Source organism: Zingiber officinale, chromosome 6B (assembly GCF_018446385.1).
Source record: "Zingiber officinale cultivar Zhangliang chromosome 6B, Zo_v1.1, whole genome shotgun sequence".
Lineage (NCBI taxonomy): Eukaryota > Viridiplantae > Streptophyta > Magnoliopsida > Zingiberales > Zingiberaceae > Zingiber > Zingiber officinale.
Window position 1 is genome coordinate 21550177 of NC_055996.1, and position 71533 is coordinate 21621709.

Sequence of the window (71533 nt, forward strand, 5' to 3'; positions counted from 1 at the left end):
GAGGGCGTCCCCGTACCACTCGTACTGAGAACCGAGCTCAGGAGAACGAAGAGCCCAGAATAACTGAGCCTAATCTTTCTGAAGTTGTTGCTCAACTCCAGAGACAAGTAGCAGAGCAGCAATAAGTGATTGTCAATTTGATGGCTAATCAGCAGTTAGTTCCTACCACTCCCCCAACTGAAAACGTGGAGACTCCAGTGGTGACTGAGGTCCCACCAGCCGCTCTGGAAGTCGCCACAACACCTAGAAGACAAGAAGCATACCTGATACAGTGGCTGAAGCTGAAGCCAGAGAGTTTCTTAGGCACGACTGAGCCCTGGGATGCTCAGGCTTGGTTTAAGACACTAGAGAGCACCATGAAGCTTCTTGACTGGCCTGAAGTCGAGAAGGTCAAGTGTGCCTCTTTCTGCCTATCAGGAAATGCTCGTATGTGGTGGGAGAGAGAGAGTTAAGAGCAAGAGAGTAGTCAATCAGATGAGCTGGACTGACTCCGAGATAGAGTTTCACGAAGAATTCTTCCGCCAACGGATCACCAATAAACATTATGAAGAATTTATAGAATTTAGGAGGTGAACCATCCTTTGAGTTCACGGGAGTGCCGAAGAGGAAGACCCAGAAATTCCTCTCCTCCCTAACAGCTCACCAGATGTTAGCTAAAGATGTTAGCTCACCAGTGTCTATCGTATATTGCTTACCTCCGCCAATGCTTGGACCCCCTTTATATAAAGCTTCTGTAGTGTACGTGCACACTCCCCAAGGCGAGCATGCTTCCCAAAATTTTTCTTGAAAAGACTTGTCAGTAAAGTGTCTCTGGCGCAGTACCTTAATGGGCCGAGCATATCTCTGAAGTGACAGTGGAAGCTTCCGCCATACAATCTTCTGGTTGTCCATGCCCGGTGTCGGCGGCACCAACTCCCAAAAGAATGTCGATGGATATCAGAGGGAGTGTACTGCTAGGCCGAGTGGGTTGGCCGCTCAACCAAAATTTCACTGCCCCCGTATCTCATCCGGTCGGTCGTAACTCCACTCTTTGTGCGTCTCGTCCGCTCGGCCGTAACTCCGCTGTTCGTATGTCTCATCCGCTCGGTCGTAACTCCACTGTTCGTGTGTCTCGTCCGCTCGGTCGAAGTTCCACTCTGCCAATATCGAGACCTGCTACCTGGCCGAGCAGGGTAGCTGCTTGGCCGAAGTTTCGCTCAGCTAATACCGAGACCTGCTGCCTGGCCGAGCGGGGTAGCCGCTCGGTCGAAGTTATGCTCTGCCAATTTCGAGCCGGTCGTTTGAGCGTCGGTCATTTGACAACTCCTTGTGTCGAAGGTAGGATCAGACCGGGACCCTTTCCACCCGGTCGGGGCATGCTCGCCCAACCGGTCGATGTTATCTACGCGTTAACCGTCTTGACTTTAACCTCCACCGTGACCGCTATCCTCCGCGGGGTGGGGGCCCTCCTTATCACTGCATCACATGTCTCCCCCTCAGGTCTAGTCGAAGGAAGCTACAAGTCTGACTGACTGGACAAAAATTGTCTGTGAAGCTTGCCACCCGATCGGCTTCGACACTCCTTAGTTTCTGATCGGGATAAAGTGGCGCAACGATCGGCTATGTGACCGTTCTTTGCCGGTCGGCCTGTTGAAGCTTGTCATTTGACCGTAGGTCTGCTCCCTTAAGCTAATCGGCACAACGAGCATTTATACTTGTGAAATCTTTTCTTGGGTTGTCTTGAGCGAGCACTAGCCGGGCTTATGTCACTCATATTTTTGGGAAATCGTGCAAATCCCTGTGCATTATGGTTGAGCACGCCCCCATGCCTTTTAATTGCCCTCATTAAATGTCGACCTGTGGCGAGGTGCCACGTGTCACGCCCACTACCACCACACGCCTGACGTGACAGGTGGATATCCATTGGTGATGTGACCTTTGGCGCTTCAAATTCAACAACCCGATTCCCGCCTGGGTTTTCATGACCTAGATCGGACGGCTCCGGTCGGTCGGCCCCTAGGTTTATAAACCCGGGCTTGTCGCTGCCTTTGCGCACCCTCGTCTTCGTGCTCTCCGATAACTTTGTCTCTGTGCTCTAGCGATACTCTTCTTTTTTTGCTCCTCCAGCGATCTTCCAATAAGCTTCCTTCCAATCGTCATCTTCCTTCTGGTTTTTCGGTGTTTCTTTCTGTGTTCCGGTGATACTCTGCCAGTAGTCTCCCTCCCCCTCACATCCTTTCACTGCCTATTTTTTGCGATGGTGAGTTTCTCACAGTCGCCTGTCGGCGTCCCTGGGCTTTGGTACACCTCTACTGAGTCCATGTTTGACACCGGCGACGCTGAGAGTTTGACCACCACCTTTGAGTTTCCTCCTGGATACAAGATTGTTCTTCCTTCTTCATTCGATCGGCCAAACTCTCCGTCGTCCGACCGTCTTATCTTCTTTAGGGATCAATTTATTGCTGGTCTGCGGTTTCCTATTCATTCCTTTTTTTCTCAACGTTTGTAAATACTTTCGCATCTCCCTTCATCAATTAGTGTCAAACTCCTTTCAATCGCTATGCGGGGTAGTTGTTCTGTTCTGTCTACATGACATTCCTCTCACTCCCCGGATCTTCCACTATTTTTATTACTCAAATTGTGCGAGTCAGGGACTTTTCTTTTCCAAGCCCGAGTGAGCTTAGTTTTCTTTGACAAAATGTCAACCTCCAACCAGCAGTGGAGGGAATACTTCTTTTTTGTACGCTTTCCCAAGCGGCCACACTTCCCGACCCACTGGCAGCTCGAAGTGGCGAATCAACCTCCCTTGAAACAATTCTAGAGCCGATCAGACTACCTCAACGTAGCTTCGATGTTGGCCGATCAAAAATATGACATCCACAAGTTGCTGTTGGAATCTTCGGCTTGAGTCTGATCCGCACTCGGCTTCCGTCTAGCCTAGGTATGCAACATCTTTACTCCTTCCTTTGATTCTAACTGATTTTTCTTCCTCTTTTGCAGCCGAAGTCATGCTACATGAACGTTTGGCCGGCAAAGCTAATCTTACGGACGCTGCAATTAATACATCAGCTGTGGAGGAATTGGAGAGCCGCGGCCTGCAGCCGGTCAACTCTCAAGAGGACCCTCAAGATGAGAGCGAAGAGGCTCCAGTCTTGATTAGTGAAGGAGTGGCTGGTGGATCACAACCTACATCTAAACGACATCCGGTCGTTCAAGTCGAGGGGGTGTCAGGCTCGGCCTCCTCAGGAGAGCCACTGATCAGGTGCAAGAGGCACCGGGCGGAGCCTTCATCATGCTCCACATCCTCGGTGGTGTGGTCTACCGAGCGGATTGAAACTTTGACCCTCGCTCCCGCTCAAGAGATTGCTGCCCCTGAGTCGTCCAATCGGACGCCATCATTATCTGGCCTGCCAGAAGGAACTCTTTGCGCACCACTAGTGGCTTTCATGCCACCACCATCCAAGGTCAAAAGGTCCAGTATCCGTCCGCCATCCTCGTCTCGACCGTCCGGGTGAGCGACATCTGCCCAGTCAACCTCGAGCGGTCAGCGCCATATAACGGTAGTTCTTCACCTGTCGATTGAAGAATGGCGTGAGTCGACTAGTGCTGAGTCCCGAGCCCCTGAGCACCAAATAATCATCCATGGGTCGCTCGCATAGATATGGGCTGACGTCCGAGCCTGTGCAGTGATGAAGCCTCCGGGGGCGCTGGCGGACAGTCACATCTAGATGCCGACTGGGGTAAGTGTTATATTCTTCTTAATCTATCTTCGCTTAGCACTTATACTTTCCTGGTTCACGGTATTGGGTAAAGAGCCTGGTCATGTGCCAGAGGCTCACATTTTTGGAGGAGGAAGTCAAGAAGTTGAAGGCGTCGAGCGGTCAATCCTCCGCCTCTCAAGAGCAGATAAATGAGGTGGCGAAGCTGAAGGCCGATTTGGAGAAGAGCACTGCGCTGCTCGAGGCTGAGCGGGGGAAGAGTGCAAAGCAGGCCTCTCTTCTAGCTCGGCTTAACAAGCAGGTCACCACCTTTGACGCCAAGATCGAATCGGCTAATGCGAGGAAACTTCGGGCCATTGAAGACTTAGACTTGAAGAATAAAGAGGTCCGGGCCCTCACTAAGGATCTTAAAGAAGCCGAAGACTTCCTGATTGCCGAACGAAAGAGCCAGTCGGCCGAAGAAACTGCCCTTCAAGGCTAACTTGCCACAAAAAATAATGAGTTGGCTACCGCGAAGGACGAGCTGGAGGCCTCCCGAGCAGCTTTGAAAACTTATCAAGATGCCGAGCCTAGCCGATTTGAGGCTATAAGGAGGAACTACATCCATTCGGACGCTTTCAATGACAAGGTCGCTGACTGGGCCCTTCACCTGTTCGATCTAGCAATCGAAGGGACGTTCGGTCAACTCCAGGCGGGTGGCAACATCTCCGCTGCTTTTTCGAGTAAGGTCATCAGTCAGACAAGCTGACCAAATCATTGCCCGACGATGTCTTAGATTACCTTGAGTGAGGTTGAGAGTTTCTTTGTAAAATTTTAAAGTTTCAATGAATGCTTGCCCGTTCGGCTAAGCTCTATCTTCTTCTAGTATATGTTTTCTCAAATCATCTTTCAAACATTGCATAAACTCGTGGCATCGTGGCTCCTCCGGCCGGCAATGACTAGTCTTATCCAGTCGATCGATCTACTTTGTTTTTAGAGATGCTCATTATGATCCTACGACCTTCGATGAGAATTTTGAAGAATAGTCCCAAACGATCGTCGTACTTCGAAGACTTAGAGCATTTTGAGTAGCTCATATTCATGGTCGGTCGTTCATTGTTCTTTGATTATAAGACCGGCGCTTGCCCGCTTATCGAGCCAAGAGTTTAAGGTCACCGCCAGTGTCGGACCTGTAATTTTGGGGCCCGAGGCGAGCACCAAAAATGGTGCCCTCAAACCTTGATATTCATAGATTTTTCAATTCAACGTAAATATAACTATATTTGTAACATGAATTCTAAAAATTAAAGATAAACAAAATATATCATCCAAAATAATTTGTCATAAACAAATGAAGATAAAGTCAAGATGATCCAAACAAAATATAAAATTCATATTAGGAACAAGTATATAATCACTTGAAAATTGCTCGCCTCGCAGTTCTAGAAGCAAAAGTATTAATTAAGTTTGCATAATCAACTTTCTCAACCACTTTTTTCTCGATAGATAACATAGCCAAGCCATTTAGTCTTTCTTGTGACATAGTTGATCGGAGATAAGTTTTGATCAATTTCAACTTGGAAAAACTCCTTTCGGCAGATGCAACTGTAACTGGTATAGTCAGCAAAATTCGATAAGCGATATAAGCATTTGGATAACAACCATCCATTTTCTTCAAATAATTTAGCACATCAATTGCTCTTTTTGAATCTCTTGGTAAAGAGTGTCTTAACAACTTTAGTTCTAGATATAAATCTGATCCATCAACATCGGAGTGACCATCATGTGTTAAAGAGTCTTGAAGATTGACACATGAGTGCAAGAGACCATCATCATCAATAGACTTCAATTTCTCCAAACTAAATAAAAATCCAAATGTTTCTTCATATTTTTGAAATTGTTCAAACCGAGTTTGAAGTGAAGAAAGTGCTTGATCAATTATAAATAAGAAGTAATTAACTCGAAAAGATTCTTTAGGAGACTGGGCTACCTCTTCCCTGTTGATTTCATCAAATTGTCTCTTTCTTCGAATGATGCGTTTTTCACGAAAAATAGGTTCAATTCCCATTTCACTTGCAATATGTTCAGCTTCGATCAATGCTTGATCAAATCCAGATTCTCTAAATTCTTGGAGAGAAGAAATAAGTCCCTTTAATTGTCTAATAGCCATAACAATATCCATATTCTTTGCTTGGAGAAACTTACTAACAATGTTAATCTCATATAACAACTTGTACCAAATTACCATTCCAGACACAAATTCAAAATTCTCAAGTTCGAATGATGCCAAACCCTCAGCTTCGCTCTTTATTTTTGAGTCATCAGAAATGTTTGCTAAATCAATTAAAGCATCTCGTATTTTTGAAGTTTGATCTTTTATGGGCTTCACACTTTCAACATGGCTTTCCCATCGTGTTTGTGATAATGGCTTGACTGTAAGACCTTGCACATGATCTTTGAAGATTTGCCACCGCTTGGTAGAAGAAGAGAATAACGAATATATGCGTTGTATAACACCGAAAAAAGACATTGCTTTAGGACAACATTTCACCATATCACATAATGTGAGATTAAGACTATGACATCCACATGGAGTGTAGAAAGCTCTAGGATTAATTTCAAGTAATCTACTTTGTACACCCTTGTGCTTTCCTTTCATATTAGATCCGTTGTCATATCCTTGACCTCTTATATTATCAATGTCAAGTTCGAGATTGCTCAAAATATTTTTAAGCTCTGTAAAAAGCCCAAGCCCTGAAGTTTCATTAACTTTTAAAAATCCTATCCAAAATTCTTCAATCGCTATTGCATTTTCTGAATCATCCACACATCTAATTACAAGGGACATCTGCTCCTCGTGACTTGCATCTGGAGTACAATCAAGTATGACAGTGAAATACTTTGCATGTTTAATTTTTGCAACAATTGAATTTCTTACTTCAGCCGCCAACATCTGTATCAATTCATTTTGGATTTTGGGCCCAAGATAAGTGTAATGAATCTGTTTTTCTTGAACACGCCGAAGGTGTTCCTCCATTATTGGATCAAATTCAGCAATCATTTCAATTAGCTGCAAAAAGATTCCATTATTCTCAACATAAAGCTTCTCATTATCTCCCCGGAGTGCCAAATTATTTTTTGCAATTCTTTGCACAACTGCAATTATTCTTTTCAATACTTGTTTCCAATGTTCTCTCTCTTTGTTAATTGCTACTTGCATATTTTCATCAATTGTTTTTTTCTTTCGAAGTCTTGTTTCTAATTCGATCCAACTAGTCATGCAATCAATATGATCTCTACTAGTTTCATGAAGACTGAGACATCGACTGATATTCTTCCAATCTTTGTATCCTTCATCAACTAGATGACCAAGTTTCATTGTGGTTCTTTGAGTCTTGAATAATTTGCAACAGAAACAGAAGACCTTGTCCATTGAAATAGAATACACTAACCATCTTCTATCACTTTTCTCACCATTTGACAACTGCCTCTTATAATGTGATGGATTGAAGTGTCTTCCGGTATTATCAAGAGGAAACAAAATACCATCATCTCTTTTAGGACCTCTTTCAACTAGAAAGTCCCTAATATTTGGAATTTTGTCCCAATTTCCTGGATCATCAACATTTAAAGGAAACAAGATCTCTTGATTTATGTCTTCATCACTGTCATTTTTAGGCATACTGGCTTCACCTTTATCTTTTTCAGATTCTTTTGGATCTTTATTGTGAAGTTCATTCAATTCACTATGTTCTTGATCATTCAACTTATTATCAGTGTCATCCTGATTCATTTGTTCTACTAATTCTATTTGCTCTGCTTTTTGGCTGCTAGTGAAATACTTATTAAGACTTCCTGCTTGGCTTTGAATTAAAGTTTCTTCCTTTTGTTTTTTCTTCCTTTTTTCTGCTCCAGACAATTGTTTTCTTATAGGAGGCATATTTGCTAGAAGCCTAAATATTAATCTGCACCGATAGTTCATAGATTAAAATAATTTCAACATCTAAATGCAGGAAAAATTCACTAAATCATAATACATGTAAATATCATCATGCTAAATCATATCATATTTTTATCTACTTAAAACTATTGCTGGCTTAAACGAAATGTTCATTAAGGGCTTGAACACCAAAAACATTCAACAAAAAAGTCAAAAATAATAAAAATCAGAGAAATTGGATGTTAATTAATATAGTTTTCCTTTAAGTTCAACTATCATTGGCATATTTAATATCAAGCCGCATTAACATTTCAATAGCGTTATCTTTAACAAGAGACGAAAGGTTACTGAATTAAATAAGAATTCATAAGATTAATGACAAGAAATGTGAGAGATAGAAAAAAAAAAAAAAAAAAAAAACAGTTGCGTGACATAAAAAAATAGAAAGAAAGTGACCTACTTACCTTTTTTAAAGGATTTTGTTCCTCTAAGAGAGGAAGAGATCAACAAAACTTTGATTGTTAAAGAGAATCAAGAGATCAACGTGACTTTCTTCTAGCGATAGAGATAAAGGAAGATAGAGCGATAATTTTAGCGATCCTTTAACGCCTTGAGCAGCAGCGGCTGCACACTTCATATGGATATGTAGGGTTATATTTTGATAAGTATAATTTTTTTAATAAAAAAATGGGCCCCTTCAGCAGTTGGGCCCTGAGGCGGCTGCCTCACGGGCCTTATAGAAGGTCCGGCCCTGGTCACCGCTTGACCACTGGGGAAGATGAGGGTTTAAGGTCGTCGCTTGACCGTTGATATAGACTAGGCGAAGACTGGAGTTTAAGGTCGCCACTCGACCGTTGGGGAAGACGAGGGTTTAAGGTCGCCGCTCGACCGTTGATATAGACTAGGTGAAGACTGGAGTTTAAGGTTGTCGCTCGACCATTGATGAAGACTTGGTGAAGACTAGGGTTTAAGGTCGTTGCTCGACCGTTGACGTAGACTAGGGTTTAAGGTCACCGCTTGACCATTGACGTAGACTAGGGTTTTAAGGTTTCCGCTCGACCGTTGACGTAGACTAAGGTTTTAAGGTCGCCACTCAATCGTTGACGTAGACAAGGGTTTAAGGTCACCGCTCGACCGTTGATGTAGACCAGGGTTTAAGATCGTCGCTCGACCGTTGATGTAGACTAGGGTTTAAGATCGTCGCTCGACCGTTGATGTAGACCAGGATTTAAGATCGTCGCTTGACCATTGATGTAGACCAGGGTTTAAGATCGTCGCTCGACCGTTGACGAACACTAGGGTTTAAGGTCATCGCTCGACCGTTGACATAGACTAGGGTTTAAGGTCGTCACTCGACCATTGACGTAGACTAGAGTTTAAGGTCGTCGCTCGACCGTTGACGTAGAATAGGGTTTAAGGTCACCGCTCGACCAATAGGAAAGACGCATCTCACGAGTGACATTCTTCACTTTTATTCATATTTTGTTCTGCGTTCAGGAGACATACAAAAATACATATATTTACTTGCGCACCTCTCAACTGATCCTGTAAGGTTGGAGATGATTCGCGCTCCACAGCCTCTTGAGCTGCCTTCCCCCCTCATCCTCCAAGTAGTAAGCGCCCAAATGGAGCTTTTACATGATCTTGAAAGGTCTCGCTTATGGTGCCTCGAGCTTGGTGACGTCACCGACCGACTTCACTTTTTTCCATACGAGATCGCCGATTTGGAAGGAACTCAGGATTGCCCTCAGGTTGTAGTTCTGCTTCATCCGTTGTCGGTACGCCATTAGTCGAACAACTGCTTTTGCTCGTGTTTCATCCACTAAGTCGAACTCCATGAGCCTTCATTCAGTGTTTCCCTCATCGTAGTACTATACCCAATCGGATTCTACTCCGACCTCTACGGGGACGACTGCTTCGCCGCCGTATACCAAGTGGAAGGGGGTTACGTCGGTCGCCTCCTTCGGGGTCGTGTGAAGGGCCTACAACACATTGGAGAGCTCGTCGACCCAGTTTCCTCCGACGTGGTCGAGCCGAGCATATAGAACTCTGAGAATCTCCCGATTGGCGACTTCGCCTTGTCCGTTGCCCGGGGGTAGGCCACAAAAGTGAAGGCCTGTTGGATGTCATAGCTCTCGCACCATTCCCTGAGCCCCTGACCGGCGAATTGCCTCTCATTGTCTGATACGAGCAGACGTGGGATGTCAAATCAACATATGACATTCTGACAAACAAACTTAATGATCATATGCTCGGTTATTCTTATAAGAGGCTCGGCTTACACCCAGTTTGAGAAGTAGTCGACCGCGACAAGTAGAAATTTTCGCTGGCCAGTCACCATTGGGAATGACCCAACGATATCCATGCCCCATTGGTCGAACGGGGAAGATACTGTGGACGTCTTCATTTCCTCGGTCAGTCAGTGCGGAAGGTTGTGATACTTTTGGTAGGACAAGCAGGTGGCCACTGTCCGAGCGGCATCTTCTTAGAGGGTTGGGTAAAAATATCCGACGAGTAGTATCTTACGAGCTAATGCACGACTATTTGGATGACCTTCACAGGAACCTTGGTGCACCTCCCGCAGAATGTATTTGACATCTTCCGATCCGACGCATTTAAGTAGGGGTCTGGAGAAGGCTCTCTTATAAAGATGGTCCCCAACCAAAGTGAACAATCTGACCCTCTTCTTCAGCAAGCGAGCTTCTTCCTGATTGGCAGGTGTAACTCTCGATCGCAAAAACTCTGTCAAAGCCGTTCTCCAGTCATTTAGGAAGGCAATTCCTTCCATTTGATCAATATGAGCCACTAGCGAGACATGTTCGATCGGCTGTCATATGACGATCGGTGATAGCAAACTAGCTAATTTTGTCAACTCATCTGCTACCTGGTTCTCCAATCGAGAGATCTTTTGTATGATGACTTCCTGAAAGTTGGTCTTCATCTTTTTGAAGGCTTCCACATAGAGCCTGAGTCGAGCATTGCTTATCTCAAATGTCCCAGATAACTATTGAGCGGCCAACTGAGAGTTCGAGTGGATGAGGACTTTAACAGCTCCTACATGTCGGGCTACATGTATGCCGGCTATCAATGCCTCATACTCAGCTTCATTATTGGTGGCGCGGTAGTCCAGTCGAATGGAAAGTTGCACCCGATCTTCCCGTGGTGAGATGAGCAATATGTCGATTCCGCTACCTTACCGAGAGGAAGAGCGGTCCACGTATATCTTCCATGTTGCCTCCGGTTCATCATTCTGGACCTCTATGACAAAATTTGCCAAGGTCTGAGACTTGATTGTCGCTCGGGGTTGATATTGTATGTCGAATTCGCTCAGCTCGATCGTCCATTTGATTAGTCTTCCTGATGCCTCGGGGTTGAGAAGAACCCGTCCCAATGAGATGTTAGTTAGCACGATGATTGAGTGTGCGAGGAAATATGGACGAAACCTCCGAGCGATGAGAATCAAAGCATAAGCTAATTTTTCCAGACCGGTGTAGTGAGACTCTGCATCCTTCAATATATGGCTTAAAAAGTATACAGACTGTTGCTCTTGTCCATTCTACCTAACTAGAGACAACCCAACCACATACTCGTTGGATGATAAATAGATCCAAAGCGCCTCACCAATAATTGGCTTGGCTAATACAGGCAAGGAGTTAAGATATTTCTTAAGCTCTTCCAATGCCCGATCGCACTCAGCGCCCCACTAGAATTTTGTAGCTCGGCGAAGCACTTTGAAGAATGGCAGGCTCCAGTCGGACGACTTGGATATGAATCTGGACAGCGTCGTGATCCGACCAGTCAACCTTTGAGCTTCCTTCAAGTTCCAAGGCGGCGGCATGTCTTGCAACGCTTTGACTTTGCTTGGATTGGCTTTGATGCCCCGCTCGGTGACGATGTAACACAGGAAGTGACCATTCTTTGCGCCGAATAGACACTTGCTCGGGTTCAGCTTTATTTCTCAAGCCCTCAGCGTTCAACAGGTCTCCTCGATATCTGCGCATAGGTCAGCAACTCGAAGGGATTTTATTAATATGTCATCAACGTATACCACCATATTACGATCGATCTACCGTCGGAACACCTTGTTCATCAACCTCTGATAAGTGGCTCCGACATTCTTGAGTCTGAACGACATGACGTTGTAGCAATACGTTCCATCGGACGTAATGAAACTAACATTCTCCTGATCTTCTCGGATGAGCGACACTTTGTGATACCCTTAGTATGCATCAAGCATGCAGATCAGCTCGCAGCTCGCCGTTGAGTCTACCATCTGGTCTATCCTAGGTAACGGATAGTAGTCTTTTGGGTACGCCTTGTTCAAATCACGGAAGTCAATGCAAACCCGTCATTTATTGTCCGGCTTGGAGACTAACACGACATTGGCTAGCCAACTTGGGAATTGAACTTCCCTAATATGGCTGGCCTCCAGTAACTTCTCTATCTCTGCCCGGATGATCAAATTTTGCTCCCCGCTGAAGTCCCTCTTTCTTTGCTTCACCGGCCGAGCGTCCGGTCGGACATGAAGCCCATGTTGACCACACTCGGGGAGATACCAGGAAGCTCATGTGTCGACCCTGCAAACACATCATGATTTTGTCTCAAGCAAGCGACCAACTCTACCTTCTACTCCACCTCCAGGTCGGCGACGATAAATGTGGTTGCTTCCGTCCGGCTGGGGTGGATCTGAACCTCCTCCTTTTCTTCGTACATCAATGTAGGAGGCTTTTCAGTGATTGCGTTCACCTCCAAGCACGGATTCTTCCGAGTGCTTCTTGCTTCGATCTTGACCATCTCGACGTAGCATCGCCGAGTGGCCAGCTAATCGCCTTTGACCTTGCCCACCCTATCGTCCACCGAGAACTTGATCTTTTGGCAATAGGTAGACACCACCACCTGAAATTCATTGAGGGTCAATTGACCCAAGATGACATTGTAAGCTGACGGTGCATTCACCACGATGAAGTTGGTGGTCCTGGTTCTCCTCAGTGGTTCTTCCCCGAGCGAGATGGCCAATCGGGCCTGTTCGAGCGGCAGTACCTCATCGCCCGTGAAGCCATACAGTAGGGTCATCATGGGCAGCAACTCATTTCGACCGATTTATAATTGATCGAACGTCTTCTTGAAGATGATGTTCACCGAACTCCCTGTATCAACGAAAGTTCGGTGAATAATATAATTAACAATTACCGTCCGGATGATCAGTGTGTCGTCATGAGGGATCTCCACTCCCTCCAAATCACTGGGGCCAAAACTAATATCGGGTCCTTCAGCTTTCTCCCTACTGCATCCCATGACATGGATCTCCAGTCGCAGAACGTACGACTTCCTGGCTCTGTTGGAGTCGCCACCGGTCGGCCCACCGGCGATTATGCCTATTTCTTCTCGGGCGACATTGCTTCTATTTTCTTTTTCCTGCACAGAGAGTCTATTTCGCTCGACCTGGACTCGAGCAAGATTAGCGTTATCCCTCCCCTGGTGCCAATTGTGTCGTTCAGGCGCTCTTCTTTCATCCTCTCACCGCTCGGCAGATCATTGTCTATGTCGCCAATCAGGAGTTGGAGATAGGCAGTGATACCCTCTCGGAGTCAGTCGACTGTTGATTGGTGTCAAATCGCAACAGTCGCACGTGTTGTGTGTCACTGACTGATGAAAGGAGCATAACATGAGTGTTCATACCTTGCCTATTGTCGTCTTTCTATTGACTAGAGGCCACATGTTGCACGACATGTGTCCTAGTCTCCTGGTGTGATCGCGCTCCCTCCGCCCTTGGCCTTTTGGGCGGTTGATGACTGCTCGACGATCGTCGTTCGGGAGCCGACGCGGGCTTGGTCAGCGTCTCCTTCTTCCTTGCTGCATGGGCTTCTTCCACATTTATGTATTCATTAGTCTTCTTGAGCAGGTGGTCGAAGTCCCTGGGTGACTTCCGAATGAGTGATCGGAAAAACTCTCCTTCAGCCAGCCCTTGAGTGAAGGCGTTCATAATCATCTCATATGAGACCGAGGGGATATCCATGACTACTTAATTGAAATGCCTTATGTACATTTGGAGCACTTCCTTGGGCCCCTGCTTTAAGGCAAAGAGGCTGACGCTCATTGATAACCATGATTTTGTTACATTAGTTTGGTTCATAATGCATGTTTTAAATGATATTTTCATAGCTTAAAGTCATATTTACTCTACATTTCATAATTTCATTTTATCTTGGACTTAATTATAAATTGGCTTATTATCATGGTATTTTATGTTAATATTTGATTCTTATTTTGTAGGCATCAAAAGGGTTATGGACCCGATCAGATCAGACCACACTTGAGCTTAAATCTAGGGCTAAACGAAGCGATCAAGCTTGGGAGCGATTTGGATTGTCTATTGAAGATCGGAGAGATCTACACCATCCATTGAAAATCTGGACCATCTGACCTAATGAGGAGCAGATCTCATTCGTTGATGGAGATCCAAAAGTTTTGATCCAGATCTGGGATGTTTTCCACCGTTGATCGAGGCTTGAAGATTCTGGACCGTTCGATCATATTTGAAAGGGGTATAAAACGTTTGAGAAGTTACAGTGCAAGCTTGGGCTCGGCTTTGCGATTTTCTCCATTGTTCTTCTTCTTCTCCGCCGCGACGTCGACGCTCCCATTCCCGATTCCATATCCGTGAGCTAGAGTTCTTCACCGGCGTTAATTCCTGAGCTCCGGCGATCTTTGTCAGAGGTCACAGAGAGCGGTCGAGGGTGTTTCCCAGTCCACAGTGTTGGTTCTGTTCCGCCGCAATCCAGCTCGAGGGTGTTTCCCAGATCTGGATTTCCATAAGCATCAGAGCTCGAAGGGTGTTTCCCAGAAGCTTCTGATCGTATTTCCGATTGCCATTCCATCAGCGACTCCGGCCGATCTGATCATTCGGTTGAGTGTAGCAACTTCCAGATTCATGCTCTGTTTCCTTGTGCATTGAGGACTCCATTTGGTTGTGAGCCCGAAGGGTGTTTCCCAGAGGCTTGATCATCCGACTGGATGAGTGGGAAGCTCGAGATTCAAAGGTGGTCGCCCGAAGGATGGTTTCCAGAGGTGACTCTGTTTTCACAATAGAGTGAAGAAATTTTGATCTGGATTTAGTTTGTGGAATGTTTAGGGTTTTAGATTTCTTTGATTTAGTCTTTAAATTGTACTTAAACCTGCTCAGATCTAGAGATCTAATAGTGTAGATTTAATTTTTTCCATTTCCGTTTTTGATTGAATTTTCTTATGCAACCCCAGTTCTGATTTCTGATTTGCAATTTTGATTACTTAAGATTTCTGTAATCCAAGTTTAGTTTAACTTCTAACTTAGTTCGCAATTTAGTTTTTAATTTGAATTAGTTGATCTGATTATAACAAAGTTGTTGAGTTTCAATTCAAGTAATTAGTTGAACCTTTAGTTCTATTCATTAGGTTTGTTGAAATTGTAATGAAGTTTAATTGTTGGATACTTAATTTGAGATGCTGAATGTTTACCTCTGTTCATTGTTATTGCAAATGAACTTCTGAGTTTTAGTGTGGATTGTGATTGAGTATAGAAGACTTGGTAATTACGTTGAGTATTGAAGTGGATTGTGATGGTGAATGAAATGTTGATTTCGGTTGCAATTGTTTTTAGTTTTGAGTTTAATGATTATTATGAATTTGAATGTTTAAATGTTTTGTTACTGTGAATTTGAATGAAATGTAAATTAGTTGACTCATTTGATTAGATGAAACTTAAAGATCCGAATTTAAATGTTGTCAACTTGATGAGGTTAAGTTTAATCATGTTTAGTTGAGAATGAGCTTCCTTCGCTTCTATTCTTGTACTTATTAATGTAAGAATTTGATTGGAATCAATTCTAGGATTTACACACACACTTACTAGTCATCCTTGGAAAAATACGACTTGGGACTTGTTACTACAATACTTGTCTTAATTTTAATGAGTTTCAATCTTTAGTAATTTGGAGTGCCACGTGACATGCAAAAAGGCCGACATCACTCGTCTTCTGATAGCGTCGGCTACTGGCGAAATGGTGTTGAAACGCTGCTCGGAAGTCCTTAAAGCTACGTATTGAGTCGTCCGACAGTCTTCGGAACTAGCGCTGCGCCGAGCCAAAGAGAGTAGTGAGAAAGATTATGCACTTCACCCCATCTGTGTACTGGTGCAGCGTGACAATGTTATCAAACTTATCCAGATGATCATCTAGATCGGTCGTTCCATTGTATTCCCCGATCGTCAGTGGGGTATAGTGCTTGGGTAGAGGGCCACTCAAGATCGCCTGAGAGAACTGCAGATTGATCCGCTCAGGCAAAGCATGACTTCTAGGTGCCTTTCCAATTCACGCATCCCGAACGGGAGCGTCGTCCGAGGATGCCCCCTCTCTTGGTTCGCCTAAGCTATTTCTGAGAGGGTTTGGAATAGGGTGCAATGAAAGGGGATAGGCGTGGGCGACGCTTCCCCTTGCATGCCAGTCGGGCCTCTATTATGCCCCCATATGGAAACTGGTTCCGGTCGGTCTTCCAGTCCCGCTTGCCCTCCTACTGTCGACGTCGTCGGCTGTTGTACTAACGGATCAGCTAATGCTTGCTGTTGCTATTGCTCGAACATCTTCGCCGCTCGAGCTTGGATGAGCATGTCAAGCTCCTCTTTGGTGAGCGTCATGGTGGTAAGTCGTCCAGCATCTTGCATCTTCTCAACTCAGATGCATGTTAAGTTCCCACAGACGACGCCAAATATGATTCTATCCGAAAGTCGATGAGATGGAAAGCTGGGGATGTGGCACTCCCGCTGACCGCCTGTAGACTCCGCTCGGACCTGCAACACAGATTACGTCAATGCTGAGCCAGGGAAGGGGTCCATGATGCTGGCCCTCCGACGCTCAAATCAGTCACCGGCGATGAAGTAGAAGGCGGAGCAACAAGAATGAACAGTAGCGAGAACAGTGTCTATCGTGTATTGCGTACCTCCGCCGATTCTTGGACCTCACTTTATATAGAGCTTTTGTAGCGCGCGTGCACACTCCCCAATGCGAGCACGTTTCCCAAAGTTTTTCCTAAAAAGACTTGTCAGTAAAATGTCCCTGACATAGTACTTTAACGGGTCGAGCATATCTCTGGAGTGAGAGTGGAAGCTTCCGCCGTACGATCTTCTGGTTGTCCATGCCCAGTGTCAGCGGCACTATCTCCCAAAAAGATGTCGATGGATATTAGAGGGAGTGTACTGCTAGGCCGACTGGGTTGGTCGCTCGGCCGGAATTTCGCTGCCCCCGTATCCTGTCCGCTCGGTCATAACTCCACTATTCGTGCGTCTCGTCCGCTCGGCCGTAACTCCGTTGTTCGTGCATCTCGTCCGCTCGGCCGTAACTCTGCTGGTCGTGCCTCGTCGTTCAGTCATAACTCCGCTATTCGTACGTCTCGTCCGCTCGACCGAAGTTCCACTCTGTCAATGCCGAGACTTGCTGCCTCGCCGAGCGGGGTAGCCGCCGCTCGGCCAAAGTTCCGCTCTATCAATGCCGAGCCGGTTGTTTAAGCGTCGGTCGTTTGACAACTCCCCATATCGAAGGCGGGATCAGACCGGGACCTTCTCCCCCCGGTCGAGGCATGCTCGCTCGACCGACCAATGTTATCTGCGCGTTGACTGCCTTGACTTTGACCTCCACTGTGGCCGCTATCCTTCGCGGGGTGGGACCCCTCCTTATTCACCGCATCACTATCATTCACCATCCACCGCGGGCTGGATCAGCTGGTTAGGTGCCTGCAGCTTGCCACTGAAGTCGTGGGGTCGAAGGTCGCCAGTTGCACTCGGGGATAAAACCTTGGTCTGCTGCGCCAAAAATTTCTTCGACCCCCAGTCACCTATCCTGCCCAGTATTAACCGTGATTTACTCCCTCTGGAATCTTGTGGGGCCGGGGCCAGGGGGCCGCTAGGGTGATGGTTCCACCTTTTGCCTCTCTATTCCCTCTCCTTTCAATCTTTCTCATTAGTTCGCAAGTGTCAAGGTCAACTTTTGACCTTCTAGATAACTTATTTTGCGACATCTCTAGTGTTTAATTAACAGTTCCTATGGATTCGACAATATTTTATATTACTAACGACGTAGCCGTACACTTTGGTTCGTAACAAACCTCTTTCCTGATTCTCGCTCTAATGCTCACATATGATCTCTCTATGTGTGCGCAGACTCGTGGATATCATCGGCGACCTTTCTTTCACCCCCACCCCGCTCCATTATAAGGCGGAAAAATCTGCAACGCTTTTGCAAACCCTAGATCTAGGTCCTCTTTTCGTCAACGTCCTTACCCTCGTCACCGGCTCTCTCATCCGACTCAACTTCCGGACGGAATCAAAAGTATTTGGATGAAACAATTCTTCTATTTAATATTTTGGTTAAACTAATTAAGCTGTTGAAGAACACTGACAAATAAAGGATAACAACGAGAAATCGCCTGGGAATTTACAGGACGAGCGAGCACGATCCCGGTAGAAGCAGGCTGATCAGTGAGCATTCGGAGGGAGAAGAAGCACAAGAACCGAAGCCATCCACCACACCAGTCACGAAACCAAGACATGCATCTATCACTGATTCGACTCAAATGATTTAAAATTAAGTTTATATATTTCCCTTTCCGTCCTTTTCAGTTCGTTGAAGGGGCCGCGAGAAGAGATGTACTGAAGCACAACGATTCGGCACGCATTTAATAGCAAAGAACATACATGCTCCAATCGCATTTATCTCTGTCTTCCTAATTTGGCGACAACACATGCTCTCGTCCTTCCACTGCCTCCCCTCGCTAACAGCTGGAAGTCAATATTGCTTTTAGTTCATTAGTTTCTGATTCACAGTACTGTTGTTCAGTCTGACTTCATGATCGCTATTGCAAACCTGTAACCGAACAATGAACGCTCTATATGTTTGATGCACAATACGTTGCTGTTATGAAAGAATTGACATAGTTGTTTGTAAGAGGAAAAGCGAGGCACAAAAAACGACTACTCCATCCACCACCATTATTCTATGTCTCCTTCAGGGTGGGCATTGAAACTTCCTTTTACATCTCCTTTTCCTCTCGGCTTTTGCTTCACTTGTTCCTCCTGCCTTCCTCTTTATCTCATATACAACCAAATTAAACTTTTCATATTTGATGTAGAGAAATTTCAAAATACCCACCTAAGCTTTTGTATAGGACAGGGTGAACATTCGGTTAATTCGATTAATTTGATATTAATTTTATATAAATTATTTTTATTATTATTTTAAATAAATTTAGTTAATTCGGTGTTAACTGAAATAACTGATTTGATTAATTCAATTTTAATAAAATTTTGATTTGATTCGATTAACCAATATTAAATCGATTTTCGATTAATTTGATTAATTTATGGACCGAATTAATCAAATACTCACCCAGTATAAATAATTTAGTTTGAGCCGTCATTTATTCAACCTTCGACTTATGCTCTAACCTTAAACTTCTATTAAGAATAATTGTTAATTAATAAAAAATGCTGCATGGTTTGAGGAGAGAAGAAATTCAAACCTTAAACTACATATTATTTTTTGGGAAATTGCAATATTGGAGTTGGATTAAGTGTGAGTTTGATTAATTAACTAATTTATTAATTACCATAAGCTAATTTCCTGCTCGCGTATAAATAGATCGCTTGCCACCCGCGATTTTCATCCGTGCAATAGCAATGGACGAGTCGTGGCGGGCATCGATCGGATCCATGATCCCCCGGCGGCGCTCCACAGAGGAGACGCGGGGGCGACGGGGTCGCTGGGCGGACTCCAGCAGCGGCGGCGCCCTCGGGCCGGATGACTTCCGCGACGTCTTCGGCGGGCCGCCGCGGACCGTCCTCCTGCACCGCTTCTCCGGGGAGCTCCATGCGCCCGGCGACCCCAAGAACGGGAACTTCTACGACGACCCCTTCCGACGCCCAGATCTGCAGAGGCGGATCCCTCGGCCGGCGGCAGATGGGCGAGGGATCCAGGGGTTCGGGTCCCGTGCGAGGGCCAGGATGGTGAAGACCGAGGAGGGTTTCTACGACGACATATTTGGGTCCGATTGCATCGGCGATCGGCGGTCGAGGTCGAAATCGAAGTCCTCTTCATCGGTGCTGAGCTCGGAGGACGTCGGCCCTCCGATTTGGGCAGCATCGTCCATGGCGGAGGACGCCATCCTCTCTTCCTTCACTTCTAAACTCAGGTACTGCAATATTATATCACTGGAAAGGGTTTTCCGACCTAAAAGATTGTCCTTTTCCCCCAAAAAACAACTTTTGAAAGAATCAAAGTAAACCAAGTTCAATCTGTAACAAATTGCTCCAAATTTTCTACAAGTTGTAATCTTTCATGCGTTGAGATTTTCATGTTGGTGACAGCTCTGTTCTAAGCTAAAATATTACCAGTTAATCCTGCTTTCTAAAGTTTTTTTAAGCACTACGGAAATTATCCCCAAAAGGGGAGAAAACCATCATGCTTAACGAGATAAAGATCTCAATTGTGAAGCTTTAGCAATGATGGCGTGCATCACGCCTGTCTTTGCTGGTAAAGTGAGAGCTCATGCAATAAGCCTTATCATGAACAGAGATAAAGTTTTGTCAGCATAATTAATCGCTTTGCTTCCACGCTCAATGATGCTATCTGTGAAGCCCAGAAGACTAATTAATTCTTCGTTGGGTGTCATTTACACATTCTATCTTTCCTTCTTTCAAATTGTCATTTTGTTTGAAATCTAATTGATTGATGTCTATTTTATGCATTCCAAACTATCGTTTGGGCTTCAGGCCAATCACGATCCCCTCGAAGCGATATGTGTCTTCTCCGTCAACCTCTGCAAGAGAAGAAAGGAGCATTGATCTGTACCCTATGAATTCTTACTTCTTGGAGTGCAAAGACTATAAGAAGAACAAAGGTCACAATTCTAGTGAACTACTTCGACAAAGATCTCATCTTGGATTCTCCTGCTGCTTTTCTCCGCCTGAGACGATCAGCCTAGAAACCAGCTTCCGCAAGAATCACGATGAGCAAGCGGGATCTTACAATTCCTATGCTGATTCCACGTCTTCAGAAATATCTTCTGCATTTCTTGTTCCCATGCTGTCGCAAGCAGACACAGAAATGGAGGATGTGATACTGGAACTGGAAGGGGATAGCCATAGGCAAGGAGCAGGAAGCTCCTCCTACAAGATTGAAATCAACGACCGTGGCATGGGAGATAGAGAAGGATCTGAGGCCATAGATGAAGCGATTGCATGGGCCAAGCAGAAGTTTTGGGATCATCAGGTTACCCAAGGAGATGAAAAACTTGACTCCATGAATCAGATCAAAGAGGATCCAGTTGGTATTTGCTGAGCAAGACTGAAGCTTCATAGCTTTCCCCTTTGTCCTGTATAAATATACTTTAAGAGGAAGAATCACAAACAAACAGCAGCAGCAGCGGAACATGATTCTCTTGGTTTATGATGTTTTATAGAATCAAAGACTTGTTGATGCGTTGTGTGAGTGATTTATAAACTGGTACTAGTGTTTTGCTTGGATTTCTAATATCTATTGATCCCCTTCCTCCTCTGCTGAAAGGTTTGTTTAGTTTTACTTACAAGTGTTAGCAAAGCAAATGATCAAGAATCAACAATATAGAATCTCAGTAACTCATTTAAACAAAAATTATCGGTGTTAATTATGTCCTAAACAGCTAAAGTAAAATAAGATGATTTCAAGAATCATACATACCCAGCTCGATGAGCTCTACTTCCACTGCAGGTAACTTTAGTACGTTTGTCAATTCTTCCAATACCTTGTAAATCTTCCATGTTTGTGGATGCCTTGCATCAGTTGAAAAGAACTCGACAACTTGAGAATTCACTTCGATCAAGCTGCAGCCCGGTGTCTTCTCTGCACTCTTCTGTTTTGCGATCTGTTTCATCCTTGCCGCATCTTTCCATCTTCCACTGGCTCCATAAATATTCGACAGAACAATGTAATTAGCAACATCATCAGGCACAAGCCTCGTTAATTGATTCAAAACAAGCTCAGCTAAAACCACATTCTTGTGAATTTGACATGCCCTGAGCAAGGAATTCCAAATAACACAATCAGGCTCCATGGGCATCTTCCTGATAAAACCTAGGGCCTCGGTGAGCAACCCTGCTCGGCTGAGAAGATCCACCATACACCCACAATGCTCAATCCAAGGAACAATCTTGTAGTCCTCAGTCATCATTCTAAAGAACATCAAACCGTCTTCGACCAACCCCATGTGAACACAGGCCGACAACACTCCGACAAATGTGATGCCATCTGGTCTCTCACTTATGCTCTTCATCTTGTTAAACAACTGCAAAGCCTCTACTCCTCGTCCATGCATTGCCAATCCTCCTATCGTGGAATTCCAAGTTATAAGATCCCTCCTTGGCATTGCATTGTGCACCTCCACGGCATCATCTATGCAACCACATTTTGCATACATGTCGATGAGTCCATTCCCCACATAAACATTGGCATTCAATCCAATAGATTTGGCATACGAATGAATCCATCTTCCCATTTCCAGTGCTCCTAATCTCGCGCACGCTGATAGAACAGTCACAAGGGTGGCATCATTAGCCTTGACGTCGCACGAGCAGAGCATCTGATTGAAAACATCCAAAACCTTGTAGTACTGTGCATGGTGAGCATATCCTCCGAGCAGACCGTTCCAAGAGAACACATTTCTTTCAGGCATTTCCCCAAACAGGCATTCGCAAGCTGTGAGGTTTCCAACATTGGCAAAGCCAAGTAAGATGGTGTTCCAAGCAATGATGTCTGGGTCTGGAATCAGAGCAAAGAGCTCCATGGCCGTGGCCATGTCGCCGCACCTGGCATACCCTGAGACAATGGTGTTCCAAAGTATCACATCCCGCTCAACGGTTTGATCAAAGAGCTCTCTCGCAGATTCGACATTGCTAACCGAGAGGTAGGCTGAGATAATTGCGGTCCAAGTCACCACATTTCTCTCCAGCATCGCGTCGAACACCTTCCGCGCAGATCCGATCGCGCCGTCGCTCGAGTACATCTCGATCAACGCGGGCACAACGAACCCACACGCCTCGACCCCGCTCTTGATCGCGAGGCAATGCACCTGTTCCCCTTCCGCCGAACCTCCAGCGCAGGACTTGATCACGAGGGGAAAAGTGAAGCGGTTGTGCGGCACGCCGCGGCGCCGCATCCGGCGGAACAAGGCCAGCGCCGCGCTGCGGAGCCCGGCGGCGTTGTATCCCTTGAACATGACGTTGTGGAGGACGGTGGTCGGTTCGGGAATCTGGTCGAAGGAACGGTGGGCGATGGCGGGGGCTCCGCATCGGAAGGAGGCGGCAGCGATCCTGGGGGCGAGGAAGGGGTCCCGATGGAGACCATGGGCGACGACTCGGGATTGGACCTGGAGGAGGTGATCGGGGGTTCTACATGCCGCCAAGAGTGAGGCGACGGCGCCTTCGATGAGCCTGCGGGGTGATGAAGGAGAGGGAAGAAGAGGAAGCTTGCCTATCGTTGCAGGATTGAGTTCGATTAAGAGGTCATGTCTTAAAAACTGGCGGCGGGTTGGGTTGTGCAGTCCACAGCTCCAAATCTAAATTATATATATACATTGAGTTTATATATCATTTCTTTTATTTTTTTCTTCACATTTATTCGTGTATCAGTTAGAAAATTATTTCGTTATCTTAAATAACTTTGTATTAATAATGATCATTTGTATCATTTTTTCCCACAACAGAATCTGAAGGGCACAAAATTTTGAGAATTTTACAACAAAATAGAAATCTTTTTCATAATGAAACGTCCAGGTTTCTATTGCATCTCAAACTTTCATATCGACACCAAAAGTTTAGTTGTCTATGCAAGGTCCAGGAAAGAAGCTGCTCTTAATGATGAAATTTCAATGCCTTTCTATACATCTTTTTTTGTTCATGTTTTACAGACAAAGTTGGTTCCTTCTTTAGGAGAGTGGTATGAAAGTTTAAGCAGTCACAAAATGTGAATCTTACCTCTCTCAAGAACTCTCTCTTGGCGGAACCAAAGTTACCCTGTCTTCCACATCTTGTGCTCTTCCATAGGCATCAAAATTATTGACTATGGGTTTTGCTTGGGATACCTCTTTTTCCAACTTGTGGTTGTTGTATGCCACAACGCCTGCAAGAGCTGTAAACGGCAACATGATCAAGGCAAAACACATTGATAAGAACTTTTGTGGAAAGACAATATGGACGAAGTCTAGTGAACCCTCTAAAGAATGATTGAACAGGAGTTTAGTGCGTACCTATACCTATACCATAACAAATTAGGTTGATGATTGTCAACTTTGAATCTGAAAATAGCAAAGCTGAAAGCGAAACTACAACTCAGTCCCTGATGACTCCAGCTACATGGATCGTCAGCGCACTTGTACAAGAAATCACGAGGAAAACAGACAGGTTGAGTGCGAATGTACAAAGACAATTGAGGGTCCATGTGATTAGTGGGAAGTTCCAGGGTCCACTTGAATCCATCTTTGGTTTCTCCAATAAAATCCAAGGAACAAAAAGGCACAAAGCACTGTGACAAACATCCAAACATCTTTAATCAAGATGGGGGAGGGGAGCTTCTTTCAATCATTATGCTAAGGAGATCAAGTTGAAAATTACCTGCAAGGACTGACATAATACATCATTGATATTGGGTCGCACACCCTTTTTCTTCACAAATATTTCCATGGAGATTAGTCTGGAGGCCTCACCAACTACACCACCCATCTGGTAAACCACTCAAACCCAGCTGATGCTGATCTCCCCATATGAGGCTACAACTACAACGCTGATTGCCAACATGATCGTGAACATTTTGCAACTCATTTCTTCAAGGCCTGCTGCAGCTCCAAGGAAAAACACAGCAACAGGCACTGCAAAATAAAAAATAATCTTCGTTGATACAGATTACAACAGAAAATAAATAGTCAACAAGCAAATCACAATAAGGTGAAAGAATAATTCTCACTAGTAGCTTTCAGCATTTGAGCAAATGCAACTGATATATAGAGGTAGGCACTATTTCCTAGCCAAAAAGTCATTGCAAACATAGCACCAATTGGAATGACTGATGTGATATATCTGATGATTCACAAGAAGTATCACCCAAATATGAAATGTGAGTTTGAATACAGTTCGCAGTTGGATAAAAGAATCATACAGCCAATAATCAAGCTAGACCACAAGGTAGAATTTTAAAACAATTCAATGTGAAATAGGAAGTATATGTTTTCAATGGATAAAGGTTCAGAATTCAGATAACCTCCATGAGACCAATGTTCTAAAAATATGCTTCTGATCCTAAGATGGTAATAAGACCTTTATTATCTATCAGGGATTAATAAAATCCTGGAAGAGTATTCCAAGGAGAATTTTGTCACTCTTTGTTTAAAAGGCAAAAGTGTAGTAAAAAACCAGAAGTTCAAAAATGTTCAGCATTCAGCAGGATAAAAATGTCAATGAACACTTGTAAAGTTAGCTACTAATATGAAATTCCCATGTGAATTAAGTGGCTTTATGAGAATGGGATATTTCAGTTATGTTGGCTAATGGCTAAAACATTGATGATAAGTGCACACGATATTCGCCTCCGCATTCATGGACCGCGCGTCAACAGTCAATTTACCTCCACAAAAGTCCACCATCATGACAGTTTGGTGCTTATCCATTCTTGGAATTTTGGTCTGTCAAATTTGATTTCTCCTCTATGCATGACTAAACATTTTGAATAAAAGTTTATATTTTCAGCATCAATTCTCCTGCTGGATAATTTCTATATATCCTGATGTTAGTGTAAGCCCCAAGAGTTAATCGAAAGTTGGTTGACTTAGGATATATTATATCATATTTCATTAATAAAAGACAATGGTTATTATATTTACTTCAGATTTGTGCCAAATATATAAGTATAATAATGTCCTAGGATAATAATAGGTTCTAGTCTACAACATATCAATTGGTTAAATTGATAGTGGGAGACTGTAGATATATATATAGAACACTACTCTTAACTATTCATAGTCAAACATTAATATACAAAGGCAATATTAATACGTTGAAATTAACTTGTAGGTCAATTGATAACTTAATCTCACAAGTCATGGATATAAGATATCAAGTTGACACATGAGTATATATTAGAGAATATGTACTGAATTGAGTGTCATAAACATTCTCATGTGACTATTGGTATGAATAATCCATAGACCTAAAGTTACTACGGTTCCCTAAATAAGAACTTGTGTACTTTGGTATCGACAAATGTCACCTGTAACAAAGTGAACTATAAAGTCAATCGGGTATGCAATAGGTTATGCGGAGGGATGTGAGTGGTATAGATGAGGTTCATCCCTTCCATATGATAGAAGTGATATTTGTGGGCCCCTTGATTAAGTAGAACTACTAAAATACATGATCATGCTCAAATAAGTCAATATGAGATATTGAGCTTATTTGGTTTAGTTTACTTGGAGATCAAGAAACACAAAAATTGATAAGAGGATGACACGGTTTATACCTCGTTGATTAATCTAGATATCGAGGACAAAAGGACAAAGTCATACAAGATAATAGACACATAAAGGTTAAGTCAAATAAGTTGGTCCCTGGCAGCCGACAAGAGGGGGATGAATTGCCCTGCAAAAATAAAAACACCTTTCTCAAAACTTGCAACTTGATTAACACAATCACTTGTACAAAAAGAAATAATACACAAATTAAATAAAAGACAGAGGCACCAAAAGTTACTTGGTTTGCAATAAGGGGATTGCTAATCCAAGACATTTGAAAGCTCACTAATATCTCCTTCAGGCGGAGAAGCCTCTTACAGCAGTCGAAGTTCACAACTACAAAGCTAAACTTAATTAGAATCAATTACAAGTGTTGATTTTAGCTTCTGGGTTCAGGGTTGTATTTATAACCCTGATCGGGGCGCCTGGAACCCTTCCAGGCGCCTGGAGGGGAGAAAATTTTATCCCCGTCGCAACGGATCGCGATAGCTGGCATTTCGATAACTTTTCTGATCTAGGCGCCCGGACAAGGTTGGTTCAACCCGCGACCAGGCCGCTCACGGGGCGCCCTGGGTCTGGGGGGTCCGAGCGCTCGAAGCACAGTCAACTTCCAGTTAACTTTTTCTCCGGATCTTCCGCTCCAGCTCCGCTCGCTTGAGTGATTTCGTCCATCCGGAATAGGGCTCACTTGAACACATTTTCCGACCTTCTCGAGTGTCCTTTCGCTCTGGCTTCTCGTCCCTCGGAAACGCCGCGCGCCTTCTTCGCATCCGCCAGCGTACTCTTCCGCAGCACCTCGTCCCTCAGACGCACCGAGTCCGTTGACTCTCTTCCATGCCGTCCTTCTCGTTAGATGCGTCGTTCGTTCAACTTATTGTGCTCCTAAATTCCTGCACACTTAGACACAAAGATATCAAAACACAACAGGACCTAACTTGACTTGGTCGATCACATCAAAACTACCACGGAGTACTTAAAATCTCCCCCTTTTTGATGTGAGCAACCCAAGTTAAGTTAGGGTAAATCAAACATAAATAACGTAATAAGTATAAAATTTTAAAAATTAATACTTGAAATAAATTTTACAATTTTAATATGAAATAAATTTTGCAATTGTAATATGCAAAAAATCAATAATGTCACCCTTCCCTAGACTTAACCTTTAATTCCCCCCCCCCCCCCCCGTGATCACATTAAAAACAAAGGTAAAGCAAGAATATATCTCCTTTTTTAAAAAAATTAGAGTTGAAGGGAAAAAAAACATGGATTAATATCCAAAAAAAATGAACTCTTAAATTTGGGATAAAGACATTTTTTTTTGTTAATTTAAAAAATATTTTTAGACTTAAACAAATTCTGAAAGTTTTATAACAGTTGAACAAATATATTTACAGTAGATATAAAACTTTTCACAAAAGATTAAAATTATTTTGGGCTGAGATAAATTCTTTTCGGCATAAATACATATTTTCAAAAAAAATTAAAAAAATAGTTATTAACCTCGAAAAATCGTGAAATATTTTTTGAGAATGTAATTTTAAAGAATTGAATTTTGAAGAATTTTTAATATTAAAAATTTAAATTTGGATAAATAATTTATATAAAATTCTCCAACGGTCAAAAAATTTTCTTAGATAGAGAAAAAGATAATGTTTCACAGAAAAATAAATTTTACAAAAAAATAGCATTGCAAGATATTTTTAAATCGAAGAATATGAATTTTGTTAAAAAATTCATAGAAAAATAATACAATGGTAAAAAAATTTAAAATTTTTTCTATAGATGGGTAATGAAATTCTCTTTCTCAAAAAAAAACTAATTTTAATTAATTTCTAACCGAAATTATGTGGATTATTTGATAATTCTAAGCAAAAATATAAAATAAAATTAAAAATAAAACATGCATAATAATTATTCAATTTAAGCATAATTTTGGACCCAATATAGGTTCCTTTCGATTAATTAAAAATTTCTTAGAGATATATTTTGTTGATATTTTCTGATTTGACCCTTATGATATCTAAAGTGTCAGTTTAGTCTTTGATAAATTTTGAAATTAGAAATAGCTATATTCGAACATGCAGGATTCTTTAGGTTTTCTATTTCCATTTTTAATTTCTCATTTTCAATTTTTATCTGGTCAAATCCTCTAGTCGACAACATGTTGCTAAGGTTAATTTTAACCCTTTTGATTTTCTTTTTCTAACTTACAGACATTTTTTGATAACATTTTTATAAACTGAAATAACTTATCAGGAGGTTGAGACCGTACCTGACTTACCTTATCGATCCCGTAATCTGAAGCTCCCCCTGAAGTGCTGCTTCCTTCTCATGTTGCTCTCCCTTTCATCGATGCTCTCGATGCTCATTTCGGAAGAGCTTGCTTTGTCTTCTTTTTCTTGGTGACTTGCTACTAGCGCAAGTCTGACGGGGGTTTCGATCTCCAACTCGGACGACATTTCGTCCCACGTTGCCTTTAGATTTCGATACTTTGTCTGAACTGGCTTCTTGTTCTTCTCCTTATTCTTCAATTCTGGGTAGTTGTCTTTGACGTACCCCTCTTCATCGCAGTGATAACATCTTATCTTTCTTTTTTTCTTTTATCCTGCACTTGATTAAATTTATTAGTTTTAAAGAACGTTTTAAGTTTCCTTACCATGAACGTCGTTTCGTCATCGTCAAGAGATGTTTCGGACTCTTGTTCGTCAAGTTTTGCCTCGTTTTCTTCGTTCTTAGACTTGTATTTCTAAATTCGTGAATCTCAAATGTTGAAAATAACTCTTCTAAAGTACTCACCTCTAGATCTAGAGATGTAATATACATCTACTAAGGATACCCATTCAGAAGTTCTAGGAAATGCATTAAGCGCGTACCTTAGTGAATCTCGATTAGTTACCTTTTCTCCGAGATTCGTGAGTTCAGTAATGAGTTCCATAATCCTTGAGTGAAGGTATGCAACGGATTCGCTTTCTTCTAATCGGAGATTGCTGATCTAGTTTCGGAGCAGATCCTGTCTCGCTAGTTTTGCCTCCAAGGTCGCTTCATGTAGTTCCAGGAATTTCTCCCAGAGCTCCTTGGCTGACTCGTAAGCTCAGATCCGGTTGACTTCTTGTGATGGCAAAACTCTTAGCAAATAGAACTCTGTTTTGCCGTTTGCCATGAAGTCGGCTTGCTCCTTCTTCGTCTACTAATATTCTTCTTTGTCTTTCGGGGTTACAAAACCATATTTCATAATGATTAATAATTCAAAATCTGTTTTAAAAATACCTCCATCTTTTTCTTCCAATTAGCGAATTCCTCCCCGAATTTCGGTGGATAGATGCTCGGTCCGATCATCTCTGGTGCTTCGGTCGACGGTTAATCCTTCTGAAACGAACTTTGCTCTGATACCAATTGTTGGTCCCCTGGCGGCCGGCAAGAGGGGGGTGAATTACCCTGCAAAAATAAAAACACCTCTCTCAAAACTTGCAGCTTGATTAACACAATCACTTGTACAAAAAGAAATAATACACAAATTAAATAAGAGACAGAGGCACCGAAAGTTACTTGGTTTGCAATCAGAGGATTGTTAATCCAAAACGTTTGAAAGCTCACTAATGTCTCCTTCAGGCGGAGAGGGTTGTTACACCAGTCAAAGCTTACAACTACAAAGCTAAACTCAATTAGAATCAATTACAAGTGTTGATTTTAGCTTTTGAGATCAGGATTGTATTTATAGCCCTGATCGGGGCGCCTGGAAGGGATCTAGATGCCTGGAGGGGGATAAAATTTTATCCCCGTCGCAACGGATTACGACAGCTGGCATTTTAATAACTTTTCTAGTCCGAGCGCCCAGACCGGGCTCGTTCAGCTCGTGACCAGGGTGCTCGCGGGGCGCCTTGTGTAGAGGCGGTCCGGGCACTTAGACCCAGTCTGGGTGATCCGGGCACCCGGAGCACAGTCAACTTCCGATTGACTTTTTCTCCGGGTCTTCCGCTCCAGCTCCGCTCCCTTGAGTGATTTCGGTCATCCGGAATAGGGCTCACCCGAACCTATATTCCGACCTTCTCGAGTGCCCTTCCGCTTCGGCTTCTTGTTCCTTGAAAACGCCGCGCGCCTTTTTCTCGTCCTCCAATGTACTCTTCCATAGCACCTCATCCGTCGAACACACCGAGTCCATCGGCTCTCTCCCGTGCCGTCCTTCTCGCTAGTTGCATCTTTTGCTTGACTTACTATGCTCCTAAGTTCCTACACACTTAGACACAAGGATATCAAAACATATAGGACCTAACTTGACTTGGTTGATCACATCATAACTACCACGGGGTACTTACAGAATCTCGACATTCTCGTCACTTGGGTAGCAATGATGCATTACTAGATGTCACTCATTGCTTATGTATCTAAAATGGTTTTAGATATATTGCTAACGTTACGAGAGCCTATTGGGTCACACACAAAGAACATATTGATTTGGAGATGAGTTTATTTTAGTTTGACTAAAATGTGATAGACCCTAAGATTATTGGATTGAGTTGAGTAAGACTCAAGTGAATCCAACCATTGGATCATTGGATTGAATCTAATCCGAATTAGATTCAATGGACTAGACTCAACTACCAAGGATTAATGTCCATTAAAGAGCTTAATGTGAGCATTAATCAAAAGAAGACCAAGAGGCAAAAACTTTTGGTATTCCTTGGATGAGTACAAAAGGCTTTTGGAATTCATTTTCATAAAGATGAATTTGATTCTTCTTCTTCTCCATCTTATCTTCTCTAGGCCGAACTTCACTTGTTGCTAGCATAACAAGGTTGTTTTCTTCTCCAAGTCGTGAGTTCGTGAGACGGACGAAAACGTGTTTGTGTGGATACCGTAGAGGCGCGAACGTGCTGATCGTACTGAGATCTGCATCCAAAGTTGTTGTCAGGAGTACTGGTTCACGCAACAAAGGTAACGATTCTATGTAACTAAGTAGGAAAACGTAGTATACGGTATTTGCAAGAATTTCTAGAGGGATCCTTTTTCCGCTGCATTACATATTGTTTTATGCATAAGATCCCTACACCTGATACTTTCACTATCACAGATAATAGAGGAATACTCTATTACACTAGAGAGCCAATTTGCCCAATACTAGCAAGCAATAGCAAATTTCAACCAGAACAAACTAAGGAACAGAATGATGATTATCCAGTCAATACATTCTGAATTTTGTTCCTTTTTTGAATCCATACGAGGCTATATACTGATAAATACCCAGCTCTCTTCAATTATTTACTAAACTAGAGTGCAGAGGTCCCTTTAATTTCCAGCCACTCTTCACACCAAATTCTGATCAATTCAACATGAATAATTATAGGATTTATGGTGTCTTTTAACATGTCCGTAACTTGGTTTTTTTCAGATTTATTTGGTTAATTGTTTTCTCTTATTTTACTATCTTATGGAATTGAGATCTAAATACTCCCAGATATAGTATTTGTTACTTTTAATAATGCAGAATTTTTAGCATTATCTATCATTGTATTACATTTTTTTTACATGTATCAACGACCTAACACTCTAATTCAGAAGAATGGCTGAAAAAAATGGTACTAAAGCTTGCTGTATTTAATGAAAAATCTAAGATGTCTTATATATTATGAAATTTTTATATGATGCATTGTATTAAAGAATGCTATTACTGGAAATGAAACTGGAAAGGGCATTGAGGATACTATAAACTGAAAGAGAATGCTATCCTGAAACCAAGAAAATTTCAAGAACAATAGCATTCATCTAATGAGCCGGTGAAACATAATTAAAAACAAGGTATTTCCGCTGTGATGATTACTATTACATTTTCTCATTAAGTAGAGTAACTCACATGTCTGAAGTCATCCCCCCCTTCAATCGTTATAATCTGACAAACAATAAACATCTTAAAATCTCTACAGTAGTATAAAATGATTGGTAATAATTTAAGGTAGGCAAATAGAATGATAACTCAAGTTCACTTCAAGAAAAAGAGCCTACCAAAACAATGTATACTTGATAAGGAATAAATACCTTGAAAACTTGGGCGAGTAGAAAGCACAATACTGAAGAGAACAGCATGTGCAGGAAAGTTAATGCAACAGGATATGGGAAGTTGATCTCACTGGATGATAAAACCCACTGTGCAAATAATGAAGTGAGTTGGCATGCCAAGTAAAAATATTAGCTAAAACATAATAAAAATAAAATAAAATTAGATAAATAAAAAAATCCATTAGACATCATGAAGAATTCAGCTTTTGAATCTGGTTCTTTAATGCTAAAGAGTAATTAAGGAACGGGTATGTTTGAGCATTTTTAGTTATGAGAGAGAATATTCCACTCACTATATAAGGTTAGATCAGTTTACAGAGTGCTATCCAGTGATGTTTATTGTTTAGCAATACATGCAAGTTCAACTACTCACTTAGTCGTGCATAACCATGCTATGTGCTCATTTTCATTTTATTTCTCCAGTCGAAGTATCATCCAGAAATTATATAAAATTGGCCACCATATCCTCAGGTCCAGTGCACAAAAGTCAGTTACATAAATCAACTTAAACATCTTAAAGATTATTGTTTACAAATGTCACTTGTGTTCCACGGAACATTATTGCTATTCTCAGAAGCTATGTTAAGAGCTGCATATTTCATAGAAATATTTTAGATGTAAGATCAAAGCTTAGCTCATGTTCTCATAAAATAACTAACCAACCAGGAGGAGGATGCCCTCTTAATATTGGGGCATGTGAGACAGTGAGAGTATGGCCATCAAGCACCTTAATTTTAACAATATGGAAAATATCATGCCAGATTTCCCTTCAGGATAATGAGTGATTTACTGAATCCAATATCCAATGATTCAGTAATGCCAAATCTATTATTATGCAAATTCAAGCTATGGATATAACAACACGACCTTCAGATGACAATAGTTTCAATTTTGATGCATTATTCAACACACATCTAAAAAAAGCCATATTTTCTGGAGGGTGAAATTCATCACAGTTAGGTTCAAATTATGAAACATTGAGATTGCCTCCTTTTATCCTCCTAACTTAGGATTATAGCTAAAGCTTTTCAAGATGGCACCACCTTTGACATGTTCTATGCTCTAGTTCTGCTGGAACCTTTATATGGATGTAAGTTGTTATTTGTCATGCTGGCATAATCAGAATCAGACATACGGAATCGAATGAACCGGTTAGGGAGAGGACTTAGCTTATCTAAAAGTTTACTTGAAGTCAAGTTGCTATCATATCACAACTAGGTCACTATCTCCTCAGCCAGAGTGCTAGTTCGCTCAGATTGCCAAGAATAATGGGCCAAGATGGAATTTATGATTAGGATCCATATACAAATCGGATACCAAGATCTCACATTGTGTTTCTAGTACAACTTAGCTAGTTTCTTATCAATTTTCATGAAACTATCATATCACCATACGCTCATCAGACTAGAACGAAAGTAAAATAGAAAGCACTGCGGTTAGTAACAAACTAAGATCTAAATCCCCAGCACCAACTTCCTTTTGACTATTACAGCGCAACAAAACACCGGTCTTGGTGGATTAAGGTACGAATTCACCCTAATATCTCTCATTTAAAACCTAAAGTAACACAAGGTTCGCAGATCGTATGACACAATGGTAAAGATCGCGTCCAAGTAAAACACTTCTCAACCTACGAATAAACTTCAATGTTATAATTAGACGAGAAAGATGCACGGATCGGGAATCTGACCTTGTTGAAGAAGATCTGGCCACTGGACACGGAAATGTAGAGGAAAATGCAACCGTAGGTGATACCTCCTTCGCCGCATCTCCGGATCAAGTCCGCCGCCTTCTCCCCGCCGAACCGGAGGTGGCGGCCGGATCTAGCCATTCCGCCGCCTCTCACCAAGCAGGAAGTGAAAGAGATTGGGAGAGGGGGGACGACCTCTACAGTCCGACCGTGGGAAGGGCATAGGCCGACCGCCGGCCCCGAGAGAGGAGAAAAAGTGTGGCTCAATAAATTAGAAACGACTAAAGTCACGAAAAGATTACAGGGTGAAGACTGAAGATCGATAAGCTGAGCCGGGTTGTGTCTATTATCATGACTTAAGTCGTTCACGTTGCAAGATTTTGTGCAGTAGTAGTTTTTTTTTTTTTTCAAAATTAGATATTTGGGCTAAAAATAGGCATTCTTGCAATTTATCTATAAAAAAAGATGAATACCTGCTCACAATATTGCACTTCGCCTTTTTCTTCCCTCCCAAGCCCCCAACCGAGGCCACCAAAGAACCCTAGCCAACAAGGAAGCAGGAAGGTGATCCATGCTTACCTAGCTGCTATTCTTTCATGACATTCTAAAACTTCGGTATTTTTCTCTCTCACTAGTTTGTGTATAAGGATGCATATATTTCCATGTTGCTGATGCTTAAGGGCGTTCATGTCTATCCACTATTTGTGATAATTCTTAACTCACAAAACTTGATCTTTTTCTGTTTACTGATTCAATTTTGTTCAAGTTTGTCCGTGAATGATCCGTGTACCACTTGTCCACCTCCGTAGAATTAAATTACTTTTCTCGCAGGGAAGACCAGGTATACGATAAAATAATAATATTACTTGTCAGCGCATGCCTATTTTCTCCTTCAGAAATTTCTCCTTCTCTTTCTCCGGCACAAGATTCTGCTGTATTTCTTTGAATCCGTAGGATTTAGTTTATTTGAGTTTGCTTTCTCCTCTTTTATATGCGTGATCGAACACGTACGTCTGAAATATTTTAGCTTTCTCCTCTTCTTTCTGTGCTTGTTTGTTCGAGGACAGGTCCATGGAGATCACCAACGTTTCTGAGTACGAGGAGATTGCCAAGCAGAAGTTACCAAAGATGATCTATGATTACTTTGCATCAGGAGCGGAGGACCAGTGGACACTAAGGGAGAACAGGAATGCCTTCTCGAGGATTCTGTAAGCATCTTCTAAAAGATCTATATATGCCCCTGCAGATAGTTACTGAGATTTTCTTAGTTCACCGGATTCTGTTTGATTACTTTATGCAAAAGTTCTCCATTTGATGGAGAGCAGCCATCACGTCGATGTCATTGATAATTGGTTTTCACTTGATTGTATTTCGTTGATAACTTGATTACTGCATGCACCAAATTATCAATATCTATTATCTGAAAATGATAGATTTTAGCAAATCTTTTCTAGGTTTCGTCCCCGTATACTAGTTGATGTATCCAAGATTGATCTAACCACGACGGTCTTGGGTTTCAATATTTCAATGCCAATCATGATTGCCCCCTCGGCTATGCAGAAGATGGCACATCCTCAAGGTTTGCCCCTTGCGCTTGTATTATTGCAGTATATTGGTTTAACAATTCTGTGTTGTAGAAGAGCTACTTCCTCATCTTCTTCTGTGATATGTTCTACAGGGGAGTTGGCAACAGCTAGGGCTGCATCAGCAGCTGGAACTATCATGGTTTGTCATTCCTTTTCTGCTGCAATTTATATGTAGATTGCTGGTTGATGACCTCATTGATTCAATCTCCAAGCTTTCCTTCCTGAACTACCTTTTCCCTTTTCTAGACATTGTCGTCATGGTCGACTTCCAGTGTCGAAGAGGTTAACTCAACAGGACCAGGAATTCGCTTCTTCCAACTTTATGTATATATACACACACACACATTGTTTCTGAATTATTCCAAACTTTGCATTCCTTCATCAGCAATGCATCCTGACACAGTGAGCATGTTTTTCATACTTGAATTTTTTGGTTAGGTCTACAAGGACAGAAATGTAGTGCTGCAACTTGTTAGACGAGCTGAGAGGGCGGGCTTCAAGGCCATTGTCCTCACAGTCGATACGCCGAGGCTCGGAAGAAGAGAAGCTGACATTAAGAACAGGTCTTACATTCATTTCATCATCCTCTCGATCTGATCCAGACGAATGACTCCATTGTTTGCAGGTTCACTTTACCACCTTCCCTTACACTCAAGAACTTCGAGGATCTGGACCTGGGAAAAATGGATAGGGTAATTAAACCGCTGATAAGAAATTAAAGTGGTCAGACAATTCACTTTGTTCATTGATTCTGCTCTTACCCACACTGCGTGCCGGACTTTGCAGACCAATGATTCAGGGCTAGCATCCTACGTCGCCAGCCAAGTCGACCGTTCCCTATCCTGGAAGGTGCGTGTAGCTAAGTTCTCAGTGGAACAGATTGCTTATCCATTCACCAAATCCTTAAAGTAGAACACGAAGAACTAACTGTTGATCCCTGTATACCGACTGCAGGATGTGAAGTGGTTGCAGACAATTACTGCCCTCCCGATCGTAGTGAAAGGAGTGATGACTGCAGAGGACAGTAAGTGATCAGTTTGGAACTTAAAAATCCTCTCAGCTCGTAGTAAGTGATGCTCATAGTTGTATATGTTCTTGCTTACAAACTAATGCAGCTAAACTAGCCGTTCAAGCTGGGGTTGCTGGTATCGTCGTGTCCAATCACGGTGCTCGCCAGCTCGACTATGTTCCAGCGACCATTAATTCTCTGGAAGAGGTACGCAAACATGATTTAGTCAAGTCTAATTACTCAGGACAAGTGCTGAGAGATTGAGTAAATCTCAAGGTGGTGAAAGCAGCACAAGGGAAAGTTCCCGTGTTCTTGGACGGCGGGATTCGTCGAGGCACAGACGTGTTCAAGGCATTGGCTTTGGGAGCTTCTGGGGTGTTTGTAAGCAACGTCCTAGCTGCAGATCAAGCTCGATCTACTACTACTACTCCTGCGTAATTGTGTTTGTCTTGTTGACCGCATGCAGATTGGAAGGCCTGTGATTTTCGCGTTGGCGGCCGACGGGGAGGCTGGCGTGCGGAAGGTGCTGGAAATGCTCCGCGACGAGCTCGAGCTCACCATGGCCTTGAGCGGCTGCACCTCCCTCGAACAGATCACTCGAAATCACATCATCACTGAGGCCGACTTGCCCTCCAAGTTATAGAGTGCGTGGGTTTAGGGTTTAACTAAGACTTAGAGTTGGACGGTCGAGGACGATGCTTCAATAAAAGTTAAGGGATATCCATTGTTGACGTTTAAAGGAATTCCAAGTTTGAATCATGACTCAAAAAGGCCTAAACACCATGGAGCGCCTCCTTTTGCAAATTAATTAATTAATTAAATGAGTGATATCCTTATTTTGAAGCTAACGCTTTTGTACAAACTACTTGGTAGTTTTTATCACGTATAACAACTATCAGATAACTTTTACAACCTGTAGAGTTATCAGATTAGAAGTTATTTATTAGTTTCTACAACATGTCTAGGATGTGTTTAAGATTTATACGAGTTTAGAATTTAAAATTTATATTGAATATAAGCTATTTAATAGTCACACTAAATATGTTATAATAATTACTAGTTAACTTTTATACTATCTAATATTAATTCATAAATTCATCCTAAATATATTGTAGTAATTATCCGTTAAGTTCTATAAATGTGCTGGGTCAAGAGATAATTTCAGGATAAAATGATGAGACATATATTTATTTAATTTTTTTTTGAAAAAAAAAACTCTATTTAATGATTTATAAAAGGGAAAATACCTTTAACCCTCCCATATTTTTTATCAAATAGTATTTTACCCCCTATATTTTAAAAATAACATTTAACCTCTTTGACCAAAGTCAAATATGAAAAAAAATTATAAAAGATAATTATATCCTTGTCTTTTTGATATTTTTTTATAATATTACGAGAGGAAAAAAAATCATATTGAATTTATTGATAATTTATGTTCATTTGGATTTCTTTTATTGATATTTGAACTAATTTCTAAACAATCATTACAAAAAAATTATTAATATTTCATAGATAATATGGTGTTAGTGATAAAATATTAAATTATCGCAAAAATAAACTATTTGCGACGAATTTTTACAATTCGTCACAAAAAAAAAAATGATTTGCGATGAATTATTACGAAATGAAGAAATTCGTCGCAAATATATTAGCGACGAATTAAAATCGCTATTAAACTCTTAAGTTTCGTCACAAAAATACACAGAAAAACCTAATTCCACCCTTCTCCTATGCATGAAACTCGATCTGTAGTGATTCTCCTCCACCGTTTCTTGCTCCGACGATTCTCTCCTCCGTGCTAATGTCCTCATCGGCTTTTGCTCCGATAATTCTCCTCCATGCTAGTGTCCTCGTCGACTTTTGCTTTGACAATTCTCGAGTTATCATCATTTGGTACTCCTTACCCCCTTTAGCTGATAGTGTTATATAAGTTTAAACACAAGAAAGGCATTGTAAACGACAAGAGTGATGTTTAACAAATTCAATTGAGTCTTGTGTGAAAGTGAACTTCTTCATCTGTTTGACATCAATTATGGGTTAGCATATTCTTCCTTGTGCTTTTTAATACTCTAGATAGATTAGTTTCCTCTAGATATATAACTTAAGTTTATTGTAAGTTTTGGTTTATGTGGTCTCCTAGGACTAGATTTATACTTGTTGGTGCAATATCCCTGGGTCAAGGTTGACTAGGTTGGCTGAGCTTGAGTTGGCTCAAGCTTGAGTCTTGATGTTTGGGTTTCGATGTTTGACAATATATGGAGATTGCAAGAATAATCGTCCGTTTGAGGAGATTGTTGGAGAAATTCTCCTCTGGTCAAGGTTTGACCAGTGTGATGTAAAGAAGAGTCAAGTAGGTCAAAGAGTTGATCGGATATTTGTCTGGGAAAGTCTTAACTGGAGGTTAGGCAAGGGGAAGTCCTGGTGAGTGAAGCTAGGTAGTTGGAAGTCCTGGTGAGTGAAGCTAGGCAGTTGGAAATCTTGGTAAGTGAAGCCAGGTGAAAGACCTAGTAAGTGAAGCTAGGCAGTTGGAAAATTCTAGTGAGTGAAGTCAGGTGAAAGTCCCTGTGAGTGAAGCCAGACATTGGGAAAATCCTAGTGAGTGAAGCTAGGTGAAAGTTTTGGTGAGTGAAGCCAGGCAAATGGAAAGTCCTAGTGAGTGAAGCCAGACAGATGAAAAGTCCTAGTGAGTGAAACTAGACAGATAGAAAGACCTGGTGAGTGAAGTCAAGCACGTGAGGAGAAAAATCCAGGTGGGTCAAGGTTGACCGGACACCTAGTGTTGGGAAGCCCAAGTAGGTCAAAGGACCGGATACTTGACACGAGGAAATCTAGATGGGTCAAGGGTGACTGGACATCTGGTGGAAGTCCAAGTGGGTTATGGAGGGTCGAATACTTGGTGAAGAAGTCCCGGCAGGTCAAGGTTAACCGGATGCAAGGCATGAGGAGTTACAACAGGTTATGGTTGACCGAATGTTGGAATTGGGGGCCCTTGAGCTTGAGTTAAGAAAGTCAAGGGTGGTCAATCGATCAACCGATCGATTGAATCGATCAACCGATCGATTGAATCGATCACCCGATCGATTGAGAGAGTGCTGCAATAAACAACAGCTAAATCGATCGATCGATTAGGAGCTTATATCACGTAAACATAATGCTTCCCAATCGATTAGTTTATCAATTGCTTACCGTCAATCGATCAACTGATCAATTGGGGGCTGGAAATCGCGTGTGACGCGAGAAAGTTGAATCGATCAGCTAATCGATTCAGGCTTTTCCAGCGAAGAGCACAGAGACGCTCTGAATCGATCAACCGATCGATTTAAGCCTCCCCAATTGATTGGGATACGACCGTTGCACAGGATGTAGGTTTTGGACGGGCGAGAACGTTGGGATCTGATGTGGCAATCAATTGGGAGGAGTCTCAATCAATTGGAAGCCCTAGAAGGCCAGATATAAAGGCGACGAAGCGTTCAAACGTAAAAACCTTTTTTCCCCAGCTTACACGATCTTCTCCGACACTCACCATCAGTTCTTGGAAGCTCTTAGGGACAAGTGTTGTTGCACTTCCAAGGTTCAAGAGGTGATCAACTACAACAAGGTCAAGCAAGAAGAGGTTTTTCCTTTGTGTACTTGTATTTTTCTTCTTGCATTGTGTTGTATGTTGTGTGAGTCTTGTACGAGGTCTCTCCACCTCCGGTAATTACCAAGAAGGAGTATTTTTCATAGTGGAGAGCATGTCGTGTGTGGATCCTTGGATTAGTCACCTCTTCTTGAGATGGATACTAAGTAAATCCCTTGTGTTAGCATTGTGAGAGTTGCTTGAGTGTTTTCTGTTGCAACAACTTCATCAAAGCAAGCAACCGAAGCGCGATGAGCTATTCACCTCTCTCTCTCCCCCCCCCCCCCCCCTTCTAGCTACAAATCGACCCTAAGAATACTAACTATATTGTGATACAAAATCATATTTTATTTTAACCACCCAAATTTTATGTAGTTTGCTTATGCATAGAAGGATAGTCTACAAATGTAGAAGAGAGCCACCTTTTGGGAGGACCTTATAAACCTTGGACATTGACCTCTCGTATGTATTTAGTGGAGTTTCACAAGTGCTTTTTCTATCACTTAAGCTCATTTTTTAACTTGTTTATCCATTTAGCATCCCAATAGACCCAAGGAGTCTTTTCTCTCTCTTGGCCTATTAACTAATACCTCTTCTTTTCTCTGTATCTTTCCAATTTTATTAGACGTCTCCATGTTCACTTTTGTCAGTTTAGCTTAGGCGGTGATACTTTTTTACTCTTTTTGCCTTCAAACTTCAAATCTTTGAGTCCAATTTATTTTTCCCTTTGTTGACCTCAATGCTTAGATAATAATTTTAAGATTATTTTAATGCTTAGATGATAATTTTAGGGTTATTTTGATGTTATTAATTAGTTTTAGGATTATTTTATTGGATTTGGAGAATCTAGTAATTTTATACCCTAAATGTTCAAATTGAATTGAATCTTCAACTAAAATAGTGATTAGATTGCAATATTCATTTCCTCAATTTATTCACTCGGGTCACTTACTTTGATTTGCAAGAGTGCTTTTGAAGCTCTTTCAAATTCATGATTTTATTATATCTACATTTTAGTATCATCTTATTTTTCAGTATATCTATATTTCATAATCATCTTATTTTATTGCCATTTACTGTTGAGTTAAATCCTTATCCAGATGCTCAATATGTCATCATATCATGTCATATGTTTTATTATCTTCAAAATTTTGCATCAAGTCCTCGATACTCGGTCTGGATACATCAAAGGACTTGAAAGTGGCCGAAACCAATTAGGTCTACTTCTTCAAATGCCACCTCCTCATCCAGATCAACTAACACTACATTGCATGAAAGACTTGAATCCATCCAAGATAAGTTAGCGAACACCAAAGTGTTGGGACCTTTGTGCCCGCTAGAGGGGATGAATAGCGGTTCGTCATGCGCTTGCGTTGTTTGCTTCGTCTTGATGGTTTGCAGCGGAATACAACTCGAAGACAAACTATACAATGCTAACAAGTAGGATTTACTTGGTATCCACCTCAAGAAGATGTGACTAATTCAAGGATCCACACACCGACTCACTCCTCCACTATGAAATACTCCTTCTCGGTCACATCCGAAGGCGGATAAGCCTCGTACAAACCCAAACACACAAATACAACTGACACAAGAAGAGAAATACAAAAATACAAGTGAAAACACGCTCTTCTTGCTAACTTGCTGTGTGTTGTTGTTGCCTCTTGAATCTTGGAGATGCACTCCAAGAACCCTCAAGAACTAGCAAGAAACTCGAAGGAAATCGTTGGTGAAGATCGCAGAAAACCGCAGGAAGAAATCGCAAAGATCTACAGAGAAAACGCTCCGCCAAGGCTTTAAACAGTGCTCCCAATCGATCCAATTCATCCCCAATCGATTGCCACGTCAGGACCGCTCCATCGTAGCTGTCCATCACTTGCATCCTGCCCAACGGTCGAATCCCAATCGATCGACCAATCGATTGGGAACATCTGAATTGATTGGTGGATCGATTTAGAAACTTTCTGTGTTTTCACGATCGTGTGAGAACTCCCCTGCCCAATCGATCGACTGATCGATCGGCAGCTCCCAATTGATCGCCCAATCGATTGGGAAGGTCTCTGTACTCACGAATTATAGTCTCAATCGATCGACCAATCGATTGGGTCATTCCTTCCTTCGCAACACACTCTAATCGATCCACTGATCGATTGGACCCTGGTCCAATCGATCGCCCGATCGATTGACCAACCTGAACTTGACTCAAACTCAAGTCCAAAATCTCCAACCCAACTCCTGGTCAACCGTGACCTGTTGGATTTCCATGCCTAGCATTTGGCCACCCCCGACCAACCTCGAACTAGTCTTCTAGCCTCCTCCATCAGCCTTGCGTCCCTCGGATATCTCCCCATCCTTCACGCCTTGCCTTCAAGAGCTTCCTTTGGCCTCATCCTAGTTGTCGAGTTCTCCTTGCCAAGTCACACTATGACTTACCTTGCCAAGACCACATGCTTGGACTTACAACCTTTGCCAAGATCACACTTGGACTTTCCAATTGCCTTGCTCCTCACCAGGGCTTTCTCCTTTGCCAAGATCACACTTGGACTTTCCAATTGCATGGCTCCTCACCAGGGTTTTCTCCTTTGCCAAGATCACACTTGGACTTTCCAATTGTCTGGCTCCTCACCAGGACTTTCTCCTTTGCCAAGATCACACTTAGACTTTCCAATTGCCTGGCTCTTCACCAGGACTTTCTCCTTTGCCAAGATCACACTTGGACTTTCCAATTGTCTAGCTCCTCACCAGGACTTTCTCCTGCCTAACTCCTCACTAGGACTTTCCCGTTGCCGGGCTCCTCGCCAGGACTTTCCCCTGCCTAGCTCCTCACTAGGACTTTACCACTACCTAACTTCCAGTTAGGACTTCCAGACGCCTAACCTCCAGTTAGGACTTACCCAGTCAAGTCTCTTGTCATCCCTGACCTACTTGACTTGTCTTCTTATCAACCTGGTCAACCCTTTGACTATCTCCATAATCGTATGATTGCTCCAGCAATCTCCTTATATTGTCAAACATCAAAACTCAAATCCCGACTCAAGCTTAGTCAAACTGGTCAAACTTGACCAAAGGAAATTACCCCCAACACAAAGTTCAGTTAGTGAACACCAAAGTTCAGTTAGTAAACACCCAAGGTGACTTAGCATCAATGAAATCAAGACAAGATATGTTTCAATAAATTCTTAATTGATTGACACTTGGAGCATTAGATTCCTTGATGCATGATTCATCTTCAACTCCACCTCCTCCTCCTCGGTCTTAGACTTTGATGTTGTGAACTTTTGAATATGAACATGATGTCGTTCTGGACTTGTTTTGAACTGGTTTGGATTTTTGGTTGTAAACTTGTTTGGATTGTTGGTTGTGAATATGTTTTGAACTTGGTTTGTGAATGTTGTGATTTTATTTGGGTTGAAGTATGAGTTATTTGTTAGTATATTTGTGAATTTGTTGTTATAGTTGTGATGATTGGTATATTTGTAAATCTGTATATAGGATATGAACGAAAACAAAAAAAAACTAAAAAAAAAAGTGGTTAGCAACAAATTCAGGTGATTTCATCGCTAACCCTAACTATTAGTGATGAAATAACACAATTTCACCGCTAACCACATTGATATATCATAACTTATCATAACTGTTTGCGACGAACTATGATTATTTAGCGACAAAATATTAAATCATAGTAAAGAGGTTAGTGACGTCATATGAGTATTTTGTCGCTAAAATGGGGTTTAGCGATGAAATTGTTCAAAATATTTCATCGTTAAACTCTCTGATACATAAATCAAATCGTAACTATTTGCGATGAATTTATACTAATCGTAGCAAATGTTGGTGCATGTTGCACTAACGGTCGAACTCAGGTTTTGATGAATGACGACATAAGTTAAGTTAGGTTTGTTATGATCTAACGATATAACTAAGGGTGTGTTTGGTTCAAATTATCATGTATAACTTTGGTTATGTGATTACTAAGTAATTACATAACTAAGGTTATGGGGAATAAAATATAACCAAATGTTGTTTGGTTCAACCTAGGTAATGCAATAAAAACTTGCTTGTTTGAAGGTTTTTATAAATAATCTAGTTTAATAATTTACTATATTACCCTTAGTTACAAAATTAATCATATATTATTATTATTATTATTATTATTTAAACTCTATGTTTTTTTATTTTTCCTTTTTCATGTTTTTTTATTTTTATGTGTTTTTTTAATTTTTTTTAATTTTTTTTATTTTTTTTTATTTCTTTTCATTTTTTATTTTTTCCATTTTTTTATTTTAAAAATTATTTTAAATTTTTTTTAATTTTTAAATATTTTTTTAAAAAAAATTCTATTTTTTTTATGTTTTTTTATTTTTTATATTTTTTCTATTATATATATATATATTTTTTTTTATGTTTTTTATTATTTTTTTTGTTTTTTAATTTTTTTTTTGACGTTTTTTCTATTTTTTATATTTTTATGTTTTCCTATTTTTTATTATTTTATTATGTTTTTTCTATTTTAAATTTTTTTAAAAGTATTTTATTTTATTTATTTATTTTATTTTATTTTTTTCTTTATATTTTTCTTTTTTATCACATTTTTCTCTTATTTGAGGGTATTTTGGGTAAAAAAATTTCGTTAACCCCGGAATCGAGAAAAACCTCAGTTTTCCGCGATTTTTCGATTCCGGGTTGCATGCCCCTTTTGTTGACGTGTTGGGCATGGAACATTACTCGGCAATCATCGATTACTTAAACCAAACAAGGTTTTCATTGATAACCTTGGATGGATAACTAAGGTTATCAAGGATAACTGGATAACCCCGAAACAAGCGCACCCTAAGTGTGCTGAAGAAGTCCAGATAGGTCGACGGATTGATCGGATATCTAACAAGAAATCCAGCTAGGTCGACGAACTAACCAGATAGTTGGTACGAAGTCAAGATAGGTTGACGGGCTAACTGGATATCTGGCACAAAGTCCAGCTAGGTCGACGGGCCGATCGGATAGCTGGCACGAAGCCCAGACAGGTCGACAGGCTAACCAGATGTCTGGCAAAACGGTAAGTTAAGGTAAGCCACTGAAGGAGAGTGATTTGGTGATGACGCGTTCCCCGTTTGAGGGAACAGTAGACGTTGATCCAACTTAGATTCATTTTGGAAACCTAAATTGAGATCTTAACTAAATTCTGGTCTCGAGAAGACAGAATCTAATTACTACTCTATTTGTCATATTGCGCTAACTTTGTTTTGCAGCATAGTATAATTTTTATTTTTTCTCGAACTAACCTTTTCTTGTAGGAAAAAGGGTTGCTGGAAAAGGGGGTCCGGACACCCTGAATGCCTGCAGCTTATCTCGTCGCCAACGTAGAGCGCACTGATTGGTTGGCCGACATCACGGTCTAAGTGCCCGGAACTACTTATATAAGCAGTCTTCCACCAAGAGTCAAACACGACTTCTTCTACGATTGCTCTCTTGCGCGCTACTCTAAAGACGCTCCTGCGACGCTGCGAAGCTCCTTCGACAACTTGCGACTCAATTTCATTTTCCTTGTTGTCGGTATTTTTTATAGTTCTTGTACTAAATTGTGTAATACTTTTGAGAATTATTAGTGATTTCCCAACGAAAGCACTCTCAAGTGTGGGCCTCGGAGTAGGAGTCGACGAAGGCTCCGAACCAAGTAAAATTGGTTTGTTAACGTTGCTTCAATTTTTTTGTTTCCGCTGCTTACTCGATTAAGTTTTAACGATCGTTATTCACCCCCTCCCTCTAGCGAACTTTACGATCCAACAAGTGGTATCAGAGCAGGTACCGCTCTGATTTGGTGCAACCACCAATTATGCAAAAGGAGTGAATTTTTTTTTTATTTTCTTATTTTTTCCAATTTTAAGTTTTTCGACATAATCCAAATTGGTATAGTTGTCTCTTTGGAAAATTCTTTTTCGTAGCAAATTAAACTGAACTGGTGCAACACCAATTCAGTCTTAAATTTTTTCTTTTTCTCCGACACTGCTAAATCCAAGACCAAGTCTTGGGATCCTCTTTCTTGTTTCCTTGTGTGCAAGAGTTATGGCCCAAATCGAGGGATTCAGCACTATCTGTCCTCTCCTCTTCAATGGCGGCGACTTCTCATACTGGAAGAAGTGAATGGAGGTTTATCTAAAGACCGACTTCAACCAGTGGTTCAGCGTCACCAGAGGCTATAAGGCTCTCGTCGACAACTCCGAAAATTCAATGGACCCAAAATAGTGGAATCCGGAGATGAAGAAGAAAGCCCAAATAGACTTCAAAACTCTCAACACCCTCCAGTGCGGGCTAACGAAGGAGGAACTGAACCGCATCGGCCCACATGAAAATGCAAAAGAACTGTGGGACAAGCTCATCGAACTGCATGAGGGAACCAACGATGTAAAGATAACCAAATGAGATCTCTACTTGAATAAGTTATTTAATATTAAAATGCAGGAAGGAGAATCTGTGAGTCAACTCCACGCGAGGATAAAGGATATCCTCAACGGGCTTCACACTATCGCCCACCAAATGGAGAATCGCGATCTAATAAGGTACGCACTAAACGCATTTCCTCGAAGTGCATTGTGAGCATCCATCGTGGATGCTTACAAGATTTCAAAGAATCTTTCTAAATTAAAACTTGAGAATTATTTTGTGAACTCGAACTCTATGAGCAGACTAACTCAAAATAGGCTGAGAAAGGAATTGCTCTTTTTGCAAGTTCCTCCAAGGAAAAGTCAAGAACCAAGCCTGAATCTGAAGGTGAGTCTGACCAAGACTCAGAAGATGAAGAATACCTGGTGAACTTGGTAAGAAAAATGTTCACCAGGAGAAAGAAGAACTTTAGCAGAAATAACTTGCAAAAGATCAACTCCACTAACAAATCAAAAAATGTGACCTGCTTCGGATACAACAAGAAGGGTCACTACAAGAACGAGTGCCCAAAGCTGAAGAATGACAAAAACAAAACAACCAAGAAGAAAGCACTCAAGGCGACATGGGACAAATCATCAGATGAATCGAATGCCGAAGATCATAAGCATCGAAACTACCTCACGTTGATGGCCCGCGAATCAGAATCGGAGAACCAATCGGAAGACAGGTCTGAACCCGAATCAAGTCACGAGTCCGTACTCATTTGCGAAGGTTTCGATGAGGTATGCTTTAATTTAAGCAAAAAGATTTTTAAAGTCATCGCATGCTTAAATCGAAAATTAACTAAAAAATGAAAATCAAAATAAAATGCTCCTTAAGGAAACTAACAACTCAGAAATAGATTGAATATCTAAATCAAGTTGTAAAGCTTGAGGAGGAAAACTCAATATTAAAAATTGAAATTAATAAACGTAAAGGGTTGTTAGAAACTTTACAACTAGATCTAAAAACTTAGATTTAATTCTAAAAAATCAAAAAGATGTATACAACAAATCTGGGCTTGGATACAAGTCCAGCTCAACAAATAAATCATTTATGTCACTTGTAACTCAAAACAAAACACAAACTAAAACTTGAGTTCCAAAAGCGTGTATAACACGCAAGTAAGAATTAACCAATACTATATACCTAAAAATAAATTATATTGTGTCAAATCAAACAACCCAATTCAAAATCCTAACTATAAAACTAAATCAACTAAACCAAAATTAAATCATAAAAATAACTATAGAACATATTCAAACCCAAACTATCATCAAGTCTATTATAATTACAAAAGTAATCGACATAAACCCAAAACTAAAACTTAAAAATTCTGATCAATAATTCAAGGGGAGGCTCCAAACTAGTTGGCACCTCCAAAAGTAAGCTACCTGGCAGGGTAATTAGGATTAGAGTAAAAAGGGATAAAAGTTTAACTTGACATACGGTACTGGTGAAGTTTTGGATGATAGTGTTGGTGCAATTGACCTCTAAGGTTTTAATGTCAGACAAACATGTTTAAGTATGTTTAAGTATGGAGCTTGATCTAGGGAAGTCCTAGTTGTAGGCTAGGCAAGGGAAGTCCTAGTTGTAGGCTAGGCAAGGGAAATCTCAGTAGATCATGGAAGCCAAGTGGATAGGTCTAGAGGACCTGATCCCTGGGTAGCCGAATACTGAGGCAAGGGAAATCTCGGTATATCATGGAAGCCAGGTGGATAGGTTTGGAGGACTTGATCCCTGGGTAGCCGAATACTGAGTCTTGGTGAGTGAAGCCAAGTGGTGAAAAACCTAGGGAGAGATAAGCTTAGGTAACGAGAAGTCTTGGAGGAGTGAACTCCAAGCAAGGTTGATCGGATGGTTTCCGGTCGACCGCGCACGGTCGACCAGACCAGCAGATCTCGTTAAATCTAGGTTTAGGTTTACCATTGTATTCAACATTATTATTGTTGTTGGCTAATATAGTATTGCAGGAAAAGTCTTAGTGGATTAGGTGATCAGACACTGATCAGGCAAAGTCCAAACATATCTGGAGGACCATGTTTGGCAGGTAAGTTGAGGTAAACAATTGGAGGAGCGACAGTGAGGTCGGGTTCCTGAAGGGAACAACCTAAGGTCGCTGATCCAACTGAAGAAATCGGAAAGGTTTCTAAGTTGAGATCAAGACAGTTCTACTGTCTAATATTACTCATGCATTATATATTACTGTGTTAACCTTTGTGTTACAGGGATACTTTGTTTAACTCTGTGTTACAGGTTCGGCCGGATCGGTCGACCGAATGTAGGGATCGGTCGACCAAACCAGGATGACTCAGCATAGGTCAATTTAATCAACAAAGATCAAAAGCAGAAAGAAGCTACACTAATCAGTCGACCAAACCAGAGGATCGGTCGACTGAACGATCAATATTAAAGGCGCAGTAAATGCAAATCATGACAAATCTTGACGAACAAGGAAGGAGTCTGTTCGGTCGACCGAACAAAGGGATCGGTTGACCGAACCCTTAATGATCAATTAATGCCGAAGATCGAATCAGCATCGGATCTCAGCCAGGAAGGAAGGAAGCTGGTTCGGTCGACCGAACCCGGCATTGGTCGACCAAACATTGACGATCTTATAAAATGTAGCTCAAGGTCTAAGGCTATAGAATATACTTTCTGATCATCTCAAAGCTCTCCTTTGTGCAAGCTGCTCGTGCTACAAGTCTTCTACAACTCTTCAAGCTACTCCGTCTAGAAGTACCGACCGAGCTTCAATTTGTACACTTGTCGGTATATTTTTTATTAGCTTGCATTGTAATTAACTCAAGTAAGATAGTAGGCTATTACTATCTTACTCATCTCTTGTACACACTGCTTCTTTCCAAGGTTTTCAGAAAGAAGGGTTATAGTGGATTGCCCATCGGTGCGGTCAAGGATCACGGACCTTGGAATAGGAGTCGACCTAAACTTCGAACCAAGTAACCGAACGAGTTCCTTTTACTTTCCGCTGCACAACTTTGTTTTTAAAGTGAAAGAAAAGTTTTAAGAGTGCGATATTCCCCCCCCCCCCCCCCCATCGATCACACTCATCCGATCCAACAGATAGTAGGTTAGGGAAGCTCTGTCTATGCATGTCTAGGAAAATACGACTTCGACCTAGTGAATTTGACTTAGTGGAACTAACTGAAACTACCCCTTACGGATTCTAACTAGTTAGACCAAGGTTTTGTACTAAGTTCAGTGGATAAGACTATTTGGAAAACCTTGAAGGCATGATTACACTAATGATCTCCAGGTGACTCACCATAGCCCAGAAGTTTATCCAAAAAATATTTATTTGTTGAGCCCAAAGCTAAACATGAATCTAACAAAAAGTTAAACCAAACCCTGAAATTGAACCTAACTCATCTCACAAAAATTGTAGGATTTCCTGATTGAAAACATAGATCGGGTGAGATGACTAAGAAATTAAATTAAATTAAATTAAAAATAAATTTAATTTAAATTAAAATTAAATAGATTAAAATAAATTAAAATAAATTTAAAAATTAAATTAAAAAATTAAACTTAAAAAAAATTAAACTTAAAAATTAAATTAAAAATTAAAGTTGAAAATTAAACTTAGAAATTAAATTTTAAATTAAACTTAAAAATTTAAATTAAAAAGTAAACTTAAAAACATAAATTAAAAATTAAACTTAAAAATAAAAAAATAAAACTTAAAAAATTAAATTAAAAATTAAAATTAAAAATTAAATTAAAGATTAAACTTAAAAATTAACTAAAATATAACTAATCTTAACTCCTACCTGTTCCAAACATATGATTGGGGATCACACCAAATTTACTCAATTAACCTACAAAAGTTTAGGAAATATTGCCTTTGGAAATAACGACAAACTCAAGGTAATTGAGATAGGTAATATTGAACTCAAAACCGATTTCATTATTAAGAAAGTATTACTTGTTGAAGTCAATTGTGTGATTCTGGATATAAGGTTAGGTTTCTTTCTACTAAATGTTTAATTAAACACTTAGATAACCCTACTATAAGCCTAAAAGGGTTTATAAAAGACAATATCTATGCAATTAACCTAACCTCTTCTTCACTTAAGTGTTATTTAATACAAAAAGAAGAAACTTGATTATGACATAGAAGAATGTCACACACAAACTTCAGAAATCTAAGTAAATTAAATGGATTAGTCAGAGGATTACCAAAATTACCTAACTTTAACTCGATAATCTGTAATGTTTGTCAACAAGGAAAATAAACAAAATCTACTTACAAATCAATTAATCAACTTCAAACAAATTCAATACTAGAACTATTGCACTTAGACCTATTTGATTCCCATGGGGTCAAATCAATGAATGGAAGTCTATACTGCCTAGTAATAATAGATGACTACTTTAGGTTCATCTGGATAAAATTCTTAAAAAATAAAGATGAAACATTTGAAATCTTTACTAATTTTTGCAAACAAGTTGAAAATGAAAAGCACATAAAAATTAAAAGAATTAGAAGTGACAATGGAGGTGAATTTAAAATTATAACTTTAACCAATTCTGCCTTGAAAATGATTACCATCACGAATTTTCATGTCCTAAAATACCTCAACAAAATGGAATAGTAGAAAGAAAGAACAGACCCCTACTTGAATCCTCTAGGATAATACTAAATGAGTATAACCTACCAAAATATTTTTGGGCAGAAGCTGTTAATACAACCTGCTATGTACAAATTTGAATCACAATAAATAAAACTCATAATAAAACTTTATTTAAAATATATTATAATAAACAACCTAATATTGAATAATTTAAAATATTTGGATGCCCAACCTACATACTAAATACAAGAGAACATTTAGGAAATTTTACATCAAAAATAGAAAATGCGATCTTTGTAGGATACTCATTAAATAGTAGAGATTATAGAATATACAATAAAGTTACATTAAGAATTGAAGATGTTGGTGCGGGAATCATCCGACGATCGAACCCTAGTTTTGATAATGGCAAAGGGATTCAAAGTTAAAGTTATTTGTTATATGATATGTTGAATGAGTTTGCAGGAAAGTCCTAACTGCGGTTAGGCAGGAGGAAACCCCTAGGGGGTGGTAACCCTAGGTCTTAGGGAGTGGTAATCCTAAGTCAAGGAAAATCCTAAGGGGGGTAACCTTAGGTCCTAGGAGCGGTAACCCTAGGTGACGAAAAATCCTAGGGGTGGTAACCCTAGACGAAAAGTCCAGTCAGTTTGGAGGGTCGGACTGGCATCAGGTATGCTCTCCTGAGTGGAGTAGGTGAGGATGTGTTCCCCGGAAGAGGGAACAGTAGGCGTCGGTTCGACCTAGGGTTTCCGGTCGGAAATTCGAAGTCAGAACCGAACAGTCCATGATTGTCAAACTTTCACACTATTATGTTTATTGTGTGTGCTAACTTTGTTTTGTAGAATATGTAGTTGGTTTGTGGACTAACATGTTTTGCAGGGATAAAGGAGCAAGATTAATCTCGGATGAACAGTACTCGAGGCACCCTCATGGAGCTTGAGGCACCTCGGGTGCAAGGCAGATGCAGCGCATGCAGTAGAGCTGGAGGCACCTCGGACGAAGCTGGAGGCACCTCAGACAAGCTTGGAGGCACCCTTAAGGTGTATGGAGGCACCTTCAACCGGATAAGCTGCGAAGGATTCAGCGTCTATCCACACGGCTGACTCGGCTCGTTGGAGGCACCCTCAAGGGGCTTCGAGGCGCCTCTAACAGCCTTTATATGGGGTATTCGACCAGCACCTCAAACACACAACTCTCAAGCGATCAATCTTCTTCGTACTGCTCAATAGACGATCCAGAAAAGCTGTAGCAAGTCATCGACGACCAGGAGCCTCAGACTTAGTGTTTTTGTTGTCGGTATAAGTTTTATTACAACTTTTAATTGTACTTAATTTGTAATCCTTTTTCGAAATTATAGTTGTTGCTCAACGTAAATGCTTAACGAGCGTGGGCCTTGGAGTAGGAGTCTCCCAAGGCTCCGAACCAAGTAAATCTTGATGTCTTTGTGTCTTGCTTTTATTTTCTATTCCGCTACTTTATTCTTGTCGATTTTCGAATCCGAAATGCATGAAAGTCACGAGCGCTATTCACCCCCCCCCTCTAGCGCTTCTCAATCCAACAATTGGTATCAGAGTGGGGGTGCTTCGACTTGGTGCAACCACCAGTCAAGCAATTTTTCAATTTTTCGGAGTCGATCGGAATCGGTATTCTTACCGTCTTCTGGTCTAGTTTTCTTTCGTAATCGGATTTGTATCGAAGGTGGTGCAACATCACTCGAGAACATAATTTATTTTTACCTTTATACCACACTGCTAATCCAGGACCAAGTCCCGGGACTCATTTTTTTATTCAGATTTTCGTGCAAGATCTCTAATGGCTCTCCAAGAAGGATATAGCACCGCCCGGCCACTGCTCTTCACCGGAGACGACTTTGGTTATTGGAAGGGTCGGATGGAGGCGTATCTCTAGACTCATTTTGAAGTCTGGATGATGGTCAAAATCGGGCTGGAAATACCAACTGACGGTGTCGACAAGCCACTCCCTCGCGAGAACTGGGATGCAGCCCTAATAAAAAAGGTAGAAGCTAATCCCAAAGCAACCTGCACCCTCCAGTGTGGCCTGACAAAGGAGGAACTCAATAGAGTAGGACCTTTCTCAAGTGCAAAGGAGCTGTGGCAAAAGCTGATCGAGCTACATGAGGATACATCAGACACAAAGGTAAGCAAGAGAGACCTTATTTTAAATAAACTGTATAACATTAAATTGCAAGAAAATTAAACGGCAAGCCAACTGCAGGCCTGCATACAAGACCTGTTGAACGGACTCCACGCAATCAGCTAAAGGGTGGAAAACATGGACATTATAAGGTATGCATTCAATGCCTTTCCTAGGAATACCTTGTGGGCATCCATGGTAGATGCTTACAAGGTATCCAAGGATCTCTCGTTAATAAAATTAGATGAACTATTTTCCGAGTTTGAATTACATGAGCAAACTAATGCACGCCCAGCCGAGAAGGGTGTAGCTTTGGTTGCAGGTACAAGCAGAAGACGCAGAACCGAATCAGAATCAGAAGAAGAACCAGATTCAAACGATGACGAGCTCACAATCGAGCTTGTCAACCTGGTGAGGAAGCTCTACCGAAAGAAGAAGGGCTTCAACAAAAAGGATGTTAGAAAAGTGATCCAGTCCAAGGAGACTCAACCAAAGGTGAAGTTCGAGGTCACATGCTACGGATGCAACCAAAAGGGGCACATCAAGATCAACTGTCCAAATCAGAAAGACGCCAAGAAACCCAGAAGGAAGAAGGCCCTGAAAGTGACTTGGGTCGAGTCTTCTTCGGAAGAGTCCGATGGTGAAGAACTCAAACAAACAAGTTTCCTCGCAATGATGGCTCGGGACCAGATCAATGACTCCGGAAGCGAGGACGAATCGGAAGCCGAGTCCGAGAGAAGCCACGGATCCGTATCCATTTCCGAAGGCCCGAACTCCTCTGTAAGTACATTTCGATTATATAATTTGATAAATTACTTAATGCATAAACTAGATAAGTCCAATGGTCGGATCAAGTCGCTTCTAAAGGAAGTAACATCTCTCAAAGAAGTGACTAACTCCGAATCCTTGACTGACCCAGTTCAGACTGGAACCTCAACTCAAGTCCAAAAGCTTGAGGAAGAGAATTCCAGCCTGAAAAGTCAAGTCAAGGATTTGAAGTTAATATTGGAACGGTTTACACTGGGTTCCAAGAATCTCGACTTGATTCTTGGAAATCAGAAAGCCGTATACAATCGATCCGAACTAGGATTTAAAGCTAAAAAGAAATATCGGTCTTATTTATCCCTTATTAATTGACCAAATAGAAAGATAGTCCAAGCATGGGTACCTAAGTCTAACTTGGTCAATCAAGTTGGACTTGGTCAATATTGGATCCCCAAGGATCAAGTTCATTACCTTGATAGATCATATCGAGGTTATGATCCAGGGGAGCCAATAGAAAAACTATCTCTAGAATTGTTTGATGCTTGTTTATTTTTTTCTTGTAATGAGCATGTTTAAACTAGGATAGATTAAGGACCTAGGCGTAATTTACACTTGTATAGTTAAACCTAGGGGTTTCAAAAGGGGAATTAAATATATACTTTCTTTGAAATGCTTTGTCTAGAAGTGGTGGGTGATCTCATACCCAAAAAGACCTAGTGCATAGTACCTCACCACAGTCTGGAAACCAATCTTTGAAATATATATTTAATTAGCCAATTGAAAAATTTAAGTTTAACTCAAATATAAATTAATCCTTAGAAATAATTTAAATCAAAGATAACCATCTCACAAAACTATTTAAGGTTCCCCGATTGATAACTTAGAATCGGGTGAGATGGATCTAGGTTGAACTTAGTCTAATTAATAAATTTAATAAATTAATCTATTTAATCAATTTAATAATTTAATAATTTAATCAATTTAATAATTAAATCTAACTTAATAATGCAATCGAATTAACTAACTTAATAATTGAATCTAATTAATTAACTTAATAATCCAATTAATTAATCTAATAAATCTTCTTAAAAAATTATCTAAAATCTTTTTAAAACTTATTTTAAAATATTTTTAAAACTTATTTAAAATATTTCTAAAACTTATTTAAAGTCTTTTTAAAAACTTATTTAAAAATCTTTTTAAAACTTATTTAAAAATATTTTTAAAACTTATTTAAAATCTTTTTAAAAACTTATTTAAAATATTTTTAAAACTTATTTAAAATATTTTTAAAACTTATTTAAAATATTTTTAAAAACTTATTTAAAAATATTTTTAAAACTTATTTAAAAATCTTTTAAAAAAATTATTTTAAAATCTTTTTAAAAACTTATTTTAAAATCTTTTTAAAACTTATTTAAAAATCTTTTTAAAAAACTTATTTTAAAAATATTTTTAAAAACTTATTTAAAAATATTTTTAAAACTTATTTAAAATCTTTTTAAAACTTATTTAAAACTTTTTTAAAAATATTTTTAAAATTATCTAAAATCTCTTTAAAACTTATTTAAAATCTTTTTAAAAACTTATTTAAAAATCTTTTTAAAAAAATTATTTAAAATATTTTTAAAAAAACTTATTTAAAAATCTTTTTAAAAACTTATTTAAATTTTTTTTTAAAACTTATTTAAAATCTTTTTAAAACTTATTTAAAAATCTTTTTAAAAAACTTATTTAAAATCTTTTAAAAAACTTATTTAAAAATCTTTTTAAAAAATTTATTTAAAATATTTTTAAAACTTATTTAAAATTCCTTTTTAAAAAATTCTTTTAAAAAAAAAACTCATTTAAAAAAAAATTATTTAAAAACCTCAGGTGCCTCTCGGAGGTGCCTCCCACCCAAGGGAGGCGCCCTCGAGAAAGGCGGGAAAACTCCCACTGACCCATTTTAAGGCCCCTCGGATCATCTCCGATGCGCCTCAAACAACACCTCCAAGGCGCCTTCAAAGACGTTGAAGGCGCCTTCAACCGAGAAATTTACAACGAACAGAAGAGTTTCTATTCATCTTCTCTCGCCATTTCTTCACTGATTTCTCATCAAATCAATCCTCTAAAGGCGCCTTCAACCCAAGTTTTCTTCATCTAAGACCAACAATGCCTCCTAGGTATATCCTAATCCATTTTTAATCATCTTATATGTATTTGTTGTGCTTGTTTTACTATTTTATGCTTATATGGGTAAAATTAGAAAATGACACAATGTTGCGTCCACATCAGGCACTGCCTCTTCTGCCGATGTCAGATTCCCCACTGAGCAGCATAGGCTTAGTTTCATTGAGCATTCATACTCTGTGATTAAATTTAGATACTTAAGTAGACCTTTTTCACTAGTTATTGTCAGCTTGTCATTCAGATGATTGCACACTATCAACTGGATAGACTGGTTTACTGCAGTAGTGTGGTAAACCAAGATTTATGTGCCCAGTTTTACAACAACCTTGAGAGGGTTGATGATTTGATCTATTCCACCAGAGTTGGTGGAAAGGACATCCAGTTTACTCCTTCCTTATTACGTACCAGTTTAGAGCTTAGACAGTCAGCATGCCCTTTCCTGTGCTACCCTAGTAGGGATCTGCCATTTAGCGAGTCCTACTCCCATCAATTTCTCCTCCAAGGATCTGTATTTCGTTCATATAAGCCATCATCTTTAGGATATGATCCCTCACAGGAGTACCCTCTTGCATGGTGGCTGTCATTATCTTTCTCATGGCTTCTTGCCTAGAAGCCCGATCCTGATGACCAAAGAGTTCCTTGAGATTGTTCATAATATCATAAGCTGTTGCTAAATCTTGATGCTGATGTTGCAATACATTTGACATTGAAGCCAAAATGTAACACCGCGTCATCTCATCTGGTTTTACCCATTTCCTATGATATTCAATCTCCTCTTGGGTAGATTCCCCAGTGGGTGCATCAGGGTAAGGCTCAGTCAGTACAAACTTATAGCTTTCAGCAGTAAGAACAATGTCCAGGTTCCTTTTCCAATCTATGTAGTTAGGACCAGTAAGTCTATTTTCTTTTAGTATGATGGTCAGTGGGTTGAAAGTCATCCTAAGAATCACAAATAATTTTTGGTCAGAACTCTAAATTTAGAATAATATTGATTCCTCAAACAATATTATTTTAAATTAACCAACACCTTAAAACACCGTGAATTTTGTATGCCACCATAGTGTGGACGTATACAAATTCAACATTTGTAAAAGGAGGGTTAAACCCATTAATTTTATTATCTTGTCAACCTAACTTTTTGACAAATAAAATTAATAGTTGGTATCCTTTGGTCATACGAATAATAGCAGTGACTCCGATGGGGAGGATACTATTAGACGTGCCTAAGTGTACACCATTACTTGACACTAAGTCCATTAATAAGATTGTGCCCCTTCCGATGGGGAAGATCACACGCTCTTAATTAACTTCCTATAGTCATCCAAAATGGAAGTTTGTTCTAGTGATCCACAAACAAGCTCATTCGATATGGAGGAAGGCACTCAGAGCCAACGCGCAAGCTTGTTTGCATCACTTACAAACTAGTAATGGAGACCGTGAAATTTATTTAAAATCCCTCTCCCACTTAGTTATTTAAAAATGAGGAATTTTGACTATGCTAGCCTACTTAACATGCATACTAACAAGCACACACAGTCACAGCATAAAAAGCAATAAATAGAAAAACTAATTTTCAACTATTATGGCTTTTATCTATTGCTGTCCTTCGTGTGTCGTCAACTCTAGCTGCTGCCATCTTTGGCCACCGCCACCGGGTCTAGATGTCGCATCCATCTTGCTCCTTGTTTCGCTGCGTCTCTGGTCCTCAAAAAGTTCCACGCCTTGCAAGATTCGATCCGTGACATAAATAGAATTTTATATTTTTTGATCCTATATTCCTTGAAGGAATGTACATGTGAACTAGATCGAACATAAAATAAAAATTTACATCTATCGATCCTATATTCCATAAAAGGAATGTACATGTAACTAGATCAAAAATAAAATCCTAATAAAACTAAATACAGCTCCTGCTGTATTTTATAATACAATTATGCACACACATAAATGCCCTTGACATGTCCAAGGGTCCAATCACACACATAAAAAACTATAAGTCATAATAGTTGGATTCTGCATCCACAAAGTTAGCACATCCTACTATTAACCTGCCTAAATTATGTATGACATGTGCATAATTAAACTAATACCAAATACACAGAGGCAAAACCCTAGCTCTGATACCAATTGTTGGTTGCTACTCGGAAAACCTAATGGTTCCACTGTACAAAAATTTTGTACAAAGGTCTGAACCTTTTCCTAGCTACCATGTGTTCTTTTAAATTAAACTTGGATCGCCTGCGGAACTTAACACGTTTGATCCAAAGTTTAATCTATTTGTTCTTTTAGGTTTAGACTTGGATCTCCTGCGGAACTTAACACGTTCGATCCAAATCACCTAGGTTATTAATTCCATTAAATATTAATTTCCAAAATTGGCTTCCAGGACTGCATGGCGAGGCACATGGCCTTCTTGGATATGGGAACAACCACCACCGCCTAGACAAAGCCTTTTAAGGAAAGCTAATATTTAATTTCCTTAAATAACTTTAGGTCAACCGAAAAGAACAATCAAATCACAAGGAAAAGAAAAACAAAGAACACAACATCGAAAATAAATTTGAAATACTAGAATCGCATGCCTCTTGTATTTGGTATTTTTTTACATGAAGATGAAACTAGTATGATGCGGAAATAAAATACTAGTATACCTTTTCTTTTGCAAGCAAAAACCTCTAGGTCTTCTACCGTATTCCTCTTCTAACCTCGGACGTTGTGTGGACAACGATCTTCCGAGATGAGAAACCACCAAAGCACCTTCTTCTCCTCCTTGCAAGATTCGGCCAAACCAAGTGCACCTCCAAGGAAGAAGAGAAACCACCACCAATGCTCCAAGGGATGAAAGTTTTCTCTCCTTCTTCTCCAAGCTAGAAAACCGGCCACCACTTGATCTCCAAGAGGAAGAAGAGATTCGGCCACAACAAGGAGAAGAGAGATTTTGAAGGGGTCGGCCACACCAAGGAAGAAAAGAGGGAGAAGAATAATAAAGTTGTGTGTCATGAAGGCACCCCAACCCCCTCTTTTATATTCCTTAGCTTTGGTAAATAAGAAAATTTAATTACAATAAAATTTCCTTAACTTTCCTTGACATGAATTAATTAAGAAAAAATTAAACAAAATTTCCTTAACCTCCATGTCATGGCCGGCCACATCAATAAGAGCAAACAAGGCAATTTCAATCAACAATTTAAAATTCCTTATTTGTCTTCAGAAATTTTAAAAAATAAAATTTCCCTTTAAAATCCCTTCATGGTTGATAAAAAGAAATTTCTATAATTTTAATTTTTTAACATGTGAATAATTTACAAAGAAGAAAAATAAAATATCTTTCCAATCTACAAATAAGGAAAGAGATCTAATCTTTCTTTAATCTTTTGTAGATCCTTTTAAGAGATATTTTAATTTTTAATCTCTCCAATTAAATTATATCTTTCACATAAGAAAATTTTAAAATTAAAATTATTTTTAATTTAATGGGGGCCGGCCACCTAAGCTTGGGTTCAAGCTAGGGTCGGCCTGGCCGACCTTAGCTTGATCCACAAGCTAGCTTGGCCGACCCCTACATCATGAAGGTGGGTATAAGACTTATAAATAAGAGGCTACGATAGGGACTGAGAGGAGGAATTGGTTTTGGTCTCCCGATAAAATTAAGCATCCCGTGTTCGCCCCAAACACACAACTTAATTTTATCAATAATAATTCATTCCACTAGAGAACTATTATTGAACTACCACACCAATCCCAAATTACATTTTTGGGCTCCTTCTTATTATGAGTGTATTAGTCTCCCTGTGTTTAAGATGTTGAATGTCCACTAATTAAGTGAGTTACTGACAACTCATTTAATTAATATCTTAGTCCAAGAATAGTACCACTCAACCTTATCGTCATGTCGGACTAAGTCCACCTGCAGGGTTTAACATGACAATCCTTATGATCTCATCTTTGGGACATTATCAACCTAGATTACTAGGACACAGTTTCCTTCTATAATCAACAACACACACTATAAGTGATATCATTTCCCAACTTATCGGGCTTATTGATTTATCGAACTAAATCTCACTCATTGATAAATTAAAGAGATAAATATCAAATATATATGCTTGTTATTATATTAGGGTTAAGAGCACACACTTCCATAATAACTAAGGTCTTTGTTCCTTTATAAAGTCAGTATAAAAGAAACGACCTCTAATGGTCCTACTCTGTAACGACCACCCTTTTTACTACTACTACTCTCTAAGGATGACCGTTACTTAACTACTAACTCTACTTAACCGGTATGATTAAAAATCACATGGAAACCCTACCGAAAAATTTCTAAAGTCTCCCCGCATCGACTATAATCATTAATACACGATATCACACCACAAGCTACACATATCAATCAACCACGCAGCTAAATAAGTATCAAACACACAATTATCTACTTACTAAACCGAACTCATCCTACATGCAATCTAAACAGATAAATCTCAAACGACATGAACTTAAAATACAACTCAAATGTTTACAATAACTAAAATGGAAACTAAAATTAAAACTTCTTTCCTAGTCCCAAGGCTTCCATGCATCACACATCCATCCGCACCTCCTCGCCTTCCTTTCTATATCTTTTCCTTTCCTCTGCAGGAAGAGGAAGTGTAGTCTATAAGCAAAATTTGCTAGTAAGCGCCATCTAACTCACAAAATCTCGATATGCATGTATATAAGTAAAAACATGCTAAAACCGAATACTCAAAAGGAAATCTACTCATGCTCATCTACTAGTGAAAGAAACATACCGAAAAGCTAAACATGTAAAGTAAATCTATACAATCATGCTAGCATAAAGGACTAAACTTATCAATTCTAAACACCTTCCGAATCTTATTTCATTTGTTCTAACTTAATCTTTAATACTTTATGTTTATGAAAACTTTTACTTGTTCAAAACTTATACTTATAATACTCAAAATAATAATCAACTTCTTCTTGGGCCGAAACTGTGCTTTTACTTTGTAACGACCGACCCATTCTACGCCCATTCATGCCCATTTGCGACCTACGGTCGCCGATCACGACTGCCTACGAGCTGCTACTTACTAGGTTATCTAAACCTAGGGACTACTATGGGAGCCCACCCATGAGAGTAGTCCATACCACTGATAAAAGTAAAATACCTGTTATCTTTTAATACTTCTATATAATGCCTCGGCATTTTCTTTAGCACCTTGTGTGCCAAAATCCCTAAAGTCTTGACTTTGGGATCTACTTAAGGCCTTGGCCTTCTTCTTTCTTTTCTTTATCTTTCTTATATTTTTCTTATAAAAGAATGCTTCTTACAAAACTGAAATGTTTAAACAAATTCTAACACTGAAATGCTTAGACAAAATCTGCATACAAGTTTGAACAGAAATCTGCATATTAAGCTTATCTAAAATCTGCATACTGAGCTTATCAAAAATCTACATTCTATGCTACACAATTTCTGCATACAAGCTTAATCAAATCTGCTCACTAAGCTTCTCAAAAATTTGCATTCTAAACTTCATAAAATCTGTACTACAATTGGTGGATCCCAATTAGAAAAGTCTACATCAGAAATCTATCCGAATTTCCAATACAAAGTCTGAAGAAAACAATTCACAGACTCGATTAATCATCTTGACCTTTGTGTTCAATCTATCAATCTACAGAACTGATCACGGTTTGATCATACAACTCAAGTAAAGCTCAGTTCACAGTATTGCTAATAGCAAGAAAATATGAACCCCAAAGCTACAATTCCACCAGCAACTATACTTATCCAACAAACATCCCTAACTGTTCATACTATATGTGGCCTCACAATAATATATTTTGAGTATCAAATAATTAGATACAATCATCAATTACTAGTTAAGCTCTCGTAAGGTTTCAGAAATCTTTAACATGCTTCAACAGATTTGCACAGAAGAAATCAAATTCTTAGATCCCTTCTAATAATCTCTAATATCTTAACAAGGAACAAACCTAAATCCAAATCTGTCCTTCATGCTTCAAATTCAAGAATACATTGATACGAAACTATGAAACTCTACATGAACAGAGCATACTCATCCAGGTAACCATAGAAAAATCTATCTTAAAACCTGCAATGCCATTTTCAAAGCTTGAAGGGATCAACTCACTTGCTTAAACTTAACAAATCTTTTCTTTCTTCCTTTAACCTCACGGCAGCAAACAAAACCAAAGAAAACTTCACGGCAAAACTCGAACAAACAAGGAAATATCGAAACGAAGTCGGAATTCCTCTTACCACAGGTGAGTAGCAACTTACCTTCGGTTCTTGGACTCAAACCGAGAAGGAGGAAGGTTCTAGGGTTCGGAAGGCTTGAGATCTCGGCCCTACTTCATGCTCACCACTCCTCCTCAACGAGAAGAGCTTAAGGTGGAGAAACCCTTTGGAGAACCTTGGCCGGCCGCCGGAGACACCGGATTGCTCGCTGCGTCTTCGCTGAGAAAAGCCGCGCCGTCGAACTCGAGAGAAGGGGAGAGGGATCGAGAGAAATAAATCCTCTCTTAACTTAACCTCTTTTTATAACCTAGGGTTATTCTTAAGTTCGGTTATTGCTTAACAAATTTTGTTTCCTATTCTAAACAGAACCGATTGCTAGCACACTTGGTCAGCGCGTGCGTGGGTTAAAGTTTGGCTTGTGGGTTCGAATCCTGCCTGTAACCAATTTTTTATCTATTAATTCTTGTTATTAATTTCTACTCATTAAATAAGATTCTTCCTTTATTTAATCAAGTACCAATTGCTAGCCCAGTTGGTTGATCCGGTTTTGCTCGGGTCCGAGCTCTTGGGTTCAAAACCCGACTTCAACATATTCTTTTCCCTTTTTTTTCTACCTTTTCCTCTTGGTAAAAATACCAAACGAACTCCAAAAATTTCATAAAAATACTCTAAAAATTTCTAAAAATCTCTAGAATTTTTCTAAAGCATTTCTAGATTTTAATAAGGTCTTTTAGGACTCCAAATCATGAAATTTGAGGTGTTACATACTCAATACACTCTAAGTGTACTAGTGTAATTATATAGTTAAGATAAACTAATTCCTAATTACACTATGACCTTCCAATGGTTTGTTCCTTTTCATTTTGGTCGTGAGCCACTGTTTATAATTTATAAGGTATTGATAACATCATCTTCTGTATGTGACACCACATACTATGTTATCTACAATATAAATTAATTGAACAACTACAAACAAATGTAGACAATTTGACCAAATGTGATTCTTTATTCAAAATAAATGTTTACAAAAGCTTAGGCTTTCATTATACACTCTAACAAAGACATCCAAGAAGAAGGCTCTCAAAGCAACTTGGGACGACTCTTCCTCGGATGAATCGGAGGCCGAAGATCAGAAGCAACAGAGCCACCTCGCGCTGATGGCCCTCAAAGAAGACTCGAACGAAGAATCGGAAGATGGGTCCGAACCCAATTCGAGCCACGAGTCCGTACTCGTTTATGAAGGTCCCGACGAGATAAATTTTAATCTAAATAGAAATTTTTTTAAAAATTATTACATGTCTGAATTGTAAATTAGTTAAATTAGAAAAAAGAAAATACATTGCTCCTTGAGGAAAATCAAAACCTCAAGGAACAAATCAAAAATTCAAATCCAACTCATGACCCAACACTTGAGGAGGAAAATTTAAAAATAGAAGTTAATAAATTAAGAGATCTTTTAGAAAAATTTACAACAAGATCTAAAAATTTAGATCTAATTTTAAATAATCAAAAGGCAATCTACAACAAAATCGGGCTTGGCTATAAGTCAAGTTTGAATAAAACATTTAAATCATTAATAACCCAATACAAAAAATCAAGTAAAGCTTGGGTTCCGAAAGCATGCTTAACCACGCAAGTAGGACTTAACTAATACTACATACCTAAAGAAAAAATATATTATGTAAAATCAAATAAATCAACTCAACAACCAAAATACAGATCCAGATCAATAAATTCAAAATCTAAATATTTTAAACCCCACCAAGACTTAGAATATCACCAAGTAAATTATAACTATAAAAAGAACAGACATAAACCAAGAACTAAAAATCAAAAATAAAGGACAATAATTCAGGGGGAGGCTCCTAAATAGCTGGCACCTCTAAAACTAACCTACCCGACAGGGTAACCCAAACTATCTTACCCGGCAGGATAATTAGAACTAATTAGAAAGGGACCAAGTTTAACTTGACTCATGGTACTGGTGAAGTTTTGGATGATAGTACATTAGGGAAGCTTAGTCTATGCATGTCTAGGAAGATATGGCTTCAACCTGGTGCATTTGGCTAAGTGAAACTAACCGAAGCTACCCTTTATGGATCCTAACCAGTTAGACCAAGGTTTTGTATTAAGTTCAGTGGATAGGACTATTTAGAAAACCTCGAAGGCATGGTTACTCTAATGATGTCCAAGTGACTCACTATAGCCCAGAACTTTATCCAAAGAATGTCTCTTTGTTGAGCCCAAAACTAAACCTGAATTTAACACAAAGTTAAACCAAAACCCTAAAACTGAACCTAATTCATCTCACAAAATTATAGGATTCCCTGATTGAAAACGTAGATCGGGTGAGATGACTAAGGACTCAATTAAATAAAATTTAACTATTAAATTAAATTAAATTAAAATCATTTTAAAAATTCTTTTAAAAACATTAAAAATCATTTTAAAAATTCTTTTAAATTTTTTTTAAAAATTCTTTTAAAAACTTTAAAAATCATTTTCAAAATTCTTTTAAAATCTTTAAAAAAATTCTTTTAAAAACTTTAAAAATTATTGTAAAAAGTTTAAAAATTATTCTCTTAAAATCTTTAAAAAAAATTAATAATAATTATAATCATAATGATAATTATTTTATGAGTAGTTTTACTTAAACAAAATGAGAATCAAAACTTAAGCTAACCTTCAACCCCTACTTATTATAGGAAACAAAGTGGATCTTGGACAGTGGTTACTCCAAAGACATGACTGGGGATCACACCAAGTTCACACAACTTATCTACAAAAGTTTAGGAACAGTTGCCTTTGGAAATAATGGCAACCTCAAGGTAATTGGTATAGGTAATATTTGTTGGAACCCCAAGGTTGTTTTGGTGTGATCAACAAGTTAAGGTAGGTCCTATTTGTTTTAACCTTGTGTCTAAGTGTGCAGGAGTTTAGGAACACAGGTAGTCGAGCGGAAGACGCAGCTAGCGAGAAGGACGGCAGTCCGAGGGACGAGATGCTGCGGGACGAAAGCCGGAGCGGAAGATTGCTCGGGGTGCAAGAGACGCAGCTAGCGAGAAGGATGGCACGCGGTGCGTCTAAGGGACGAAGACTGCGGATGAGTACGCCTGCGGACGAGAAGGAAACACGTGGCGATTCCGAGGGACGAGAAGCCGGAGGGAAGCCCGCTCGAGAAGACCGGAAGTTGGGTTCGGGTGAGCCCTATTCCGGATGTCAGAGATCACCCAAGCAAAGCGGAGCCGGAGCAGAAAGACTCAGACCAGAGGCGAGCTGAACCGGAGAAGAGAGCACGGACCAAAAGTCAATTGGGTTGACTTTTGGCTCCGGGGCGCGCGGAAGTGACTTTTTCACAGGATCGAGCTTTGACTCGATCCAACCGTTGGGGGATAAATTTTATCCCCCCAGGGCGCCCGGAACCCCTTCCAGGCGCCCCGACCAAGGCTATAAATATAGCCTTGGTCCAGAAGCTTTTCATCAATTCAGAAATTGTAACAACACTTGTGTGCTTCCATTGCTTTGATTAGCTTCTTTCTTTTTGTGCCTACACTGCTGTAAACGAGGCTTCTCCACCTGAAGGAGTTCTTAGTGCAACTATCTTCCTTGGATTAACAACCTCCCCGGTTGTAACCAAGTTAAATCTGGTGCCTCGTTTTTATGCCTTATTTTCTGCTTAATCTATTTTTCAAGTGTTAGCTTAATTGCCGAGAAAGGGTTGTGTTTTATTCAGGGCTATTCAACCCCCCCTTCTAGCTGGCCCAACGGTCCTACAATATTAAGCTTAAAATTGACTTTATTATTACAAATGTTCTACTTGTTGAAAATTTCAAGTATAATCTTTTAAGTATCAGTCAATTGTGTGACACTAGGTATAAGGTTAGATTCTTATCCTCAGAATGCTTAATCAAACACCTAGATAATCCTAAGATAAGTCTAAAAGGGTTTAGAAAAGATAACATCTATGCAATTAACTTAACCACTTCTTCAATTAAGTGTTATTTAACACAAAAGGAAGAAACTTGGTTATGGCATAGAAGAATGTCACACACTAATTTCAGAAATATAAGTAAATTAAATGGATTAGTTAGAGGTTTACCAAAATTACTTAACTTAGACTCAACAATATGTAATGTTTGTCAACAAGGTAAACAAACAAAGTCTACTCACAAACCAACTAATCAAACTCAAACCAACTCAATACTAGAACTTCTACACTTAGATTTATTTGACTCTCATGGAGTCAAATCAATAAATGGCAGTTTATATTACCTAGTAATAATAGACGACTATTCTAGGTTCACTTGGGTAAAATTTTTAAAAAATAAGGATGAAACTTTTGAAATTTTTACAAACTATTGCAAACAAGTTGAAAATGAAAAAGGACCTTAAAATTAAAAGAATTAGAAGTGATAATGGAGGAGAATTCAAAAATCATAAGTTTGATAAATTTTGTCTTGAAAATGGATATCATCACGAATTCTCATGTCCTAAAACCCCCCAACAAAATGAAATAGTAGAAAGAAAAAATAGAACTTTACTTGAAGCTTCTAGAACTATGCTGAACGAATATAATCTACCTAAGTATTTTTGGACAGAAGCTGTCAGTACAGCCTGCTATGTACAAAATAGAACAACACTTAATAAAATACATAATAAAACATTTTTTGAAATTTACTATAATAAACAACCAAATATAAAATACTTTAAAGTATTTGGATGTCCAACCTTCATCTTAAACACAAGAGAGCACTTAGGAAAATTCACCTCTAAAACAGAAGATGGAATTTTTGTATGATACTCCCTAAATAGTAGAGGGTACAGAATATATAATAAGGTTATATTAAGAATTGAAGAAACTACTAATGTAAAATTTGAGGAATCCAAACAACAAACCCAACCTCAACCAATTGAATTTATTCAAGAAAATAGTAATCAAGAAGGAACTAATGATTACGAAGAAGAAGAAGAACATTTAGAAAATCAACCGTCTATAACTATAAGAGTCAACCCAAATCATCCAATTGACCAAATAATTGATGATCCAGAATTAAGGGTTCAGACTAGGTCATCTTTTAGAAACCTAAGTCAAATTTCTTTGATTTCAAAAATTCAACCTAAAATCATAGCTGAATCATTACTTGACCCAGAATGGGTCATAGCTATGCAAGAAGAACTAGCTCAATTTGAACGTAATGAAGTGTGAGACTTAGTACCGCCACTCAAAAATAAGAAAATAATAGAAACAAAATGGGTATTTAGAAACAAATTAAGTGAAACTGGGGAAATTACCAGGAATAAGGCTAGGTTAGTTGCTAAGGGGTTTAGTCAAGTTGAAGGACTTGACTATGATGAAACTTATGCCCCAGTAGCTAGACTAGAGTCCGTTAGAATGTTACTAAGTTATGCAACCCATAAAGGGTTCAGACTGTATCAAATGGACGTTAAATCTGCCTTTCTAAATGGGTTGATCAAAGAAGAGGTCTATGTAGGCCAACCACCTGGGTTTGAATGTCTAGAGCACCCTGACTATGTCTTTAAATTAAAGAAAGTCTTATATGGACTTAAGCAAATACCTAGGGCCTGGTATGAAAGGTTAACCTCTTACCTTATATCCAAAGGGTTTAACCAGGGCCAAATTGACCCAACCCTATTCGTCAAATTAATAAAAGAGGACATATTTATAATCCAAATTTATGTAGATGATATAATTTTTGGCTCAACTAATTCAGAATTTTTAGAAGAATTCACAAACTTAATGGAACAAGAATTTGAAATGAGTTTAGTAGGTAAATTAACTTACTTTTTAGGATTACAAATCAAACAAACAAATGAAGGAAATTATATTTATCAACAAAAAATACCAAAGAATTACTTAAAAAATTCGGGATGGAAAATACTAAGGAAATAAAAACACCTATGGTCGTTAATACTATCCTAGACGATGACCCAAATAGAAAATCAGTTGACTAAAAATACTATAGGAGTGTCATAGGTAGCCTATTGTACTTAACTGCAAGTCGACCCGATATTTTATTTGCAGTGAGTATGTGTGCTAGATGTCAAACCTGTGCTAAAGAATCTCATTTGACTCAGGTCAAAAGAATCTTTAGATACCTTAAAGGAACAACAAATGTAGGGATTTAGTATCCTAGGACTAGCAATTTCGAGTTAATAGGGTATTCTGACTCAGATTATGCTGGATGCAAATTAGACCGCAAGAGCACAAGTGGTGGATGTTAACTACTAGGTCCATCATTTGTTAGTTGGTTTAGTAGAAAGCAACACTGTGTTGCTTTGTCTACAACTGAGTCAGAATACATAGCCATAGGTGAATGTGTTTCCCAACTACTATGGATAATGCACACTTTAAAAGACTTTAACTTAAACCTTACAAATGTAAAGGTATTAATTGATAATATTATCTCAATTAATTTAATAAAAAATCCTGTGCATCATTCTAGAACCAAACACATTGAAATTAGGCACCACTTTATTAGGGATCATGTCACTAAAGGAGACATTGAACTCAAGTACATTGAGTCCAAATCTAACTTAGCTGACATATTTACCAAACCCCTCCCTGAAAGTGAGTTTAGTAATCTACGTAGAAAACTAGGAATGTGTTTAATAGACTAGGATTACAAAAACTATTTTAAAAAATACTATTTTCAAAATTCTAGGATAAAATCTTTATTTTTTAAAAAAAATTCCATTTCTAGAATTTTAAATCAGTTTTAGCCTTAAATTAGAATAATCCCTTAGAAAGCATGTACCCCTAGGGCTAGTACTTGAGCATCTCACCAACACCCTAGGATTCCCTTGTTTGTGATTGCCAAATATAGAAGGGGTGAGATGCATAGGCAAATTACCTCGACTTAAGATGCTTATTTCAGTGCATCGACATAAGTCTGGCCGTTAAATAATAAACAGATATTAATCAAGCTAAGTCATTCAGTTTAGTTAAACATTACCTGATGCTTAGACTTAACTTGACTAATCAAGTGAAAGCTTTTATCCTCTAATAGTCAGTGAGTAGCTAACTGGTTAGACAAATTTTGTAATGTCAAGTTCAGGGGGAGGTTAATTATTTTTATTTTGAAATTAATTTTTGAAAAATACCTCTTTTTAAATCAAGTCAAAACTAAGTGTTTTAAAATTTTCTTTGGATTTTTCAAAATTAAGTTTTGAAAGTTAAAATTATTTTTGAAAATTAGATTTATTTTTAAATTTCAAACATTTCAAATTCAACTTTGAAAATGACAACTTCTAAACTTAGTTTTTTATTTAAACCTTCCAAACTTCGGTAAAAAGTTGGTTTTGAAAATTGGATTCTTTATTTTGGAAATTATGGTATTTTTGGAAATTGAATTCTACTTGGGTTTCAAAACATATTTTTGGAAATTTATCTAAAAGGATACAGAGTCAGATTTAAAAATAAATTTTACTTCGTTAAAGTTTTACAAACTAAAACTTGATTTGACTTAGTTTCAAAATCTTGACTTGTAAATTGAACTCAACCCTAATATTTTTTTTACTATCTTTGCAAATTATGTTTCCAAATTACAAGATTAAGTTAAAATTACAATTATCTTTCTAAAGTTAAACGTAACTACTTTTTGAAAAAGATAAAGTTAAAAGCTTAAACTATTTTTAGATAAAGTTAAAAGCTTATACTCCCCCAAGATAATCTGATTTACATTTCTAGATTATTTTTACTTTGCATTTTTCAATTACAAATTGTTCTATGTTAATCTTTTGATGAATACCAAAGGGGGGAGGGTTAGGTGGTTAAGTTAGTTAAACAAATAGCAAAAATAACAAAATTTAAAAACTAACTTAACAACCTTATGCTTGTTTTTACTTGCATAATTTTTCACTAACTTAACCAGGTTGTCATTGCAACAAAAAAGGGGAGATTGTTGATGCGGTTAACACTAACGGTCTAACTCAAGTTTTGATCAATGACAAAATAGGTTAAGTTAGTTTCGTTGTTGTCTAACACTCTGACCGAGTGTGCAGGAGAAGTCCAGCTAGGTTGACGGGCCGATCGGATAGCTGGCATGAAGTCCAAATGGGTCGACGGGATGACTGGACGTTTGGCACGAAGTCTAGCTAGGTCGACGGACTGACCGGATAGCTAGCACGAAGCCCAGACGGGTTGAAGGGCTGACCGGACGTTTGGCAGGTAAGTGAAGGTAAGTCACTGGAGGGGAGTGGCTGTGAGGACGCGTTCCCGGGAAGGGAACATTAGGCGTCGATCCGACTTAGACCCATTTCGGATATATAAGTCGAGATCATGACTAGATTCCGGTCTCGAGGAGACGGAATTTAATTAATATTCTGTTTAACTTTTAACTATGCTAATACTATGTTTTGCAGGATATATATTTTATATTTACCTCCGGACTAACGTTTTCTTACGGGAATGAATCTGTTGGAAAATGAGGGTTCGGGCGCCGGGGATGGTTCTGGGCGCTTGGAGGTCCGGACGCTCGAGAGGGATCTGGGAGCTCGGAGGTGAAATTTTATCCCAACGTCGCCTTGCCAAGTGGAGCTCACTAATTGGCTCGGCTACGTCACATCCAGGGCACCCTGAAGGTTCCGAGCACCCCGAACCTCCTATATAAGGAGGGTCAAGGCTGGAGTCAGAAACACAACTCACATGATTCGCTCTCTGGTGCTCCTGCGACGCTGCGAAGACAGCCTGACAATGCTTCGCTCTTTTCATTCTTCTTTTTCTTGTCAGTATTATTTTTTATTAGCTTTTGTGTACTTTAAAGTTGTAAATAATTTCAAATTGCTAGTGAATTGTCCATCGAAAGCACCCTTGCGTGCGGGCCTTGGAGTATGAGTCGACACAGGCTCCGAACCAAGTAAAACTACTTGTGTCATTCTTTTTCGTATTTCTTATTCCGCTGCTTACTCGAGTTTTTTTTAATCAATATTCATCCTCCCCCTCTATCGAATCTATGATCCAACACCTTCCACTTCCTTATCCATTGAGGATAGACTCACTCATCTTGAGCGGACCTCCG

The 71533-nt window shown here is 39.6% G+C and overlaps 5 protein-coding genes and 1 pseudogene across 5 annotated transcripts; 2 read left to right on the plus strand and 4 right to left on the minus strand.

Annotated features, from left to right (window-relative positions):
* Nucleotides 1–5091: 5091 nt before the first annotated feature.
* Nucleotides 5092–9455, minus strand: LOC121990829 (zinc finger MYM-type protein 1-like). Its single transcript, XM_042544894.1, has 4 exons — nucleotides 9313–9455; nucleotides 6357–7642; nucleotides 5946–6149; nucleotides 5092–5720 (listed from the first exon to the last, which is right to left on the minus strand). The coding sequence occupies exons 1-4, from the start codon at nucleotides 9453–9455 to the stop codon at nucleotides 5092–5094; spliced, it is 2262 nt and encodes a 753-aa protein (XP_042400828.1).
* A 9853-nt stretch (nucleotides 9456–19308) lies between these two features.
* On the plus strand, nucleotides 19309–21172 carry LOC121992223. Its single transcript, XM_042546438.1, has 2 exons — nucleotides 19309–19830; nucleotides 20411–21172. The coding sequence occupies exons 1-2, from the start codon at nucleotides 19319–19321 to the stop codon at nucleotides 20976–20978; spliced, it is 1080 nt and encodes a 359-aa protein (XP_042402372.1). The 5' UTR covers nucleotides 19309–19318; the 3' UTR covers nucleotides 20979–21172.
* An 88-nt stretch (nucleotides 21173–21260) lies between these two features.
* LOC121992222 (pentatricopeptide repeat-containing protein At1g08070, chloroplastic-like) lies at nucleotides 21261–23330 on the minus strand. Its single transcript, XM_042546437.1, has one exon. It carries the CDS (start codon nucleotides 22888–22890, stop codon nucleotides 21340–21342), a length of 1551 nt encoding a protein of 516 aa, XP_042402371.1. The 5' UTR covers nucleotides 22891–23330; the 3' UTR covers nucleotides 21261–21339.
* A 322-nt stretch (nucleotides 23331–23652) lies between these two features.
* On the minus strand, nucleotides 23653–27343 carry LOC121990830 (annotated as a pseudogene).
* A 617-nt stretch (nucleotides 27344–27960) lies between these two features.
* On the minus strand, nucleotides 27961–34223 carry LOC121992224 (probable sugar phosphate/phosphate translocator At1g53660). The gene is made up of 4 exons (XM_042546439.1): nucleotides 33914–34223; nucleotides 32203–32310; nucleotides 32021–32056; nucleotides 27961–29607 (listed from the first exon to the last, which is right to left on the minus strand). Exons 1-4 carry the CDS (start codon nucleotides 34052–34054, stop codon nucleotides 29530–29532), a joined length of 363 nt encoding a protein of 120 aa, XP_042402373.1. The 5' UTR covers nucleotides 34055–34223; the 3' UTR covers nucleotides 27961–29529.
* A 359-nt stretch (nucleotides 34224–34582) lies between these two features.
* Nucleotides 34583–37264, plus strand: LOC121992225 (peroxisomal (S)-2-hydroxy-acid oxidase GLO3-like). Its single transcript, XM_042546440.1, has 12 exons — nucleotides 34583–34863; nucleotides 34981–35121; nucleotides 35368–35492; nucleotides 35592–35638; nucleotides 35746–35823; nucleotides 35938–36062; nucleotides 36125–36191; nucleotides 36286–36348; nucleotides 36454–36523; nucleotides 36615–36715; nucleotides 36785–36889; nucleotides 36975–37264. The coding sequence occupies exons 1-12, from the start codon at nucleotides 34790–34792 to the stop codon at nucleotides 37149–37151; spliced, it is 1173 nt and encodes a 390-aa protein (XP_042402374.1). The 5' UTR covers nucleotides 34583–34789; the 3' UTR covers nucleotides 37152–37264.
* The last annotated feature ends 34269 nt before the right edge of the window (nucleotides 37265–71533 follow it).

Excerpts from the sequence above, each read along its gene's own strand:
- LOC121990829 (XM_042544894.1), bottom strand. The coding sequence starts at position 9,455 with ATGGAGTTCGACTTAGTGGATGAAACACGAGCAAAAGCAGTTGTTCGA. Across the intron at positions 7,643-9,312 it reads CTCGTATGGAAAAAAGTGAA|ATTAATATTTAGGCTTCTAG; the intron begins GTCGGTCGGTGA and ends CTATCGGTGCAG. Across the intron at positions 6,150-6,356 it reads TGATAATATAAGAGGTCAAG|GGTGGCAAATCTTCAAAGAT; the intron begins GATATGACAACG and ends CTTCTACCAAGC.
- LOC121992223 (XM_042546438.1), top strand. The coding sequence starts at position 19,319 with ATGGACGAGTCGTGGCGGGCATCGATCGGATCCATGATCCCCCGGCGG. Across the intron at positions 19,831-20,410 it reads TCCTTCACTTCTAAACTCAG|GCCAATCACGATCCCCTCGA; the intron begins GTACTGCAATAT and ends TTTGGGCTTCAG.
- LOC121992222 (XM_042546437.1), bottom strand. The coding sequence starts at position 22,890 with ATGTTCAAGGGATACAACGCCGCCGGGCTCCGCAGCGCGGCGCTGGCC.
- LOC121992224 (XM_042546439.1), bottom strand. The coding sequence starts at position 34,054 with ATGGCTAGATCCGGCCGCCACCTCCGGTTCGGCGGGGAGAAGGCGGCG. Across the intron at positions 32,057-32,202 it reads TACTCGCCCAAGTTTTCAAG|ATTATAACGATTGAAGGGGG; the intron begins GTATTTATTCCT and ends ATTGTTTGTCAG. Across the intron at positions 29,608-32,020 it reads GGGGGGATGACTTCAGACAT|GGTAATTCACCCCCCTCTTG; the intron begins GTGAGTTACTCT and ends TTATTTTTGCAG.
- LOC121992225 (XM_042546440.1), top strand. The coding sequence starts at position 34,790 with ATGCCTATTTTCTCCTTCAGAAATTTCTCCTTCTCTTTCTCCGGCACA. Across the intron at positions 36,349-36,453 it reads ACCGTTCCCTATCCTGGAAG|GATGTGAAGTGGTTGCAGAC; the intron begins GTGCGTGTAGCT and ends TACCGACTGCAG. Across the intron at positions 36,524-36,614 it reads AGTGATGACTGCAGAGGACA|CTAAACTAGCCGTTCAAGCT; the intron begins GTAAGTGATCAG and ends AAACTAATGCAG.